This window comes from Phaseolus vulgaris, chromosome 7, assembly GCF_051622355.1.
Source record: "Phaseolus vulgaris cultivar YP4 chromosome 7, ASM5162235v1, whole genome shotgun sequence".
Taxonomy (NCBI): Eukaryota; Viridiplantae; Streptophyta; class Magnoliopsida; order Fabales; family Fabaceae; genus Phaseolus; species Phaseolus vulgaris.
The window spans coordinates 21,167,302-21,239,390 of NC_143504.1; the positions used below are offsets into that span (position 1 = coordinate 21,167,302).

The following is a 72,089-nucleotide window of genomic DNA, read 5'->3' on the forward strand; positions in this document are numbered from 1 at the left end:
TCTGAATCTCTCTAAAACTTTATTAATATATGCTTTCTGAGACAAACCTAACAGTCCTTGTGATCTGTCACGGAATATTTCAATTCCTATCACATAGTATGCCTCACCCATATCTTTCATCTCAAAGTTATTAGAGAGAAACTTTTTAGTCTCACTTAATAGACCAAGATCATTAGTTGCAAGCAAGATATCATCAACATACATAATCAGGAATATAAACTTGCTCCCACTGACCTTCAGGTATATACATCGATCAACGATGTTTTCCTTAAACCCAAAGGACACAATAGTATCATTGAACTTAAGATACCATTGCCTAGAAGCCTGTTTAAGCCTATATATTGATTTCTTGAGTTTACACACCATGTGTTCCTTTCCTTCTTCAATGAACCCCACTGGTTGGTCCATATAAACATCCTCTTCTAAATCCCCATTCAGAAAGCCAGTTTTGACATCCATCTGATGCAACTCAAAATCATAATGAGCTACTAATGCCATGATAATTCTAAAGGAATCTTTCTTAGAAACAGGTGAAAATGTTTCCTTATAATCAATGCCATCATTTTGAGTAAAACCTTTGGCAACAAGTCAGGCCTTGTAACGTTCGATATTGCCATGAGAGTCACGTTTAGTCTTAAAGACCCATTTACACCTGACTCTTTTGCATCCTTCTGGCAATTCGATAAGGTCTCATACATCATTTTGTGCCATTGATTTAAGCTTATCTTTCATGGCATCTAACCACTTATCAAAATTATCATCATTGATGGCGTCTGAAAATGAAACTGGATCATTATCAATACTTAAGTCATTTTCTGACTCTTGTAGATAAACCACATAATCATTCGAAATAGCATACCTTCTTTCTATTTGAGATCTTCTTAATACTATTTATTGTGGTTGTTCTACTACAGGTTCATTGTTAACTTCATGATCATTAATTTGTTGTTCTTCTTCATCGTTGAGTGATTCAACTACATTAGGAACAACAATATTTGAAGTAGATGTACTAGTTAAAGGAACTTGTACTCTAACTTCCTTAATCTCCACATTTTGTGAAGTATCACTCCCACTGGTTTCACCATTTTCAATGAACCGTGCATTTCCAGATTCAACAATTCTTGTGTTATGGGTAGGACAGTAAAACATATACCCTTTTGACTTTGTTGGATAACCAATGAAATATCCACTGATTGTTCTTGCATCCAATTTCTTTTCTTGCAGATTTTATATTCTAACTTCTGTCTGACATCCCCAAACATGCAGGTGTCTCAAACTGGGTTTCCTTCTTGTCCACAATTCAAAAGGTGTCTTTTGAACTGCCTTAATAGGAACCCTGTTCAACAAATACATGGCAGTTTTTAAAGCATACATCCACAATGAAACAGGTACAGTTGATTTACTTAACATGCTCCTAACCATATCCATTAAGGTTCGATTACGCCTTTCTGAAACACCGTTTTGTTGTAGTGTACCTGACATTGTGTATTGAGCATAAATACCACGTCTCTCAAGGAACTTAGCAAACGGACCAGGGTGTTGTCCACTTTCATCATACTTTCCATAATATTCATCATCTCTATCTGACCTGACAATTTTCACCTTTCTGTCTAATTGTCTTTCCACTTCATTTATATAAACTTCTAAGGCATTCACTGCTTGCGATTTTTCATGCAGTAAATAGACATAACCATAACGTGAAAAATCATCAATAAAGGTGATAAAATACCTTTCTTTATTGAAAGAACTTGCATCAAAAGGTCCACATATATTAGTGTGTATAATTTCAAGAAGTTGAGTACTTCTTGTGGCTCCCTTCTTTGTGTGTTTTGTTTGTTTGCCTTTAATACAATCCACAGATACATTCAGATCAGTAAAATTCAAACTTGGAAGTATTTCATTCTTTACCAATCTCTCCATCCTTTCTTTGGAAATATGTCTCAAACATTTGTGCCACAAGAAAGCAGAACATTCATTCACTAAACTACGTTTAGTGTCAACATTATGATGCGAGGTCATAAGAGTTTCAGCATATAAATTATCAAGGTTCAATCTATATAATCCATCATAAAGAGTATCAGATTCAATCAAATAGGTACGCTGATATAAACTGAAACATTCATTCCCAAATTTAAAAGAGTATCCGACAACATCAAGTTTAAACAATGAAACTAAATTCCTAGATATACTAGGTACATAAAAAGTATCCATCAAGTCTAAATAAAATCCAGTGTCGAGGATTAAACGATAAGTCTCGACTGCTTCCATTGGAACCTTCTCTTTATTCCCCGTGAAGACAAACTTTTCATTTGGCTTTATGGTTCAAGTTGAAAGGAATCCTTGCATCATGTTAGAAACATGAGTTGTGCATCCATAATCAATCCACCAAGAATTATGTGGAACTTCAGTTAAGTTTGATTCAAAACATACATAATAAGCATTCATGGTGGTTGATGTACTCATTGATGTCTCAGCAAGAGACTTATCATCTTTTTGGGAGCACTCTTCCACAAATTTCATAAATTCTTTTGCATTCTCGATTTTAGGAAGAGCATACTTAATATTGTTTGCTATGCTCATTCGCATAAACATCAGGCTAAGTCTATTTGACTTTTCCCAAGCCCTAAAAAGAGCTTTCTCCTCATTGCTACTATCATCAGTAATAGCAACAGGTTTCTCGGTTTGAATGGTCAAATCAAGATCCAATACACCTAAGTGAAATTGGACTTTTTCACTCCAGTCAGAAAAATTTAGACCATTAAAGACTGGAACAGACGTAGCTTGCAAATGTAACGCTATAGGAACAGATACTGCAATCACACATGCTTAACATTAATACTTCGAGTCATAAACTAAACATACAATACAGATTCAGAAAACATTCTATGTATACTAATGTTCTCCTTTGAGAGTTTCATTAATACACAAAACATAATGATGCTAATAGTATTAACTTTATTTGGCAAGATATATGCATTAACTAGAAACACTTGTTATCTTTGGATATACAAACAAAACTAATAGCACATACTCACTACCAACAATCATATTCATTAATTATAAGGACAACTAATCAACCTTTGGGTGATCCAAAAATGTCTTATAATAATGAATTTTCATTTACCCATATATAAATAATTTAGCATTCATTCTATAGGTAATTGAAATAAAATTTATCAGTAATATGAAATTAAATAAAACTTAAATATTTGATCACTTTGGTGATTAACAAATCTATCATACAAATAACTCCAGAAATTATATCATTAATTGAAATAAAATTCATCCATAATTTAGAATTAAATAAAACATAAAGATTTGATCACTTTGGTGATTACAAATCTATCATACAAATAATTCCAAAAATTACATCATTAATTGAAATAAAATTCATCCATAATTTGGAATTAAATAAAACATAAAGATTTGATCACTTTGGTGATTACAAATATATGATACAAATAATTCCAAAATTTTAATTTTAAAAAATAATACATAAAGCGGAAAAATTAATTTTCCATTCCTCACTTTCAATCAATTAATTAGACTTTAATATAATTCAAATAGAATTAATTATAATAATGACATAATAAAATTTGAATTAAAAACTTTAATTAAACTTTAATTTAATATAAATTAAATTACATTATAATATAATAAAACTTTAATTAAGATTTGATAAAAACATTAATAAAATAAATGACGTAAGGTGCAAGAATAGATTCATGCTATTCATAAATTGAATTTATCATTATATTATAATTTAATCTAAAATGCAGGAAGAAACAATTCATGTTTTTCATTAATTTATATTATAATATATATTATATTACAATTTCATCAGGAATTGAATCCACATCATCATCTTTCTCACGCCTTTCTTTCCAAAAGGCTCCTACCACCGTCACAGCACTACCACCGTGCAAACAAGGTTCACGGAAGCGGCGAAGGCTTGCGGTCAATTTATCATTATATTATAATTTAATCTAAAGTGCAAGAAGAAACATTTCATGTTTTTCATTAATTTATATTATAATATATATTATATTATAATTCCATCATCGGGAATTGAATCCACATCATCATCTTCCTCACGCATTTCTTTCTGAAAGGCTCCTACCACCGTCACAGCACTACCATCGTGCAAACAAGGTTCACAGAAGCGGCGAAGGCTTGCGGTCCCACTAATAGGTTCATAGGGTTTTTAACACCGTTAATGGTGTTGGGTGCAGGAAGATTAGGGTTATGTTAATGGAAACCTTAATCCATAAACCCTAATTTTAAAATTAGGGTTCTTCAATTGGGATTATTTTAAAAATAGGGTTCTTTGATTTTTGATGGTTTAGGACAATTAGGGATCTATTATAGAGGAATGGAAACCTTAATCTATAAATCCTAATTTTAAAATTAGAGTTCTTAAATTGGGAATATTTATATTTAGGGTTCTTTGATTTTGGAAAAGCATTAATGGAGAATCACAACATGAGCAACGAGGCTCTGATACCTCATGCAAATTAATATACGATTAAACATGATTATGAACGCATACAATAATGTTCTCATACAGATCTTATCATATCATGATTCTCACATATATCCATACAATCAAGAAGGAATATGCATTTACCTTGATCCATGAGTGATCCTACTTGAGCAATTACTTTATCTCCTTTGTCCTAATCTATCTCTTAGCAATTTCGTTCTTGTCACACACTTTCATGATGGTTAACAGTGAGACAACTATTATTTTCATAGACAGAACCCTATAGCTTTTAGTTCCCAATCTCCATCAGATGTAGGTTTTCATTAAGTATATCATCAGATATATATTTCTCACGTTAACCAATGGGCCTTTATTCTGTTATTATTATTAAATCATATTTGGGTCCAAAGCCCAAACTTTAAGTCATGTGAGTCACTTTATAGAAATTAATTTACATAATTTCTTACAATAGTAACTAAATTAGAGACATTTTAGAGACTAAAAAATTGTTATAGGTTGCTTTAGGTTTAAATAATTGGTAGTTAAAACTTTGGTAGCTAATTAGATATAAATTTAAAAACATTTAATAATAATAGAAATTACTTTAGAAACCAAAAAAAAAAAATAGTTTCTAAAATTATCTCTAATTTAATTACTATAACAACTAATTATTTTTATTTTTAAAATTGGTTTCTATTTCATGATTTTTTTTTAGTGTTAAGACTATTGCACCTAGTAAATTAATATTTCTTTTATAAATACATTATTGATAACAATAGCAATAAAGATAATAAACATGCATTAAAAGAATATGAGAAAAAACTTAACTAATTTAGAATTGGTGTTACATAATTTAGAATTGGTTTTCATACCTTGGAAGTGATGCTTTATGGTTCATAATTTACATCGATTATTTCTTTTTTAATGTATAATAATATTCTAGCTTTCAACTTTAGTTAAGATTATAATCAATATAGAATCTTAAGATTATAAGTTAGCTCTTACCTAATGTAGAAAATTTCCACTTTTAACATTGTAGAAACAATGTTGAACAATATTATAGTGTAGTGGTACAATAGCTATGACAATAATTATCTTTTTCACCATTATTAACAAAATGTTTACCATTATCATCATTATTACCATTTTGTTAGTTCTATTATGATATCACCTTTACCATAACATTTACCCTAAATTATTAGCATTACAATTTATATTATTATTATTATTATTATTACTACCATATTTTTTTACTATTGTTATTAAATTTAGACGAACGTTATCAACACTATTATCATTTTTTTTTAATTGTTATTACAGACACTATCATCCTTGTCATTATGGTTAGTGTGAATGTTATCTTGATTCTATACTACTATATCTTTTTGAAGTTTTGCTAAAAATGATGACAACAAAACTAATTAAATAATATTAAGAGAAAACTAACAAATAAATAGCCCATCTAACATTACAATAATTATTTATAACTTTTAAATTTTTTTATTAATCTTTTATCACAATATGTTTGATTAAGTCTTTTCATAAATATTTCAAAAAGAAATAAAATAAAATAAATTTTCAGAAGATAAAATTAGTTTATATGAATTTATGTATGAGATTAAAATTAACATTTAGAAAAAAAAAATCTTATATAAATTAACGAGTAAAATAAGTTAATTTTAGTATATAAGTTTTTTTTTCTTATTTTATCTATTTATGAAAAAAAAATACTCAAACCCTACCTTATACAACGAGATTAACATATAAAAAAAATCATAAAAAGACCATAAAGCTTTTTAAAAAAAATACCTATTATTAATTCATCTTCCTTGTCTTAACTCGAAACTCACTGTGTTTTCATATTTGTAATAATATCTTTTACTCATCGTTCATGAAATATGTGTAACGTTATGTGAGAATAAAAATTTATGGTGAGAGAAAAGAAACAATGTAGGTTTACATCATGCATGTATCTAAATTGGATATCATTAGGATATGTGATATCAAAGATAAGGACGATGTTGAAACATTTTCTAAAAGGGTGAAAGATGGTGTTTGTTTTACCTAATTGATGAGAGTTTATAGGCATAAAAATTGGTCTGATCAGATCTAACAAACTGGTAAGATAGAATCTATGACTTTAATACTATATTAGAAAGTGAACTTTAAATTTAACTCAACCTTGTAAAATTGACTCAAAATATGAAATTTGTACCCAATTATATATTATATGAAAGGTTTTTATTTCAATTTCTAATTGATCTGAATCTCCAAAATAACACCTAAAACATGTGTGTCAAAATTGACCAATACAAATAGGGAATGAACAACAAATCTAGCACTACTATTTAATTAGATTCATATCACACTCCAAACTTTCACTCAGCTTTTTCAAACAAACATATGTTGTATATATATATATATAACAATTTTTTAACTTTTTATAAATATATAGGTTGTGTCTGAAAATTTTACAATTAATTAAACATAAAGTAAATTCATAATATAAAAATAAATACAAACCTCATTTTTAAAACTAAATTAAGTTTAAAATTTCCTTTTTAATAGAATGTCATTATGTGAATACCCATCTAAAAATGTTTCCACTACCATTCATAAATTAAAATAAGAAAAAAAATTCATTTCTTCACAAATTTAAGTTAAATTATGCACAAGTTAGATTCATAATTTTTGAGGAATTAGTATAAATCAGTTTTTACATATTATAAGTTTATTCAAACTTATAAAAAAATATTTAGTTATTTATTAAAAAAATTATTTAGTTATTTATTAAAAATATTATTTAGTTATTTATTAAAAAATGTTCAAAATAAAATATTGAATTAACGAAACTTATGACAATGTATCATGTTCTCCAAAATGTGATGTGTAAATGCCAATTCATATATTGTTTATAATTATTGCAAACTAGGTATATATGTTAGGCAACTATATGATATATTTATCAATAAAATTGAATGCGTATTCAGACAGTGTGGTTGAGAACAGTAATGGTAAGTAAGGGAGAGAAAATTTAACACCTGCTTCACTGTTAAATCCTTGTTTAGTAGTTGCTAGAACCAGAATTTCTCAAATTCATTAACATGTAAAAAGATTTAAAGTGGAAGGTTAATGCAATTAATGTGGGTAAGCACAAACACTGTTAGTTTCTTAATGACTTACTTAAAAGGAATCCAATTATAAAAGGAAAAATCTATCATTATTCACTGTTATTTATACACCAAAATTTTCAACTTATTCTTATAAGAAATCATTGTTCCTTAGTACAAACACAAATTCTCAATTTTTAAACAAATTACTAAAATAAAATTTAATTAAGATGTAATTAAATAATATATATATATAAGTACAAGTTTTTTAAAGTTTCGTGAAATTTTTTATAATTAAAGTAAAATTAAGTATGTTAAACAAATGACGGCGTCTGAAACCACACAAAAAGTATTGTGAGTAATACAAAAGATGGTTTAAGAAAATTTTCTAAGAAATTTCAATTGGAAATGTTTACATGTATGAAAATTCATCAATATTCTAACATTAATATATATGTTTTACTATATAAAATTCGAATTTATTGTTAATTATGTTTATCTTTTTTGGAAATTAAAGTTTTAGTTTTAATTATTTCTAAAGTCTACCTAAATTAATTATGCATCTTGTTATTTTAACAACTTTTTTATCTAGTAACCTTTTTAATTCATTTTTAAGTTTTAATGATATTCAAAAAAAAAGTATTTATTTAATGTAAAGATACTATTAGTTACACAAATTATTTAGCATAAGTCATTGAACTGACTCATTTAATTGTGTTCAATTAAATGCTTGTTAATATAATTAAAATAGGCGAGGATTTTATTGCAATTCACTATTAATAATATAAAACAAAAAGAATTATTCATTCGTACATTGTTATTTGAGGTAATATTATTAATTTTTTATAATACCATGCAAACTAATTTTAGAGAAAAAATAATAATTATTGACTACATTAACTAAATTAAATATTATTTTAAAAATTAAAAAATTATTAGTACCTAAATTAGTATTCTAAGAAAACCATTAAATAAAAACTAATTTTAAATATCAAAAATAATTAGTTGTTATATTAACAAAATTAGATACTATTTTAGAGACTAAAAAAATTATTGGTATCTAAATTAATTTTTATTATTGATAAACAGTGATAAATAGTTTCTAAATTGATATCATACCAATATTTTAAATACCAACTTTAGAATCTAAATAATTGGTAGCTAAAACTTAGGTAGCTAATTAGATACCAATTTAGAAACTATTTATCAAAAATATTTTCATAAGAATTGATAGACACATATTTGGATATGATCTCTAAATTTAAATTTGAGTCATTTATTTGATTAAGGTGTGACAAATTGGTTACATTGAATAAAAACTTTGAGACTCATGTTTATGTTTTAAACTTGTAATATTGCATTGAAAATTATTTGGTGAGTGTAGAATTTCTTGGATGATTGGTCTTACTAGACTAGACTTGAAAGTTATTAATGTATACATATTTTGTTCTATTGAGACAGTGACCAAATACAAGACTTCAAAATTTGGAACTCCTCAATCAAGTGAACAAGTATTACTCAAATGATCGTTTAAGCAAGAAGAGAGTTTAACAAATCTTTTACTTTTTTAGGTTGTCACTCAAGTGATGTACACCTTCTACATCTGAGTGAGGTGATTGCCACAAACGAGCTATAATTTTACTATAGAAAATATTATTTATGGGAAAGAACCTCGCTTAAGTGATATTTCTCTGCATTTGATTACTTATTTAACTTAGTTTTGTTTTATTTTTAAATGATATATTTTGTATATAAGAGTTTCAATGTAGTATTCTTTGTTTTAATTTCTCTATTTCGTCAAATATACTATATTTATTAATGTATGATGATTGTGATGTACAAATACCTTATTTAGTGTTTAGTGAATGAGATGAGAATGTATGAGTCAATTGGTGTAAAAAATTACCTTAAGGTAATACTATCTTTTGTGTATAATGTAAGTATTCACATTGTGAAATTTGTTAATAAAATATTCGAATCTTTCTGGTAATATAAATCATATAAATTAAGATATCAAATAATAAAGAGTTGATAAACGTTTCTAGTATCTTATATAGAATATGAATGACCAGAACATATTGAACTATAAAATAATTATTTTAAGAGCCCTATAAAAAAAATTAGTCTCACTTATTAAAATTTGGTATACTTCTAGATCAAGTTTTTTATTTGATTATATTTTTTTATATATATAAAGTGGTTGATAATCTATAACTTGATGCATTTAAATCATGTTTTCATGTTATAAATTCTAAATTTCATAAGATGTTAAGAAATTTCTTAACATGTAATAAATTCCTAAATTACTTGCATGAAGACACAATATCAGTACCATAAATTGATAGAGATAGTTATTAGATGAATCCATAAAAAAAATGAACCTTCTTGACAATAAATAGTTACATACATACAACTTAATTGATTGATGAGTGATGAAAGAAAGATAAGAAGGCAGATTAATGAGTTTTAGAATTCTATATCACTGAATTTGTTACAAAGTAAAAGGTTTTAGAATGCAATAGGGGAACAGAGTTAGTCTTGCAGAGTGTGGAAGCAGGTTTTGACAGAGTCATGAAAGCAAGCATTGTGAATGAAGAGGGTTTTAAATGGGTACCTAATGGCATGACTCTCATGTGGCATAGAAAGATTGCATTAAATACAAGAGGTTTTGGTCCGAATTTAAGGATTTATTATTGTATGGACTAGGATGTAATTGTAGAAATCAATTAGGGTGGGTTTCTAATTAAATCTGTGTAAATTGAATAGTGAATGAAGCAGAAACGGGTGAGAAAAGTGGGAAATTGGTGCCTATAATTTCGTATGAGCAAGAAAGTGACGTTAATTCTTAGCATTAGGCAAGTCTCACTTTTCTTTTTTCTTCTTATATATACCTGTTGGCTGGTTTGTTTGTTTACACTTCATCGGTGTGGTGCATATTTTGTATTTTGGGTGAAGGGTAAAAATGTTTCTTCTGCGAGAGGTTCAACAACCAACTACTTTTTTTTCTTGGCCAACAAATGGTGTTTAATGAACAATCAATTCTTCTATAACTTCTCTCTCTTCTTCTCCCTCTTCTCCCTCTGTGACCAAGTTTTAATTTAAGAGAGGGAATCCCACACGCTTTCATCAAACCAAACATAACATAACCAAATAAGAAGAGAAGGGTAGTGGTACTTGGCCTTGCCTCCTTCCACTAACCCACCCTTCAACATCTTGTTCTCCTGTCTTTGCAACTTTAGCAAATGCCATTCTCCACTCCATTTAGGATACATAAATAGACACAACTTCTGTTCAAACCCTTCTTCTGGCTTGCCACAGTCATCGCCATTTCCCTTTTCCTCTCTCTCTCTCTCTCTGTGTTGTGTGATCTGCATGCAAATGGCTGTAATGGCCAAGGCTAGATCCGCTTTGGCATTGAGTGGGAGGGTTGTGAATGAAGCAGTGAGCTTCGTTGCTTTCTGTGTGCTGGACCTTGTTGATTTTCTTTTGTGTTTTGTTTTCAGAGCTGTGGACTTGTGGATTGAGGCAGACTTTAGACCCTGCTATTGCTCTTCCACAAAAGAAGCAATCACTAGCAGTGGAAACATCTTGGTCTCTGAGCAAGGTGGAGAATCCAAGATCGTTTCCCTTACCTCATCCAAGCTTCACTTGGAGGATATATCTGACACCCTTTACTCTCGACCCTCTTTGGTCTCTGAGGTTTCAAGACTAACCCTCGCCGAGCTCAAGAGGTTTAAGTTGGAGGATCCTGTTCTTCACTCCAAAAGAGGAAACTCCCGTTGCTCCACCTTCACTGTCAACACCACCATTGTAGAAATGCTCCAGGCCAAAATTGGAAGACACCTCTCTCACCAAATTCCTAGATGGTCTGACTGTGACTGCAAACTATGCACAAGTTGGATCTCTTCTTCTTCTTCCCCTCCAAATACTAAACTCTTTGTAAACTCCCAATGCCCCACCACAGGTACCAAATTTTCCCATCACAAATATGTTCTTTTTTTAGTACCTTGTTAATGTAAAATACTAGGATGTTGAAAAGTATTAATTACTAAACTTAGAATAGTTGTTTAATGTTGAGATGAAAAAATAATAGGATACTGTGATGATGCAGGTGAAGCAGGAGAAGCTGTGGTGTTCATACACGGATTCATTTCATCGTCATTATTCTGGAGTGAAACGGTGTTCCCAAACTTTTCCAGAGCAGCAAAGTCGAGTTACCGGTTATTCGCGGTTGATCTGCTGGGGTTTGGGAGGAGTCCAAAGCCGAAAGAATCAATGTACACATTAAGAGAGCATTTGGAGATGATAGAGAGATCAGTGTTGGAGGCCCATAAGGTGAAGTCCTTCCACATTGTGGCCCATTCATTGGGTTGCATTTTGGCACTTGCACTTGCCGTCAAACACCCTCAATCCGTCAAATCACTCACCCTGCTTGCCCCAGTAATTACCAATTAATCATATCTCCATCAACGTTCTTCTTTCTCTCTTACTTTTATGTTTTTTTTTTTTTTTTTTTATGTGAAACTGACATATAAAAGGGTGAAATTACGCAGCCATTCTACCCAGTACCAAAGGGTGAAGCACAGGCCACACAATACGTGATGAGAAAAGTAGCTCCAAGGCGCGTGTGGCCACCCATGGCCTTTGGCGCGTCTTTGGCATGCTGGTACGAACACATATCAAGAGTCATTTGCTTGCTTATCTGCAAAAACCACCGTATCTGGGAATTTATAGCCAAACTCATCACTCGAAACAGGTAAACCCACCTCTTCTCTTTCTACAAATATACACTTTCTTTCATCTTCCAACTTTTATCATTCTCTGTTTAGTTCGCCAATTATTTATAATCAAACTCTTTTCTTTTTTTCAAAACCAATTAACAAACATCGTAACCTAATTTAATTTTCGCAACTACAATTGCGGTTTATTGCTATATCCATTAAATTAAATTCTTAGCTTTTTAAATTTATACTGTTTTTTTCTTTTTTATATAAGTGCCTTAAAATAAATCTTAAATTTACTATTTATAAATTAAAAAAGGTTGTGATTTTTTTAGATTTTAGTTATTAATATATATTTATATTTATTTTTTAAAACTTGGAGGTAAAACACTATATTTTTTTCAAATTTGAATTCAACTAAAAATATAAATAAGTCTTTTAATATTTTTTATTGTGTATATTTTTTAAAATAATTATAAATACTTGTATAAATTTAGTTTTTATTACAATTTGTGTGTGAATGTAAGAAAAGTTTTATAATGGACGCTAAGATAATAGACCAAGAATCAAATTATTCTCTCTCTCTCTCTCTTTAGTTGCTGTTAAAATTAAGCAAATCAAAATTAAAGTGATTCTAGTTAATTATTACCACATTAAAATTGTTAAAAAGGTAAATAATAGTCAATAGCATGTGTAGTATAGTATCTGAATGAATTTTATTTTTTTGTTTTAAGCAGCACTAAACATGCTGATAAAAAAAAAAGCAGCACTAAACATTTTCAGGGCAAGTTTCTTTTAAAAGAGTATTGGAATTGTTTATAATTTATTTATAATAAAAATATTATTATTTAACATAAAGTATATATATTCAACATCTTCAAGACGAGTTGTTTTGTAAGAGTATTCAAAATATTTATAATTAAAAATAATATTTTAATATAAATTCTGAATGTCCACAAATATATTTATATGGCACTCTAGTCAAATCAGATATTTCTTTTCCATGAATGGCAACGATATTGGATAAAATTAGTCACAAATTCACAAATTGTAAGATTACACACTAGTCATCTTATAATTATTTTAGAATATTTTTGGTTGTTGTGTATATATTGTTTAAATTAAGAAACTATCTTTATTTTAGTTTTTGTATCTCGCACTTCTGCGTTCATTTTTTTAAAGAGTTAGAATTTCTCTATTTTGCATTGAAAAAGTAAACATTAAAAAGTAACCTGTTTAAAATATGACGCGCCTTTTATAATATTTTACTGCATTGCATTGTTTTAGAAATTGCACTATTACTTAATTAAATATTTAAATTTGATGTAAAATAATATATGTAATGAAAACAATAATCTTTTTACACTCAAAATAAAAAAAAATAGAGGAATACGAACATGATAACTACTATAACATAATAATAATTTAAAAATAACATATATATATAGCTTTATACATAAAAGTGTTTAGTAACAAAAAAAAAAACATATGTACTTTAAGCCTCAATCAAAAAACTATCTTGGTGTGTAAAGACTAATCAAAACTTGAGGGCAAGACTCATGAGATGTGTCATGTCATGTCCAACTCTCTTTAATAAGTAGAAAGGGATGTTTTTTCAGCCATGGAGTTATTTCACTAGTTTGTGAGGCACACAGCTTCTTATTTAATTACTTATTTTAAAAAAGGGAAAAGATAGTGGTGATGGAAAACATATATAGATTTTATTATTCTGTTCTGTTTTTATTTTAAGATTAATATGTTTATAGTTATACAGTCGTAAAGTTATAGAGAAAGAAAATATAATAGAATGAGAAGATCTTAAAATAAATAATAGTATATACAATGATAATAAATGCACCGATTTCTTAATTAATGCACCGTTATACATAGTAACATAGATTATTTGTTTGATTTAGCATCCCTAATATGACATCGATCTGATAATTGGAAGTGGAGTTGAAAAAGAAGAGCATAGCATCTCTAATGTTTTAATGGTTAGACCCCACAGATGGGGAAGAGTAGTCAAAGATGTCAGAATCTAAGGACAGAAGAAGGAATGAGATTTTATTTTATGGTTGCATTGATTAATGAATGAAGGTTTGATAGCCATGAATGAGATGAAATTATATTGAAGTGTGTTGTTGGTGAAGGAGACTCTTTATCTAACATGAACTCCCATATTAATTTGCTCTCAACTCCTTCTTCCATCAGGGTGAGGACCTTCTTGCTGGAAGGATTCTTCTGCCACACACACAATGCAGCGTGGCATACCCTACACAACATCATATGTGGAACTGCAGCTAAAATTGGATCCTATTTGGATGCTGTGAGGGAAAATCCAAACTGCAAAGTCACCATATTCCATGGCAAAAACGATGAAGTCATCCCAGTAGAATGCAGCTATGAGGTCCAGAAACGAATTCCACGTGCCAAAGTCATAGTTATTGACAACAAGGATCACATCACTATTGTTGTTGGAAGACAGAAAGCCTTTGCTCGAGAGCTTGAACTCATTTGGAACACCACCAACTAGATAAATATTAATATATATGAATATGAATATGAATACATAATTATGCTGCTTGTCGTGCCAATGCTACGACCACTGGTAGCTAATACATTAAATTTCTGTTCGAAACTTTTCCTATGCCAACTCAACTGTTGTTGTATCTTTTCCTATAACAAAAAAAATGTGTCTATTTAACAAGTTTGGGGTATTTGGATCACAACAAAGAGAAGACAAAGTTGAATAAAAAGTTACATGGAACTGTTGCAATGTGTTTCTCTTTTCAAAGAACTTTGTTATTGTATAGAGAAATAAATAAACACTTATTATAGTCACTTGTATCATGAATGATGTGTTCAAACTTTCACCCTCAAGTTAGGAGGATTTCCTTCTACATGCATGCATGGAGAAAACCTAATGAAATAAATAAAAAATTGAAAATTATAATATTTTACTTTTCTCATTCATATCTATAACTAATAGCCAATTAGATATCCATTTAAAAATTAATTTAAATTTTTTATTAATAATATAAAAATTATTTTAGGATTTTAGATATTAATAATTTTTTTAATTTCTAAAATAGATTTAACATAGTTAATATAGTAATTAATTATTTTTTATTTTTAAAATTAATTTTTATTTACTGAATCTCTTAATAGTTAACACGAATCACATATATCTTTATTATTAGAGTCGTTTAGAATAATTACATATCATCAAAAGGTGGGAAATGAACTAAGTGGGATGCACTGAAATAGGTACTTCAACTCGCCATGTTCTCATCATTTCTGTTTAATATGTAAATCTAGTAGGATAATTTATCAGTTTGTTTTTTTAAAATAAAAACATTACAAAATGTTTTAGGTTTAAAAATTTTGTATGCAATTGTTTAAAGTAATTAGTGCTTTTAAGAAAATCAAATTTATATATTCAATAGTTTATTATTACTGTTAATACATTATCCATCAAATTTATGTTAGACCAAAAAAAGATATTCAAAAACAAGCTTAACTTGTGTATACTAAATTTTATATACTTATTCACTTTTAACTATATTTTGTGTAAGTCATAAATAAATAAAACTAAAAATATTGTATTTAAATTCTCCATGTGCTTCTAGAAGGAGAACACAAAAAATCAATTTTATTTCTCACCATCTTATCGAAGTATTTAGGGTCAAATATTATATATATATATATATATATATATATCGCCGATAAAAAAATATATATATGACTTTGTCATTTGTACTTTTATTTCGATAATATAATATTTTATCTGACAATATCTTTTTAGTTTTATAAGTCGCACTTTATATTTGGTGTAAAACATTACAAGAACTTTCTTTTTGTTTTATATGAGAGTGGGATAATTTAGAAAAAGTAATGATTTAATTTAATTTACAATATATATATATATATTGAGTGAAATTAGTAAATGTAGGTAATACACATAGTAAAAATAGTTGGTCTTTTGCTTTTGGGTAAAGGCATAATAAATGAGTTAGGATAATGGTGATCTTAGTAAGTACATGTGTTTTAAATAGTAATTTCAAATTCCTTTCTTACTTTCATAAAACAAAATTTTCATTCATTCTTTCAAATTTTCTTCTGAAACTCCTTTTTCTCCTCTCAAAACCCATACCTTTAATCTCGTTTTCCTCTCTTTCTAAGCTATATTTAGTCATAGAATTTTGTAAAAATTAAAGAAAAATCATTAAGTAATAAAATATCGCTCATGTGACATTCTTTTGTGCTAAATAGGTGAGTTCTCTCTCTTTAAATTAACTTTAAAGATTTTTAAAAAATTATTTTATGATTCTAATACAATATTCCATATAATAGAGTATGGAATCATTAATAAAGTGTTGATGCTTAAAAAAATAGATATTGCATGTAGTTAAATAATTTATGTGATTATGTGAGAGGGATTACTAGGAATAATGTAAGTTGTATGAGTATAATGCATGTATTGAGTTATGGAATGTGTTATAACTTATGAATATATTTGGTGAGAAAGTGATGAAAGTTTTTGTCATTCACTCAAGGGTAAGAGTCACCAAGACTCGATGGGTATGCAAGAAATTGACCATAATATATATAGGTTATCTAGTGAGTTGAATAAGAGTGAGACAATTTGTTGATTATAACATGGACAATTCTTGGCATACTATTGAATTTATTAAATGTGTTTTAGTTGCGGATATTTGAACTCAATATATGTTTTCTAGAAATTGTTGAGTCTTATAATTATTTATATATAGTTTAAATCACTGATGCCCTTGATAGACATAAATGTATGAGATACTTTATTAAATCAATTGTGTGTTTTTATATATATTTTATATTAAAATTATTATTTATTTCTTATTATTGTTAATATACCTATTATTTATGGTTATTATGTAATTATAGCGATCATATCTTAACACAAAATATATGAGAATATAGATATGAGACCAATTGATGATTAGGAGTAGAGACTAGTCTCAACTTCTAATTTACAAAATGTTTTATATATATATATATATATATATATATATAATCTTTTATGTTATCCATTATAATAATAACATTTTATTTTTTAATTATTTAAATATTTTTATCTATTTCACTCCAAAATTTTAATTTGATATTTTTCTTAAGTGATATTATTCCATCACTGCTAGTAGTTATATACAACTTTTTATGTTTTTTTTATTATCTAAAATAAAGAGATATTTAAAAAAAATTAAAATATTAATATACCTAAGTCTGTTTGAGTGTATATATATATTATGTTTTCAATGTTTAAAACTAATTAGCTCACCAAACAAATAATTCAAAACATGATTTAGTTTTCTTTCTTGGTAAGACTTTGTGAATTTTACTTTTGGAGAATAATAGCATATGATCTTTTCCTTTGAAAACTAGGTATAAAATATTAAGTCCAAAATATCAATAATTATGATTTATTTACTAATTGTGTTCTGCAACAAAAAATCTTCTATATTTTTCTTTTTTTAAAAAAAATATCTATTTATTGATAAAATCTTTTTGAAAAAAAATGGTTTCATATTATATATTTCAGCAAATGTATTTTACAATAATTTTAGAGTACCTTACAATTTTAATTTTAATTTAGCCTTATAAATTAATATGCTTGTCTAGGGATTAGAAAATAAATAAAAGAAATATATTGATTAAGTGCCAATGAATCAAAATTAAACCAATAAAAAAATTGACTTTTATTTACATGTTAAAAGGGGGTTAAACAAAAAAAAAAACAGTGAAATTAAATTCACACCATAAACATGAGAAACAATGGAGTTGTAATTACTTTCAATCATCCTTCACTTTCTGATAAAAGAATGTCAACTTTTCCTCGGATGGTCTACATAATGGACTTTTGCTTCCGTTCCAGCGATTCCCTCGTGAAGAATGGTAATTATCAATCAAGTGTAAATGTACAATAAGTAAAAATGGCGCTTAACAAACTAACCATGTGTTATCTTATAACATATTTTCATATAAACATATTCCAAAGTTGAAGCTTGATTGTCATATATCGATTTCATTTAGACGCATTCAGATCACTGCTTTGATGCAAGTGAATAAGAAATACAACAATAAGAAACAGAAATGCAAAGCCTAAAAATGTTACAATAAGAACTTTACAACAATAAATCAATAACCGTTAATGAGTAATTATCCTATACATATACATTGTCCCTTGCAAAGCTACCACATCTACTCCTCCTTCTATACCCATCCACCCATGACTCAAGACCAACGAGTGTTAAATTAGATTATCATATACCAGGCTCCCAGCGTCCAAGGTGGTTTCCAAATTAGTATTTCCTAATCAAATCCAATTGTACATTCTTGCTTCCTATTTAACCCAACCTAAAATACTAGTCACTTAAGAAAATTCTACACGACCTTCTGCCTTAAGCATGAAAAAAGATACAACTACTGCTACAGGTATTTACACAACTGAACCGGCGTGACATCGCATCCAGCAATAGCAATCCATCCTCTCATTAAACAAGCTCGAAAAGACTGCAAGCCAACAATTCTTATTCTTGCAACAACAAATCTGAGATATTAAGCCACAACATATTAGGCACTACCTGCCTCATCTGATGTACTTCCTGCTGGGCATATTCTGCCAACCTGAATTTCATCTTCACTGAACATGCTCTCTTCACTAGAATTGGAGAATGGACCAACATCCTCATCCGTTAGGGAGTCAGCTTTTTGTCTCCTCCTCACATCCTTCACTGCTCTTCCCTGAAGAGCGAGGCGTCTACGTTTTCGAGCTTTACGCTTGCCTTTGGGGAACTCTTCCTTTTGCAACTCAAAGTCCTTCCCTTCAGCCTCTTTCGGAGTTCTTCCCTTGCCATATCCATTATCATCAGATTCTTCAGCCTCCAGCTTACGCCTTTTTCTATTAGAATTTGTCTGAAACATTTATTCATGTTTAGATTGAAAGTTTTCTCGACAGTACATAATAGCAGCAATGTCACAGAAAGTAAACTACGATAAAGAAAGTCATTGCAAGGAAAGACTAGATGAATAATATTTGGTTTAAATGCTAGTCCCTGCAAATGTAGCAAATTTTTAGGGGTCATTAGGATCAGTTCATCGAGTCAAAAACTCATTTAGACAAGGTAGTACCATCAACCCACCACAAAAAGCACAATGAGGTGGAGGATCTAGATCATCCTCAGCTACAATCATTTGCAGTAGTTCCGCTTGCAATACAGTCATGTGATCTTCTTAGTATAAGCACAAAGGCTCCAAGACACTATTCCATGACAAAAATATACGGCTGAAAATATAGTACTAGAGGAGAATGGGTGGATTCACATGTTTCTCTTTGTCCCATGAGGAACGGAAACTATTCTTTGACTGCAGGGTGGAATTGGCTTAGCCATCATGCTTAAAAAAAGTGAACAGCTTGTAACTTCTGAAACGAAGTTAGTTCCATCATCTAGGCCATCTCAGCCTTTAGCACCAGCTGACTTTGCTATACTATTAATGGTGTAAAAGAGGATTTTTGTGAATTGAGCATTACATCATTATGTTTCAAGCAATGGGTTTGGCTAAAGAGAAAGGTGGAAATATAGAGATAATATACTGTAATGGAAGAGGAGGTAAAATAAAATCCCGAAACAATTTAGTGTACAGTCAAAAAATTATAAATCACTTTCCCTCCCACATCCAAATTCCCCCAATAATGAGGGCAGGAGGGATTCTGTACCCTTCAATTCACCTCCCCTTCCCTCCAAAATTTTTAAACTAAACAAGGTAGAATTAAAAAATTCTTCCTCTCCCCTCCCTTCATTTCTCACCAACCAACAACCGGAAAGGTAAGATGCTTAGCACCGTGGAGAAGGTACAATAGATGAATTTGGTACTTATTACATCTTTCAATTTTATAAATGGCCCGTGGCTCTTTTGAAAGATATAGATAGATGGACGAGGAATTTCATTTGGACCTGATATATTAATAAGCAACCTCTTGTTTCTATGAAGTGGCAATCTCTCTGTTTGAGTGAGCAAGAAGGTAGGCAACAGGTTCTCAATATATTTGAAGAAAACAAAGCTTCGTTTAGGTTGGGATTTTGCTTATAGTAATATGTCTTGGGCTTGTCTTATGAGAGCAAGATTTTTAAAAAATAAATACTGCAAAATTGTTCTTTATAAATCCTCTTTAGTTTGGCTTGGCATTGCTGATTGGTATGATTCTATTTTGGAAAACACTCACTGGCAATGGGGAAAAGGTCAATTTCTAAAATGACAAATGGTGCCCAAATTCTGCTATTTCTGATTATGCATGTGTTCCAAGTATTGAGAAGAAAAGTTTCATCTCTACTGTTGTTCATGCTTGGCATGACAATTCTTGGATGCTGCCTTTTTCTTTACAGCAGGTCCCAGGTCTTGAGAATCTACACTATATCTCTATTTCTGACTTGCAGAATGTTCCCAATTGGGTTCTGGAGGAATCAGGGCTCCTTACACACAAGGCTACACAGGAGTTTTGTCATTCTTTGATAAGCTCTGTTGCTTGGGATTCCCTTATTTGGAAGATTTTTATTCCTCTCGCTAAATCTCTGGTTTTGTGGAAACTCTTTACATAATAAATTACCCACTGATAATGAATTTTAATATAGATCTATAATCTTTGTTTTAAGAGAAGTGTTTGTAATTTGCTAGCTGAAAGTCCTCAACATATCTTTCATGACTGTCACATGGCTGTCAAGTTTTGGGTGTTGCAGCAATTTTTCCAGGTTGGTCTTTCTTAATAACTTGGATATTTAAATTTCTTAAAGGAAAAAAGGAGTTTGCGGTTAAAGATGTTGGTTAAAGACATTCGTATTGCTGCTGTAACAATATCATTTGGATGTTTTGGAGAATGAGAAATCATGCTAGGTTTCAACATAAATGTGAATTTAAATATGCTTTAAGCAATGTTCAATGGTATACCAGCAAGTTAGGTCATGCTTCTAAGAACAATGAGTAATGATATTACTAGCTTTACTATGAAGTTTTTTGATGTCCAAGCTAGACCTAGGAAAGTTTCAAGAATTGAACAAGTTAATTGGTGCATGCCAAGTGTTGGGTGGGTGAAAGCGAACACAGATGGTGTGGTCAGAGGTTGTCCTGGTCATGTTGGTAGTGGTGACATTTTTAAAAGAAGTGTTGGGGAATATATTGGTGGTTGCGGAGATTATGGCTGCTATTTTGGCTATTGAGCTTGCTAAAAACTCATGGTTTTAGGAGAGTGTGGCTTGAATGTGATTCCATCTTTATGTGTCAAGCTTTTAATAATCCTAAAGATTCCATAGATTCTTCGTGGGCGTTTGTTGAAATGTTTCCCATTTCGTAGAGAGATGGACTTTAAAGTTTCTAACATCTATGAGGAAGGCAATCATTCTGTTCCGTTGATAGTCTGACTAACATGGAGATTGATAACAGACAGGAATTTGTTTGGTTTGATGGTTTGCCTCCTATTCTTAGTATAGATTTCTTTCACAATAGATACAATTTCCCATACTTTAGGTTTGGGTAATCTTGTTCTCTTTGGAGTTTTCCAATTTTGCATGGGTTTGCTGTGATCCCCAGAGCTCTTTGTACCTTTTTTTATCTCTTTTTTATGGTATTCCATGTGATGGCAAGCCTCACTGGGATGTCAAAGTCTCATAATGATGCCTAGCATGTGAGCTTTTATTAAAAAAACCATAGAAGATCTTCAAATTGGTCGATACAGAATCACACAGAAGGTTACACATGAAAGACATTTATAGGACTTAACATATATCACATCCTAACCAAAGTCCATGGAACAAACACAAAGGAAATGGAAGACAAATTGACACGGTATGATCAAATAGAACTATCATATCACATACTGCCTAAAGTCAAATATTTATGCAGGAGTAACAAAATCAAGTGCAACAAGGATTCCAATTATTCACAAATTGATGTAACAGAATTTTATAAAAAAATCATAGGATAATTTGTAAGTCACAAAATTAATAAAATTCCGGTTGACTGTTTTTGAAAATGAAACCTTCATAATTATTCAATAACCAGTGTAGACAGTCGAAGATTTGTTATGACAACTACATCCGTATACCTTTGGACCACGATCAACCAACCTTGCCCATTCTTGCCGGTTCCTCAAACAATCAAGAACAGCCTGGGAGTGACTTGAGTATGCATATCGCTCACCATTGTGTTTCCTCAAGTTATGCCAGTGCTGTGACAAAACACAAGAAAAACAAACATGTTCACAGTCAACCCCATTTTCAACACATAACAATAAAGAAAACTAGGTACCACAAAAAGCAACAGTAATAAAGAAAGAACCTTACCGGTAGAACAGCATTACAGAGTTCCTCATAGGTCATGCGCCTGCCTTTGCTCATAATAATAATTTCATTGATTAAACCTGAAATTGGATACCATGTATGTATAGTAAGAAAATATCAACAAATTGCTCAATAGACATATTAAACACAGATATTCAGTGTTTTCCTGCCTACAAATTGCAAGCTATGAAGCGTCCCTTTCCATTTGAAATGTGCATAAGTGATGGATGTTCAAAACTTCTCATTAGGTGTTCAATTTAAAAAAAAAATACAACTTAAGAGATTTGAGTAGACACTTCCATATGAACAAATACAAATTAATATTATTAAAAATATAATTTTTTTATTAGTAGAAATGTCAGCTTAAAATATCATGTAAAATATTGAAATAATGTCTCACATCTTTTGTGAGGCTCATAATCATAGAAAAAAAAACCTTAAAAGTTGGTTTAAGCAATTGAATATACATTTCGAGGAAAATTATTGTAAGAAAAAGGTAAATATATATATATGTGTGTGTGTGTGTGTGTGTGTGTGGTTTCTTGGTGTCCTACGTTTTAAACACTAGTTGTGTCAAAGTGGCTGCATAAGACTCCATGCTTCATAGATTACAAGGGCTGACCATTCCTAAACCTACATGCCCATATAGTTTATTATGACTGACTATGTAAAAGTAAATTTTGTTGATAAAGTCCATGTATTTGTTGGGGAAACCCCCGCCTGCATACACAATAAGAAAAAAAGGATAGAAACACACAAAGACACCACAAATTGAAATAGTGGAAGAAAACATATTATCACAATTTGACACCTCTTACATATGTCCGCGAAACGAAACCATATTAAAAGTGTTTCAATATTTACAAGATTATAAGTTCTTTAAAATAAAGTAGAAAAAACTCTCTAAATAACACATTGCCTACAATCTCAATCTTCCTCTCAAAAGTTACAAGGAATAATAAATACTCCTGCCTTGGACTTATAAATCTTATACTAGGATATGGGAACCCCCTTTTCAACTTGGGGTGGTTCTTCTCATTCTAAGAACCTCATTTTTAAGTGGTGATGATGACTTCTAAACAATGTTTGCATAAGCGTTAATTAATTGTTTCCTAAAATTCTAAGAATTGTGCCCCTATAAATCACACCACACATACTAAAGAGTTACAACCTTTCACTTATCAATTTATCAAATCTCAAAATTACGGGAATTAATCATCGGAATGTTGAATTGAAATTCCTAACACTCCCTCTCTTATTTAAAATTTTCAAATTCACAACATTGGCCTTTCCAACTCCCATTGTCATGGGGGAAGTTCGCCATAGCTATCTGTGTTTTTGTTTCCAAATCATATTTCTATTGCATAAAATTTTATTTTTCTCCCCATCATACCTCTAATCTCAATATTCCTCAACAAGATTCAGATGGTGGCACTACTTATACTTGCACCGCAGTTTGCTACCACCAATATGATGTGCCTCTAGGCTTTCAAATGACAAAGAAGACTTTTTGACAGAGGGACTCTAACATGGATCCAGCATCACCATCATTTTAATACTCATCTAATTGGTTACATGGTCGCACCATCATCTTTGATACCATTATTGGGAGAAACAAGAATCAAAGCATAGAACACACACAAACACCATAAATAAAAATAGCACAAAACACAAATTAACATGGTTTGACACCTCTTATCTATGTCAACAAAACCATCTTAAAAGTGTTTCACTGTCTCATCACATAAGAACAAGTTGTTTGAACAATCTTGAAAAACCCTCCACAAAACTTATCACCCTACAAATTTTAGTTTCACTCGAAAGTTACAAGAACTGATAAGAATTCTGCCATAGGAGACTTTCTCACATCCTTCTACTTGGGTACACAGCCCCCTTTTCAACATGGGGTGGTTTTTCTCATTTCAAGAATCTCTATTTATAGTGGTGATAAGTTTTGATACCATAGTTGGGGGAAAACTCACTGCACACACAAAGGATAAAACGCAAACAAAGGCACACTGCAAAGAAAAATTGCAAAATAACACATTATTGTGGTTCAACATGTTTTGCACACGTCCATGGAACCATCTCGAAAGTAAGATTACAAGTTTTTGTACAAAACTTGAAAAACCCCTCCCAAGTACCTTATCACCTAACAAATCTAAATATCCCACTCAAATATTACAAGAAATAATGAACATTATCTCACTTGTGAGTGACTTTCTCACATTTTTTGGATTGACATCTTTTCTACTTGGGGACATGACCCACCTTCACCTAGGTACAACTCTTCTCATTCTATTTATACTGGTGGAAATAATTGTTGATATCACTGATGAAAAAAACCCAAAGTGTGTGCAACAAGGATCAGAAGATAAAACACACAAAAGCATACCACAAATAGAAATAGCTGAAGAACACAAAAATTAATGTGGCTTGATACTTCTTGCCTACATCCATGAAATCGTCTCAAAAGCATTTTACTATATCAGATATGGTTACACGTTTTCAAATTTGAAAATCCCTCTCCAAAGAGTGTATCGCCCTACACTGAATTTTACACTAAAAAGTTGCTAGAAATGATAAACAATCTCTCACCCACAAGAGACCCTCTCACATCTCTTCTACTTGATAAATGGACCACTCTTCAACTTAGGGTGATTCTATTCATCAGTGGTGGTGATGACTTCTAAAGACTTTTTGAATAAGCACTAATTAATTAATTGTTACAATTCTGAGAGTCACCTCCCCTAGAAATAACCATCACGCACATAGCTGTAGTCATAAACTTTCCCCTACCAATTTTTTATATCTCAAAACTCACATGAATTAATGCTTGAAAATCTGGAATTGACACTCCTAACAGTAGTTGCCAACGTACTTGAAAACTGAAACTGAAGTTTAGATAATTCAATGAGTTTTAAAAGGCAAGCAATCAAAATTTGTAAACTCACCGTTTTATGGACCATTAATGTTTCATCTTATAATGTAGTCTGGATATTAAATAGCAGAGAAAGACACGAATTAAAAAGCAAAACAAACACAGAGTAGCATTCATTATTCACCGACAGGAAGCTACCAGGTAAGGTGCGATGAACTGGCCTTCCAGCAGTCGCTGTATCATCATCAGAGATATTCCTAGGTGAGTTACGCATAGATGATAGATTCTGATCACCGGGAGGAGAGGATGGGTCACTGTTTGCAATTGCAGAATTGGAAGAAACCGTGTTGTTTGTGATGGAGTTTGCTGCTGTCACAGATGCAAGGCCTTCTTCCCTTGCAGGAGCATCTTCCATATATGACATATCTTGTTTCCTCTGATCAGAAGAGGATGGACACTTCTCCTTCTCTATCTTTTTAGCTTCATCTTCCAGTTCACGAGAACTTCCAGACCCATCTCTAGATGCATCCTTGTGTTTCCGTCTAGATACCTGTGCAAATTATAATTATAAAGGAGTCATCTTCATTGAAAAGCATGTGAATTCTAGAAATAAAATTTGTATATGAAACCATATTTATCGATTTTGTTGTTGGTTAAAAATTATACCAAATAGTGATCCTTTCCTCCACCCGATGTACGCTTCATTAGCATGCTTGTAGGACTAGCAGAACTCAGCTGGGGCAAGCTACCTGCATGGCGTGCTCGTGGTACTCGAGGTACACGGGGTGAACTATTCAGTTCTTGGTGCAATAGCAGAGCGAGCTGCCAACAAAAAAACAAGTGGATACGTTAATAGAGAAAAGGAAACAATAAAGGATATTTTGTAGAGAAACTTATTTGTATATTGATTAAAAAAGTAGAAGTCCAGCTCCAACCTCTTCATCACTTAACATTGAAGAATTTGATATTGGAGAAGGATTCACTGACGGCACATGACCTTGGTTCAACTTAGAGGAAGTGGCGGTGTTTGTTTGGTTAAGTTTTTCAACTTTCTGTGGTGCTGAAGATAAAATCTTATTCTGAACTTGTAGAACCTTCTGATTGGGCAATGATGCATTGGACTCACTAGAGCCTAATATACTTGCAGTCTGATGTATCAAAGACTTAGAAGATACAGGAACAGAATCTCTCGGATCTGAACTCGCTTGCTTGGAGACAGAATTATGCACACTCCTGCTTGAATGCAATCCCTTTGAATTGGAATTCAAGGAGGATTTTGGCCGCTCTCTAACAGACTTCTTTGGATTTTCATCCCTGGCAACATTACTTATACAATTTTCATTCTTTATCTGAACACTACAATCAGTAATCACTCCATGCTTCGTAAAAGGATTAGCAGTTTCAGTATCTTCAGATTTGATATCATGACCCAATGATTTGGAGTTCATGGTTGACGAAGTTGGAGATGACTTTCCAACACATGCTAGCACTTTAGGTGGACATCCGAGTGCTTCAGATTTTGATGGATCTTTAGCAGAATCTGAACCATCTTTTGTTTCAGAAAATACCTTTTGTGTTTCCAAGGAACCTTCATAACCCTCCAGTTCTTGTTTTCTAGGACAAAAATCACCAGATAATTCATTGGGCTTATTGATATGATCAGCAGGTATTACTTCGGATGAAATGTCAACACTGCCGACCTTATTTTCACATGATGGTAAAGTAGGAACTGGTGCTTCGTTCACTTTAACATCAGATTTGTGATCAGATAGTTTTTCATTGTTTTTAAGATCACTGGTAGGAGAAGGATGAAAAATTGAGGGCTTCTTAAAATTATCAATGTCATCTTCCCTCTTCATCTTAACTTTGCATTTTGTAGAGCTTGTACGCATGCGGTCAAGATCTTGAGAAACTTGGTTATCCACGAGCTGTGGAGCAGAACTGCAATGACCTTCTGTTTGAGGACTTGCAGCACTTCTTACTACTAAACTATCATCTGCATTATCAGCTACTGAGCAATCCCCATCCTTGTTTATAAAAGCAAGAAACATCATCCAAATGCAGTGTGTCGTCAAGTCTAAAGGATATAAGACATGACAAAACATCCATAAAACTATGCATGTATAGTAGACCTAGTTAAAATATTTTAAACAGTGACAACAGCGAATAACCTAATGTCTCCCAAGCTGAAATTTTAAGTATCCCATGTTCTGGTAAGATTACAAGCTCGGAGTATCAAAAAAGCAAATGCGTTCATGGAAAATCATATTCTTGGAGTAGAGGAGAATAAAGGTCTACCACTTCAGTTAGTACTGAAGTCAAGAGATATACGAAGTTTTCTCAAATTTTATTTTCTTAAACCGAGAAACAAGTACTCCCTAAATTCCTTTGTAATAGTCGTTTAAGGTTTTTCACTCAAGCATTTAATTTTTCTATTTTTAATACAATTTTAAGTGAGTTACCTACTATACCCCTTTCCGTTTTCTTATTTCAATGTTTATATTGTCTCTCTTGTTATTATGTTATCTTGAAATTTAAAAAAATGATAGATAAAAGGGAACAATATTTTAATATAAAAATTGACAACTAAAAAGGAACGGACGGAGTAGTGTGCAGTAATACACCTAGCAGAGCATTACCAATATTGATGCAACCATATTAAACATGGAATGGGCAAAAAAAAGAGCATCACTAATTAACACATGCTAATCACAAAACCTAAACTTCATTGCCAATCTTTGATTATGGCAGTGTAAGTAATGCATACCTTTTCTTTAGCTGAAGCATTTCCAACATTATTCTGATTTAAAGCTGATGTAACGGCATCATCAGTCTTAGAAGACATCTCCACCACAGTAGGAGGTTTATGATTAGGCTTCTCTTCTGCTAGTACATCTACAACAGAAACACCATGCCTAGTCATGTCAGGATATAATGGTTCCAAAGAATCCTCCGTAGTTGTTAGGTTATTATTTGGCTCCTCCATGATGGTATCAGCAGCCAAATAATCATCAGAAACACATTCTTGAACAACTATTTCTTTCAAGTTTTTATTCTTTATGCTCCGAGTGTCAGCCTTTAAAATCCTTGGTCCTCTGTCCTCATAAAAGTCCACTTGTTTCGCCTCACCAGTGGGTGTAAATACTAGTAACCACATCAGGAAGAAAAAAATTTAGTCAGCAAGAGCAGATGAAGGATGGCAAGATGCAAAAACACCACTACAGTTGATGATACTTGCTCATGGTCACATAATGAAACAACAATAGGGATAACCTTTTCCCAAGTAACAAGTAACTCAACAGTGGTAATGATAGGGAATCCTGAGCACAGATCTTGACGAAGATATAGGTATTGAAGAGTAAAAATCCAGACAAAATGTTTTAAAAATACAGTCTACCACAACAATTGAAGCCAGGTTTTTAGGGACTTTATTACCACAATTGCAGTTGCATAAAGAATAGCATCAAAACCACAACGACCGCAATTTAAAACCTTCAACTCCCCAAAATGACAATAGCAAATAGCAGAACAGTTTTAAAAAAGGGGGAAAACGAAATAACCTGATTTAGAAGAATGCAGAGTTCTCCTCCTGGGATCCACCTCTCTGTCAGAAGTAGTCCTAACCCGCTTCTTCCCGCTACGGTCTTTTGAATTTGAAGACCCGAAATCCCCTTTGCTGCGCTTACTGTGATGAACAACAGGAGGTCTCAGCAGAGTCCTCTCCTTCTTCACCTCACTGTGGAAACGTGGCGGCACATCCTCGCTGCCAAACTTGCCCGTTTCGGTTTCCTTGGCGTGGCCAGATCTCGCATCAGCAGATGAAGGATCCAATAGAAGAGCAGAACCATTATTATCACCGTCTTTAGACAAATAAACAAGAGTCCCAGCCCCATTCTTGTTATTATCCAGTGCCTGTGGTTGAGCTTGTGTTTGTTCGTGTAAACTCTCGTTAACGTTATCCTTACCATCATCATCGTTTTCGCTCCAGAAGGGAAACTCCTTGTACTGAAAATTAAACTTCTTGGGAACGTACCCACAGGCCTTCCAGAGGTGAGGGGAGAAAATCGAGGAGACAGAGGGAGAGGAAAAGATGGAAGGGTCACCTCCGAGTGCGCCCTGGACGTGGACCCGGTCCTGGATGGGCTTATCGGTCCAGAGCCTGGGCCTAGAGGGGAGGGCCTTTTTGTTGTCCATGGAGATGGTTTTGGTGGGGAGTTCCACGAGGAACTGCGCCACCTCGGTCTCCTCCGGGTTGTTGTTGTGCCTGGCCTTGCACTTGTCGCAGGCGAAGGTGTCGTCGCCCTTCACGTACCGCGAGCAGCGGGTGTGGACCCACACGCCGCACTCGTCGCACTTCACCATCTCCTCGCCGTCATCGAAGGTCACGCCGCAGATGCAATCCACCGTCCACGAGCCGTCCACCCACTCATCCGGTGGGTCAGAGCTCTGAGGGCGGTGCGATCGCCCCCCTTTCATTCTGCCCGCGCTGATTGAGGGCACAGAAATGGGGAGCGAGTTCAGCCGGTGAGGGTATCGCAATTGATTCGGAGTGCGGAAGATAAAAAGAGAAGAATCTACGCTCTCACTGAAACTGGAAGCAGGGGACACACAGGGAGATGGCGAAGGTGAAGAGAAAGAATGAAAGGGATTTTCGGGGTTGAGTACTCTGGTATCTGATTTTTTTATTTGGATCGGATTCAATTCAACCCGACCCGTATCTATCATCCATGCATCATCCCATTCCCAGCTTCTCTCCATGAGGAAAAACAAAATTCTCCACAGGATAAAATATATACCTTAATAAATTATCCTTAAGTATTAACTTCTTATTAATATGAATATTAATCTACATGTTTATTAAATTATAAATATGTGAAATATCATGGATTATTGAGTTTTGATATAAAAAAAATAGAGATGTAATTACATTTTGTGCAAGTATTCTTTTTTTCTTTTAACAATATACATGTCCTTATTAATATGTTTAATTAAATTGTAAGTTTTTATTATTTTTTTTTCTATTAAGTACTTCAATTTATTTTTACATTTTTTAATCGATTTGATTATCACATAGTTGTTATCTTATTTTGTTTCTAACATAAAATTATATTATTACAAATGTTTGATTTTTATTATTTTCATTAGAAATTAGATAACAAAGTCTTTCTGATTATTTTCATGTTATCGTATACAATTATTAAGGAATTAGTATTATTGATTTAAGTGACTACTCGTTCTTTGATATCCAACACATTTCCAATTAAAATCATTTATTTGCCATTTTATATTAACGATTCTATTATCTTATAATAATCACAAAAATTTCAATTTTTTTAATATGTAAAAACAAATAATCAAGATAACAGAACAATAGGTACATCTAATTAATAGAAAAAATAAATTATAAGGACTCATTTTGAAAATTATAAAAAATTTAAACAAAATAAATTAATAAAAACATAATTATAAATATTCAAATTTATGAGTAACTTCAAACTTAATTTGCTTGTGTTCATGAAAATGATAAAAAAAATTCATAAAAATTATAGAAAATAATTATAAAAGATTAATATTAGTAATAATAATTTATGCAATGATAGTGATATAAATATATAGCTTATTATTCTGATGTCATTGTTTACTATTCAATTTATATTTTATAAATAATAGATTTATGGTTCTTTATATAATAGAAACAATATATACTTAAATTATAAAAAATAAATATATTGAATAGATTTATTGTTTAAGATATCAAGAGACATAAATAAAAAGATTAACTATTAAAAATATTAAACATTTATATAAGATGAAAAAAAAAGTAAACGGTGTCTTGTTTTAGGAAAAAAAAATATAAATGTAATATATTTTTCTTGTAATTTTTTTTTTTATAAAATTTATGTTAGATATTATTATAAAATATTCATATCAGCAACGTGACACATTAAGTTTTAAGTATTGTATGTCATCACATGATAGATGACATAAAAAAATATACAAACAAACATAGGAAGATTGTGTTAAAATTCAGACTAAAAAGCATTAAACTCCCAAAAATTTTACAAAACCAAACATGACAAGTTGAAACTTGTAATGAAAGAAGTCTACAAAAATGCTAGGAGGAAAACTACAATATAAAACAAACTCCAACCTATTAAGTAACCTAAAGAGGCAAGTTTATCAACACAATGGTTGTCTTATCTAAAAACACGAAAAATTTTAAAATCAATCTCTCTACAAAAAGACAAATATTTATTCCAACTATTGTGCAAAAATCAAGGGACAAAAAATTTAAAAGAGAAAGTTGAGCAAACTAAGGAAGAATCACACTCCATCCAGAGATATTTATAGCCAACTTTTTGCGCCTCCTCTATAGGATAGTAGCTCCCATGAAGTCTGCCACTAGAGAAGATTGAACACCAAGAAAGGAAGAAAATCTCCTAACATATTCACCCTTGCTACATCTAAAAAACCCAACACAAGAAGTAAGTTTTTGGAACCCTCTAGATGTACCATCTGTATTGACCTTTACAGTTAGCTAGGGGGAAATTCCAAACGACTTGAAAAGGTTAAAGAACTTTACTCGATCTCGTATGAATATAAAAAAAAATTAACATTGAAAAGTGAAATATATCATTATTTATAGATTTATTAGAAGCATTATCTAAAAATATGATAAAATATTTAATAAAATTTATGGCATGATTCATGCTAATCTTTTGTTGAAATCTAGTGTGATTTCACATTTTCTAAAGCATCCAGATCGTGAAGGTGATGACGATAAGCCTAATGTGTTTAATTAAAGGATCCATAGGAGAGTTAAGAAAATCAATAAGATCATAAGAAGAAGAGAAAAAAATTCCTCGAAAAAACTTGTTTTAACCCATTACCGTGAGTAAATTGCAGTAAAACGGCCAAAGAAAACAGTCATGAGTAAATTGCAGTAAAATTACAATACCATGAGTAAATTGCAGTAAAACGGCCAAAGAAAATATGAGAAATAGAATCTTGCTCATTATTACATAAAAAGCGCGTAGAGCAAAGAGTCACACCTTTACGCTGAACCTCACTATTAGTGAACACCCTACACTGCAAAATCTTTCATAAACACGAGAGTCTTGATTGGAGGAATAACAAATACTAGATAAGTTTACCCCAACTACAAATCCCAAACAGGAAAAAAAACCTTTCAGCAACTTTTGACTAAGAATTCAAGAATCCTAAGGAGTCCAATTCAGAATATCTCTCTCATTAGAGATAACAATGTCCTTCATAAGATGGATATCAGGCAGATAAGATAAAACAAAAGGTAAGAGGAATTGTTCTAAGCCTAAGAAACTTTAGAATAAAGTTTGAGTCTATAAATATGAGAAACACCTGCAATAAGAGAGATACACCTAAGAAACACCACAAATCATTCAAAAAATTGATATCAATACTTGAATCAATTGTCCAATAAGTATGCTCAAGAACCACATCATATAAGTCTTTAATCTCATACCAAATAGAAGAAAAGTGATATATGACAATCTTATAGTATTTAGATATGAGATATCTAGCCTTAAGAAGAAAAGTCCAAGGCATGTTTGTGACTCATAGAATAATTAGATAGATTAGAAATAATAGAGTATGGTTAGAAAAACTTTTAACCAAAACATGATACTTGTAGGAGGACAAAACATCCTTGCATTCGAGATTGCGAAAGACTCTGTCTAAATTTCTATCAGTTATATTTTGCACTTCTACCATTGTTTCAAGTAAAAGTATGACTAAAATAAAGCATCTCTAAAATATTATTAGCATTAATCCAATCTAGAAACTCAAAACGGGAAACCTGATTAGGAGCAACACCCTTTTTACAATCAATTGTTGAAAGAATAACATTAAAGACCTTAAGAACAAACGAGGGACCCTACATGGAAATCAACTCATCCCATAAAATTCTCCTTGTAGTATGAGAATTGGCTCCATAAACACCAGAAAAATTAAAATCTTTTCCATGCATACTACCAAAGATAGTAATAAATTTAGTATGAACAGAAAATGTACTAATAGTTAAGGGTGGTCATGGATTGGATTTTGGAAAATCCAATCCAAATCCAAATATATGGATTGGATTTTAAATCCAAATCCATATTTTTTTATGAAACTAATTTGGATTTTTACAAAATCCAAATCCAAATATTTGGATTGGATTTTAAATCCAAATCCTTATTTTTTATAAAACCAATTTGGATTTCTATAAATCCAAATCAAATTCAAATCCATATTTATAAAACAAATTAATTGGATTTTAAATCTAAATTTATATTTTCTAAAAAACACTAACATAATATTAATATAATAATAAATTCATTGGATTTTAAATTTAAATCTATATTTTCTAAAAAAAACTAACATAATATTAATATAATAATATGTAAGAAAAAAATTAATATTATATAAATATAAAAAAATATAATAAAATTATAATTTAATAATACCAAAAATTATAACTACTATTTTTGAAAAATTTAAAACTAATTAATTTTGCTCATATCATTCTAAAACCAATCTTGCAAAATGAAAAGTTGGAAGCATTAAAGAAAAAAAAAATAGATGGATCTTAACTAAAGTTGAAGTGCAAAAAAGAGTTCTCATTTCGGTAAGTATATGGATGCACCTCTACAGATATTAGCAATTCATATTGTCATGTGTTTGGCTCCAAACCATTCATTCATGGAAGACAATACAAAGATTACACATTAAAGAGGAGACATGTCAAAACAGATAATGCAAGAAAATGAAAAGTATCAAATCCATAAATCTTACGAGAGAAAATAAGCCTTAAAGAACTGTACATACAGATTATGAGCACGTGCCCTGGAAACAAGATCAGTAGGAGTTAGCATATAATTTTTTGCTACAGGTACCAACGTGTCTTTCCAAGGTCCAATTCCTACAACATATTGCTTTATGTAGTTTAGGTATTCATCAGATGTAATCTCCCAGTATGACTGCACATAATCATCACAGTACTATTTTGTTAGACTTTGGAATAGACAATCAAAACAACATTGTAACATAAAATGGAGACAATACAAGTATCACTATGATGCTAAGGCAGAAATTAACAAATGTTGCTAAGGTCTGAATGTATCACTATGATATAAATTATGAACTTCACAAGTATAACAAACTCCATTAACAAAACATTTTGTTCTGAAAAGTTGTAGACAAAACAGAATAATCCTATAGCAGGTTGCACATATGAGGTAATATGCATTACACACCTGATTGGTGTCTTGCGTTGGAATATCAATATCGTCAATTAACAAAATTTTGGGCAAGTCCGTTTTATTTGCTATATACACGAGTGAAGTTGGAGCAAATGACTGAATGAATATAGGTTGTCTCAGCCAATTTTTTGACAGGTAGGAACCCTTGAACCCATACTTCTGAAGTGTGTCCACAAACTTGTCCTCAAATCTTTTTCCATTTGACCATTTAAGCCGTTGATTGTATCAAGTCAACTTAATGAACGGAAAAAAGACAAAACCTCTAAAGAACTTGGCTAAAACATAATATTATTAAGACGAAATTAGCAAGCATGACATTGTAAAACATTCGAACAGGCATAAGAATTCTTAATGCAATTTGCATTTAGAATCTCCCAACAATATAATCTCACCTCCAGTAATACTCATTATTAGCTTTAATTTGAAAATTGGTGGATTCTGTTATATTCTTCAGATGAATTATATATCAATAACTCTGCCTTTCATTTAGGCATTTGTTGGATTCTAAAAATAAATACTCACATGTTGATTGATATATACTGGATTTTTTATCTCTGGATATATTCCAACAACTCTGGGTGCCTGCAGTATGGTAATGAACTCTTCAAAAGTGATGATTTGAAACTTTCCTGAAATAGATTACCGATAGTTATAGACTAACAACCACTTTTTATGTGTGCAAAAGCGATATTAGTTTCATGTAGTAATCACAAGAAAAAAAAAGTCATCAGCAGTAAGCTTCCCTAAAAATGAAAACGAAAATTAGTTCCACTCTTCAGTGAGTAGGCGAATAATGCAACAGAATGCACAATTAGCAACAAGGCATTGAAGAGGAAAAAATGAGAGAGACTACTCTGTGGAAGGAGGGACTAACCATTAAATTGTTGATCCCTGTATGTATACCTCTGTCTCACCCTCAATGACTTTAACTCCTTTAATGTGAAATCAACTGCAAATATACATACAAGTAAACTTATTTTGGAAAATTAGATTATTACAGCATGAAGAAAAATGGTTTAGATGGCAAATAGAATTTTCAACAAAACTAGAGAACTTGAAACATATGCAAACCTTTTAGGATACACGTTACTAAAAACAATGAAAACAGAGAGCAATTTCAAGCTTATGCATCACAGACAGTAGCAATCATATTGACCCCATAATTATTTTATTAAGGAAATTTGCAACGAATCTGAACTAAGAGAAGGGAAGGATTAAGGCTTGTTCTTAGTCTACTCACACACGCAAGTTTATTTTGATTTGCTATGGTTTATTTTCTCTACAAGGGAGTCTCTCAGCTCAAACAAACCTTACAACCCTGTTTTTTCAAGTACTCTGTAGAATGTGCAGGAATATACTACATATTAATGGAGTCATATATGCATTATGGTACTTGTTTAGAAAAAGGAAAACTAAGTGAAGACTAGGTCCATGCACCCTAAATATGGTAAAATGAATCAAAATCTCATGAAGTAGTGCCAAAATGATTAAACCCCAAAAGCGGATTTGTTCAAGAAAAGTGTAAGAGATTCTTAATTATCATTTTTTAGTGCTGATTGAGAAAATTTATAGTTATTTAAATATAAAACTGCACTATTAATTGCAATGTAGGAACCCTAGAAAATGGGAGTTAATCATACCAAAACATTGATTTGGATAAACTATGGCAAACATATTTGGAACTGATAAGATGACTCATGGCTAACAAGTAATAGTGAGTTGAAAAAATATCAAGATGCATCAAGAACAACCATTCAAACAGAAGTGTTTATGGATGAAAACGAGACCTACATGCAAGTTGCTTTTGCTGCAGAGACAGAGTGCTTCGACGCAACGAAATCGATTTGTCAAGGCGGTGGAGAGAGAATCGTAGGAGGTGGAGAGGGAGTCGGAGGCGGTGGAGAGGGAGTCGGAGGCGGTGGAGAGAGAGTCGGAGGCGGTGGTGTGCTTCGTTCGTTTTGCTGAAGGTGCAAAGAAAGAGTGGTTCGCAACGAAATCGATTTGCCAAGGCGGTGGAGAGGGAGTCGGAGGCGGTGGAGAGAGAGTCGGAGGCGGTGGTGTGCTTCGTTCGTTTTGCTGGAGGTGCAAAGAAAGAGTGGTTCGCAATTTTCAAATGCAGAGCGGAGTGGAATATGATTTGGATTGAAAATTTGGATTTTTTTAGTTTTTAAAATCTGTATAAATAAAATGGATATCTGATTTGTAAAAATTGCAAAATGTGGATCAGAATAAAATCCAGATTTAAATAAACATATTTATAAATAAATTATAGCAGTTTAAAATTGGATCAGATTAACCTAACCAGATTTTTTGCCCACCCTTACTAATAGTATTAAGAAGAGCAAGACATCAAAGTCTCTAGCTTGCTTTTGATTTCCATTAGTCTCGGCAATGAGGGAAAGATTAAGACCCTTGAGGAAGGCTTCTCTAAAAATACATAAACCCATCTTGGGTTCAACAATGAAGACAATTTGAGGACGTTGTTGTTTAATAAATCTAGCCAACATATATACAAATTTTGATTCGATAAACCTCTAATATTCCATAAAATACATTTTACCTCAATCATTTTCTCTTGATTTGTCCAACCTTTGTAGGTTTCTTACTTCCTTTGTCGCTAGCCTTAGAAGGTCGCCTTGGTTTTCTTGTAGTTTGTACTACATCTTCATCATTCTCACTCAAGGAGTCCTCATTTTCCACCCTATCAACCGAGAACTTGGAGACAATCTTACTTTCATTTTAAATTTGTCTACTGCGATATACTTTTTAGGATCCTCTTTTAAGAGAACAATGATCGCTTCTCCATTTTCCATCCTTCTCCATTTTCCATCCCTATAAGAGAAGAAAAATTGTTTGTGTAGAGGCATGCTATTAATGTCATATTTAGAAAGAACTTGATTAACATCTGCTGAAAATAGTTCTACATCAGAGTTTGCAATAGTATAAGTATCATTTATCACTTCCTTTTGATGTTATCCTAAATTCTGCAGGAGATTTTCTCCCAATTCTTAAATGGTTTCCAAAGAAGACATATCAACAAAGAATCATCCTCCTCTTTCAGCATTAACTACAATATCCAAAAAAAATTATTAACTTCATCTTTCTCACATTCCACAACATAAGGACTTACTTACAAATCAACATATCCAGGCTTTACAAAGATATTATTAGTGTTATGCTCCTATGAAGAGGTCTTATGCATAATTTAATTATGTGTTCCCTTAAGACTATAAACTTGCATGTGTTATAATATATGACCTTAAATAAGAGGGGGAGTGAATTGTTTATAAAAGATTTTCGAGGTATAATGAAAGCCAATGAAAAATCACAGAGAAGGAAGCTAAGGAAAGCAATACACAAAGATGTTTTAGTTGATTTCCAGAAAATCAACCGGTTGTTTTTATTAGCAGTTAATAAAAACAACTTAAAACAAATATATGTGAGATTAGGGAAAGAGAGAATCACAAAAACAAATTTATACTGGTTTACTCTTACACCAAGAGCTATCTCCAGTCTCTAGAAACTACTAGGTATTCCATTATGCAATCAAAACCAGATTACAAACACCCCACACCAAAGTAGTGACCTTGACCCCCTCAAGAAACACACTACCTTTGGCAAACCACACCAAGAGTGTTGATCTTGAACACCTCAAGAACACACAACACACCCTGGCAACACAAATACAGAAATACAGTAATCAAGGAAGTAGGGAATATAATACACCTGGGTATTACAAAGCGTAAAGATCAGAAATTACAACCCAATCCTATTCCACAAACTTAAGAATGATTCAAAGCTCTTTCAAATATTAGAAAATTTGTTTTTGATAAACTCTTTTTCTTACTCCAAGATTAGAAGCGTAAAACCACATTTATATAGACCAACCAAGTGGTCAAAAACATTTAATAAAAGAGTCAAGGTAGTTAGGATCATTTAAAACATATTAAAACCACTTAACAGAATTTTGTTAAGGTTTTTAGAAAAACAATCGATTGTTTTTTCGAAACAATTGGTTGAATTGACTTGACAGCAAAGTCAAGCTTTTCAAAACCTTTTCAAAAACTACTAAGGTAAAACAACCTGTTGTTTCAAAATTTCAACTTGTTGAAATTTCAACAACATTTTAGAAAACTCATCTTTTCAAAAGGTTAAAGATTCAAGTGAACTTGGATCATCTTAAGGAGTGAACTAACAAGTTTCAAACAACTAGACAACACACACACACAACAGCAAGGTCTTCAAGCTTTCCTTTTGGATTTGGAGACATCAAAACATTTTGTTCAACAATTTCCCCCTATTTGATGAAGACAAATATCTGGTTTGTTAGTGTTGTTGTTTTTTAGGTCCTACAAAACAGATTTTGTGCATATACAAAGCAAGTATACCAGCAGGATACCAAGGCACACAAAACCAATTTTTTGCATAAGCCTTTAAGCAGAAAAACCAGTCAAATAACCATAAAAACCAGTACCAAAATTAGACTTGTGTGCAACAAAACTATGGTGAATAAGAGCATGGCAACAACAAAATTAACCAAAGTGTAGCAGCAACAATACAACACATAAAACCACACCATTCTCCCCCTATTTGTCTTCACAAATAGAATGAAAGAAGGGATAAAAATAGAATAACTTGTTTGCATCAGTGTTTTCCAGCATTGAAAACCAACATATAACAGCAACATAATAAACCAGAAAACCAGTGTGTGTAGCAGCACCATTGCAACAACAAATATTTGATATAATATCAGAATTGCAGCAAAATCTATGGTGTATCAGAGTTATGACAGCAACAAAATCAAAGTACCATAGACCCCAAAAATTTCAGCAAGGAGACAATAGTTTCTCCCCCTATCTTTTCTTCATCCAACAATTCAAGTTGGTCAAATGATTGCTCAAGAGGTGGATTTGGTAGAAATATTATTTCTTCTGTTAAGAGCAAACCTTCCAGACATTCCAAAGATACATTCACATATATTCATCAACCCCATGACCACCAATGTCGTTGCCATTCATAAAAAACTTTGAATTTCTAGGAAAACAAAGAATATATCTCTTTATGATCTAATTCAGAGGCACAAAGAATGCATATTTTACTCATAATGGGTTATGAAAGAAAAGAAACAGTTGTAATCATGCATAAGAAATCATAACAACTTTATTCAATCGGTTGTTTCGTGAAAACAATCGGTTGTTTTTCTGAGACAGCAAGAAAATGTTATTTTTCAAAGCAAATAATCTTTCAAAGTGATGGGAAATGCATAATGAAATACATTCATACCTATGCATTACCTCAAGCATGTTTAGAAATTCATTTGGTCTTATGAAGCCAAAAGCATATGATGAACATATACAACTTACTTTACATAGGATGAACATATACAAGTTACCGAGCCTCTCATACCACTGCCTTGGAGCTTGCTTAAGCCCATACAAGGCCTTTTTCAGCTTGTATACATGGTTAGGATGTTGATGATTTTCAAAGCCTGGTGTTTGTTCAACATAGACTTCCTCATGGATGGTTCCATTGAGGAAAACACTCTTAACATCCATTTGAAACAATTTGAATCCACTCATACAAGCAAAGGCCATCAACAACCTTACAACTTTTAATCTTGCAACTGGAGCAAAGGTTTCACCACAATCTATACCTTTTTCTTGATTATAACCTTTAGCCACAAGCCTTGCCTTGTTCCTTGTAATTACTCCAGATTCATCCAACTTGTTTCTGAAAACCCATTTGCATCCACTGATGTTCATCTGGTCAGACCTTGGAACAAGAAACCAAACATCATTCCTTGTGAATTGATGCAGTTCCTCATGCATTGCAACAACCCATTTATCATCCTTGAGAGCTTCTTCATTTGACTTAGGTTCAACTTGTGAGACAAAAGTCATATGCTCGTAGTAGTTAGATACAGTACTACGTGTAGAAACACCCTTCTAGATCTGACCAATGATGTTCTCCACTGAAAGATCCCTTGGAATTCTCCATTCCTTTGGCAGGTCTTCCTGTTGCAGAATTTCAACCGGTTGTTTCGCAAAATCAATCGATTGTTTTTCTTGACAGGATTCCAGCTTCTCCAAGGTGATGTTCTGCTCATCTTCTACATAAACCTTTGTAGAACCCTGATCATTATGAATGATTTCATCAGACACCACATGGACAAACTACTCTACAGTTATAAGACATCAACAAAACCAAATCAAACTCTTTATTCTTGAAGTTTCTTTACATAGGTAATGAATTTTGACTTGTCAAGAATATGAGTAAGGTGTATGCTCTTGAACCATAATAAGAAGCATCACTTTGATTAGTCTTCAACATAGCACCAGTACTTGAAAGGTCCTACAACACAAAATTGATGCATATACAAAACAAGTATAGCAACAAGATAACAAGACACACACAAACCAGTTTTCTGCATATACAACATTAGCAGAAAAACCAGAAAAATTGAAGTAATCAAGTGTTTTCAAGTGCAGAGAAGCAACAACATAATGCATCAGTTTTAAAGCTATCTTATACAACCAAATCAAGCATAAACAACTCCCCCTATTTGCTCTCACAAATAGATAATGAGAAGGGTTGTACAAAGCAAAAATCAGAATGATAATATAGTAGACCAGCATTACAAACAATGTTGACATTTCAAGAATAGAAAATGATATAGAGCTTTCAAGAAAACAAGTGGATATAATCTTTTATTATCAAATTTTGAGGCACACTCAATGTATATTTTTCCAAAAGCAATATTTGAAAAAGAGAAATAAGTTTAATCATGCATAAGCAAATTTGGCAGCATTAATAAGAGGTGTCAGAGGAAAAATAATCGGTTGTTTCAAAAAAACAATCGGTTGTTTTACCGTGATAGCAAAAAGAACATTTTTCATAACCATAAATTACCTTTTAAATTGATGAAAATGCAGTATGCAATTTGTTCATACCTTTGCACAGAGAACCCCCAATAGATTCACTAAAAAAGAAGGGTCATTTTCAATTGCATCCCATATTCCTTTATCAAGAGATTCAACAAAGATCTTCATACGTACCTTCTAAAATTGGTAATTCAAACCACAAAATAAAGGTGGCCAGTTAATTGAGGCACCCTCCCCAAAAGGTAGCTTTTCAGCCATAGAAAAAAGATTTTTAGGATCAAACTTGAGTATTTGTCAAGTACCAAGCTCTTGATGCCAATTGTTAGAATACATGGCCTTAAACAAGAGGGGGGTGAATTGTTTATAAAAGATTTCAAAAACTTTGAAGGTATAATTAAAGACAATGAAGAATCACAGAGAAATAAGATAAGGAAAGCAATGCACAAAGTTGTTTTAGTTGATTTCCAGAAAATCAACCGGTTGTTTTTATCAGCAGTTAATAAAAACAACTTAAAACAAATATATGTGAGATAAGGGAAAGAGAGAATCACACAAACAAATTTATACTGGTTCACTCTTACACCAAGAGCTACATCCAGTCCCCAGAAACTACTGGGTATTCCACTATGCAATCAAAACTAGATTACAAACACCACACACCAAAGTAGTGACCTTGAACCCCTCAAGAAACACACTACCTTTGGCTAACCACACCAAGAGTGTTGATCTTGAACACCTCAAGAACACACAACACTCCCTGACAACACAAATACATAAATACAATAATCAAGGAAGAATGGAATAGAATACACCTGGGTATTACAAAGCTTAAAGTTCAGAATTACAACCCAATTCTATTTCACACATTTAAGAATGATCCAAAGCTCTTTCAAATATTAGAAAAGTTGTTTTTGATAAACTCTTTTTCTTACTCCAAGATTAAGAGCGTAAAACCACCTTTATATAGACCAACCATGTGGTAAAAAACATTTAATAAAGGAACCAAGGTAGTTAGGATCATATAAAACATATTAAAACCACTTAACAGAATTCTGTTAAGGTTTTCAGAAAAAAAAAATCGATTGTTTTGTCGAAACAATCGGTTGAATTGACTTGACAACAAAGTCAAGCTTTTTAAAACCTTTTCAAAAACTACTAAGGTAAAACAACCTGTTGTTTCAAAATTTCAACTTGTTGAAATTTCAACAGCATTTTAGAAAACTCATATGTTCAAAAAGTTAAAGATTCAAATGAACTTGGATCATCTTAAGGAGTGAATTAACAAGTTTCAAACAACTAGACAACACACACACATCAGCAAGGTCTTCAAGCTTTCCTCTTGCATTTGGAGACATCAAAGCATCTTGTTCAACAACATGATTTCTCTATTAGGAACAACCACTAATTGGTTGTGACCAGTAGTTTTTTTGGACTAACTAGTGTTTGATGAATCTTGCACAAGATAGTTCCTACAATTGAACAAATCGTGGCCTAAAATTTTATAGGAAGAATAAAAGGGATGAAATCTCTCATATTATACATATGCAATGAAGGCAAATGCAGTTCTTCAACTAAGATTTTGTTAAACAAATTTGATAACATATCTATATCCACATGAACTCTAACATATAAGCTTCTAGATTTTTGCATAGTACAATCATCCAAGGTTAAAGGTGTACCAATCCCCCTAGCTATATTAAAAATCACTTTAGGTTGCCAATACTCTAAAGGCAATCCATAAAGTCCGACCCAAACTCAAGTTTCGTGAGTTTCATTAAAGATGGGACAAAATCTTTTGACCAAGCAAAAACTCTTAGAAATCCAAGATTGACGTTCCAATAAGCCATCGCGCGGACTCTCCTCATATCTCATAGGGAGTTAAACACAAGTTAATAAAATCCTCTCCCAAGGGGGATAACTCTCCAGGAATCCAACGAGTTATATGCAAGATTCAATGTTTTAAACACTTCAAGGTGAGTGAGAGGTCGATCCCCTTTGGAGAGAACAATCCAACTATGAAGATGATTATTACATTCTTCAAGACCTACAAGATAGACATCCTCAACAATATGAACAAAAAATAAATCCCCTTTGATACAAGGAGATGATAGTTGAGACAAAGGAATATCACAAGCATTGTTTAAAGCTTGGACAAAGGTCTTTTTTTGAACTTGTGCCACATAAGAGCAACACTATGGTCCTTGAGACAACTCCAATGGATTTGGAAGCCGACTGAGTTCGAGCCCATCCTACAAAAGAAAGAACAAGAGAAAAAAAGAAGAAAAGAATTAAAGAGAACCAAACCAATTAAGGTGTCACCAAAGAAACCTGAAGAGAATCTTAGTGTCTGTTATTTAACCCTTTTCAGTTCTTGGAGAGAACCAAAATTACTACTAATTGCAACAAACAGTGAAACCAAAAGATAGAGAACCCAAGAAATTATTGTTCATTCATGAAATAGAACATGAGAGATATGCATGATAACAACCAACCAAAAGAAGTCATTCTTGGAATCCTAACTTTTTTCCGTGCTTGCCCAACATTAATGTGTCTTATTTTTATAAATTTCTTTCTTATTCATCATACCATTCATCACTTTTCTAAGGTTTTATGTAATGGGCTTGGACTTGTGTTATGAGATATACCTAACCTGAAGAACATTTTTGGTATATCTTATAAGTAAAGCTTATCATATTTTTTTTTCTCATTTTTTTCATTCCGAAATAAGATAAAAGTGTTTTCATTTTTTTATAATTATATTTGATTTAAATGACCTATTAAATAGTAATGATTCTATACAATACAAGTCAATTCACTCTTATTTATTTCAGGATAATAATGTAAAATAAAAACAATGAACATTACATTAAGAATGAATTAACTTAAGCATAATTTTGAGATTGGTGAGAATTAAACTTGAAGATGGGGAAATATAAGAGAGAGAAGACGCAGTTGAAAACAGTTTGTGCAGTGAGTGGGATCGTTTCATTTCGTTGAGTTGCACATTACCTTCCATGTCCTTGCTCTCCCTGCAATCTAGGGTTCGTAAAAAATTCTGTATCTTGCCTTAGCCTTATCTTTTTCCGTTTGATTTCTCCGTCACTATTCTTCCACTTCGATCTGTTCAATTCAGGTACTTGCCTTGCGGCAATCATCTTCTTCTTTTATTTTTTCACTTGTAATTCTGTTTGATCCCACTGTTCAATCTAACGCTGATTTGAGCATTAACACTTACTTAATCCCGACTATTTAGGGCTTTATTCGGGATCTCCGTTGTACGCTGCGTGCACAGAATTCACCATGACAATCGCCGATGATTCAGTTTTTCCCATGGATAATGTGGCGAGTTGCATACAGCTTCCGCCGGAGGAGGAAAACCGGATCGTATCGGAGTTGGTGAAGGAATCGGAACTTAATTTAAAAGAAGGCAACTTATATTACGTCGTTTCTAACAGGTGTTAATCTTATATAGTTTATTTTGTTTTAGTTTTAACGAACTTATGCTACACTGCGTTGTGCGTGATGGTTTCGGATATTATCGATTGAAAAATTATGATGATCGGCGCCTGTTTCTCTGCGTATGCAATCGATTCATTTATGTCTCTGCCATGAAGTGAATGGATCATATGCTAGTATGTTTGCTCTGATGTATCCTATCTTTTGTTTCTCCCCTCCCTACAATACTGCCAGGCTAGCTCTTTTAAAAATCTTGCTATGTAGTTGCTATTGCAAGGTAGCCCTACTACACCTGAGAGCTGATATGAGTTGTCAAATGTTTGTTGATTATCGTTGGTGTCATAGTATTCAGTCCCAAATAGTGCCATGGTGGGGCAACCCAAAAAAAGCTGTAGCAGGGTGCTTGCTATTTTGATCCCTAACCGTCGTTAATAATCAAGGCTGGAGATCGGGCAGAGATTGTAACACATGCTGTACATTTTTGTTTCAAAGCTGGAGAATGGAGAGAGATTGTAACAAATTGGTCGAGATTGTAACAGTGAAAATAGAAGTGGAAGAGAAGTGTAACAGATGTAGGATGCTGAGGATTGGCCAGAGAAGAGGTGTGTGCAGAAGTCAGAACAGAGCAGGAGCAAGGCTAGGACGAGTGCAGCATATGGAAGGAACAAGTTCAGGCTTGGGTATGAAGAAGGTGTTGAGAAAAGGAGGTGATAAAATGAATGACAACCGAGATTTAATGGGTCTGGTATTTTACAAGTTTGCCCCCAAAAAAGGTATGAGTGACTACATTTTAGGGGCTGAAAGGTATTCAGATGTATCTAACCCAGTAGTGTCCAATGATGCCTACAAAATGTCGTGATCTCGGCTGCGATTCCACTACCCTAGCTGTGATGCAACAGAGGAGAGAGGAGTGGATGGCCTTGACGGCATAATCGTAATCATGCTTCTATAATGTGCTATTAACTACAATGGTTGGTGTTGTCATAATTGTTTTAAAATTGATTGAATATGACTAGCAAGCCATAAAAGTTTGACAACTCACATTTGGGGCCAAAGCCTGAGAAGAAAGATGGGTATTCGGGTAATCACCATCTTATAATTATTGTTGTTTATCTGATTGTTCAAAGACGAGCTAATATCATGCTATGGCAATGTGTTGTATGGCCTGGCTGTGTAAAAGGGGCCTTTTGTAGCAGTTATGTAGAGCAAAGGCAGCAGCCTGAATTGCATAAATAGTGGACTAACTGCAGCCACTATGGTATAAAAGTCATTCAATCCTTGGTTGGTCTCCTTTTTGTTTGCATTATCCTCTAAGTTTTAGATGGTATTTGCCATTTTATAGTCCCCCTCCAAATCAAAACGAATTAGGGTTTTAAAGAATGACATTGGGGTGCTGATGTAGACTGCAACAACAAAAGAAAATAGGGGCAAAAAGAGATGCAAAGATGGAATAGAAAGGGAGGATCTATCATGTATCACTGAAAGGGGAAAACAAAAATATGCACTAGAAAGGATAGACCTTTCTAATACCGCAGAGCAATGGCTCCTTATAGAGAAGCATAAAAACTACTTGTCCGCACCATAACAACATCAACAAAAATATTCCCCTCCCTCACACATCTTGCTTAAGTACTCTCTCCCTAAAATTATTTTTTCTATATTCTCCCTCTGAACCACTTCTACCTTTGTTTCCCTTCGCGTTCCCCGTGTTAGCTATGAGGGTTTCCTTCCAAATACCACTTCAAAGGCAGTGGTTTGTGTGGACTCGTGGAATGCGGTGTTGTACCAATACTTGGCCCATGGGAGCAAATGAGACCATTCTTTAGGTTGATCTGTGATGAAACATGTAAATATGTCTCTAGGTTGCAGTGTATTACTTTTGTTTGACCATCCGATTGTGGGTGGTAAGCTATGCTCATGCTGAGAGTGATGCCTTGCAATCTAAAATTCTTTCCAAAATTGAGTCTTGCAAATGGCGTCCCTATCACTAACCATTGAGAGAGGAACGCCATGTAACCTCACTATTTTCCTCACAAACACCTTAGCCAATGCTTTTGCAGTATAAGGATGTTTTAATGGGTAAAGTGACTATATTTAGAAAGTCTGATCACTGGCAAATCCAAATAGATGCCGTCCCATACTCTCTTCGGCATGGGTAGTGGCTGCAAGAGCTTTGGCAAGGGTTTGGCCACCTTCCTATAATCTCGAATAAATTTCCTATAATGCCCGGTCAACCCAAGGAACTCCCTGACTCCTTTAACACTCAAGAATAGGCCAATCTAAAACTTCCTACACCTTTTCTGGGTGGACTGCCACCCCCTCTTTGGATATACCTTTGTAATACCCGAGAGCAATGGCTCCTTACAGAGAAGCAAAAAAGCAACTTGATTCCACCATAACAAAGCTTAAGTAATGGGATTCTACTCTCTCTAAAACAAATTTTGCTAGGTCAGCATTCCCTTTTTGCTGTCTCTGATCTTTAGACAATCCACTCTTTGGGCTTTGTAGTTGCCTCTTGGACTAGCATTTCTTCAGGTCCAATACTTCATTCGTTATCCCCATCAGTTTTTGCTCTGTTCCTTTGCACCACCACCCATTTATAATAGTTGATGCATTTTTTTGGCTTAGTCCTTGTTTTTCCAGCATCCACAACATATTTTTAGCCTTTTAACCTCTGATTAATTTGTTTTTCTTAGCGACTCTGTTCATAGTTCATACACGCAGATTTGCTTCATGTATTCTGTGCAATTTCTTCCATGATTTTTTTTGTGCCAATTATTAATTCCAACCCTTTGGTGGATTGATGGCCTTGTCTCAGTCACAAGCAGCCAATGCAGCTCCTCAGCCTTATCTTGTTATTGAATTGTTAATTCTGCCTAGTTTGATGGTGATTGCACGTTTGCCTTTTATATATATTAATACTGGTATTTATATTTAGTTTTTGGCAATTCTTTTTAATATTCGAACTAAGGTTATCCAATTGAGATGAACTTTGAAGGTATTTTTTGGATTGTGCAAATTGCAATAAAAAATTACTTCAAATATATCTCATAGATGATATATAGTGTTCAATTTAAACTAAAAACTGATAAAACAATTTAAGCAAAGTCATCTAAAACAAAACTTTGTCAAGCCCTGTTTATGAAGAATGGAAACAAAGCAATTAAATAGCTAAATACAGCACATGCATTGAATGTGTGAGCGGCAAATAAAGGTGAAATAAAAACAGGATAAGTTAAAAAATGCTCTTTTGAATTCCTTTTTCATTTAAAAATGAAAGCTCACATGACTTCTTAATTTTTTTCACGAAAATTGGTGAAGTAAAAATATATGAATTGTTGAATATTGCATGAATCGTATTGATGGTATAAAATTACATAGATCCGTTCGTGTATCATGAGATACAAAGTCATTTAAGATTTATCTTTTGATACAAATTGGTAGATAGAAAAATTGGATCGAAAGATTCTGCTAGTTATACTTTTAGCATTTATAATCACTGTGCTGTGTGGGATTGACAACTACCATCCTTCAGAATTTACAATATAGTTTTCCATATACATCATTTGTGAATGGCTTGTTCCATTATTGTATTCATGCTTGTGTATTTTTGTATTGCATTGTAATCCCTATAAATTTCAACAACCAATTTTCTACTGTGGTTTTATGAGCTCATTTATTGTGTTCTTTCCCAAATATTTTTTTAATTAAAATGTTTAATTTTTCAAGGATAATTTGATATTTTATTTTCTTGAGAAAAAACTTAAAGCTATAAAAAAAATTCTGCATCTTTGATTTCACTCATTATGGAGTTTGGCCAGTTTTAAGAGAACTTTTGAAGAAGAAGTGATTATTTTGTCACAACAAACTCAATCAGACTTGCCCATCCATGGTGCTTTTTCTCACATGCTAGAATGAGTAGCTTCTGAAAGAAAGCAATAAAAAAATGTAATATAAGTGTTTTTGTGTAAAGCTTATTGCATATGCCTATTCTTTTTCTCTTGCATGCAGGTGGTTTTCAAGGTGGCAGAGTTATGTTGGGCCTTGTGTTGGTATGCTTTCAATTGACAAACAATCTTCTGATGGTCCCCTTACCAACATGACTAACACAAAGATTGCGGATAGACCTGGGCCTATTGATAATTCTGATATTATTTCAAAGGGAAACAACTTTGACAGCAACAGTTTAGATATTTGTCGAATGTTGGGAGAGGGTACAGACTATGTTTTAGTTCCTGAAAAAGTGTGGGAAAGGCTGTTGGAATGGTAAATTTATTGTCAAAATATGATTTTGCCTTTTAATTTGGAGAAAATTTATGCTGTAGTTTGTAGTTTGAAGAAAGAGCGCTAAAATAATATCTAATACATGTGATTAAGCATGCAATGGTTAATTTGCAGATACAGATTTAGTAGCACAAATTGGAAGCAGTTTCCTGATAGCTTATATAAACTGGGTTAGGAATATGATAAAAGAAGAGCCCAAAACATGTTAATTTTAAATTTCCCCCTTGAATCTTCATAGGCAATTTTTTGGTTGAATGTTTTACGTGTCCAGGTTTAATATTGAAAATTTGATGTTAACCTATGTATACATTATGGAGACCTCTTGGCATTCGGGCATGGAAAAAATGCATGGCATTAATTCAACATGTCATTGGATGACTTAAAATGCTTGATTTGTGTAATGTGTAAATATATTTCTGTCTCACAATTGTCCAGGTACAAAGGTGGACCAGCATTACCGAGGAAGTTAATTTCTCAGGGTATTGGACATAAGCAATATAGTGTTGAGGTTTATCCACTTAGTCTAAAGGTTACTGATGCGAGAGACAACAGCCCGTTGATTGTAAAATTAAGCAAAAAGGTACTGATTGATTTCGTTGCTGACTCTTTTGTCCTAGTTAGCTTTGCAGTAATCACAATGCTTAATAAGGGTGCTGGGTTATTGATTTTTTTTATTTATATGCTCTATATGATTGGTCTTTGATTATCACTACAAGAACAGATTATACTATTTTCTTTATATAAATTTTAATATAACCATACTATATTTCAAAATAATTGATTTTTATTTCCTATAATTTCATGTTTAATGAAGGTCATTAAATTGAAATTTCACACATGTTTTTGTGTTTTGTTGAAGAATGCCCATAAAAATTTAAAAGTGAATTTAAAAGTTGGAATTGCAAACCATACAATTAACGATATCAGTTACATGTTTATACTGGTGTCTTGCCACATTTTGCTTCTATTCTGGATTGGTACTATATTTGGTTGTATTGTAACATGATATGATTTGATGATTGAATGCAAATGAGCCATCATTCTGATTATTTTTTTTTTCTATTCCCTAATATATTTTAGGCTACCATAGGTGAACTTCATGAGCTAGTGTGCAAAATTAAAGGAGTAGAACAAAAGAAGGTGCTGTTCCCCTCTATTTGTTTTTACTTTTATTTATTTCATTTGTTATAAAATCTTACACTTCTCCTTCTCTCTTTTTCGTTTTTGTTTGTTGTCAATTATATTAGGCCTGTATCTGGGATTACTTCAATTTGAGCAAACATTCACCACTGACAGTCTCAGAGCAGACATTGGAGGAGGCTAACTTGGTTATGGACCATGATGTGAGTAACCGTTAGTAATGTAGATCTTTAATGTATGTTTGGTTTGACATTTGGAGCCTTGGATCCATGTTTCGGATGTGAAAAATGGAATCTAATGAAAATAGCTTGAGAAAGGATGTGGATCATAATCCACTTTTTACTTGATCCTATGTCAACCAAGCATACACTTAATTGTAGTTGAATTATATGGTAATACGGCTACCTTTATGTAGAGATACGAGCTGAATATTCTTTGGTATTCTTCTAAATTTATGTTTAGATACTAAGACATCCTAGCTATTTTCTTGGTATTGATTCTTCTATAGAAGCTTGATGCTCCTGATTCTTCTCTTGCTTGCAGATTCTTCTAGAAGTACTACTTGATAGAGATCACTCTTCTCATTCTGGCATGGATTCAATGGGAAATGAACTAGCTTTGGTACCATTAGAACCTCCAAGGTCATCTATGTCAATTGCTGGGGGACCTACCATGTCAAATGGTCACTCAACTGGATCTAGTTTTAGTTTGTGTCAGGGAATTTCTGTAAGTTCGAGTTTGACCAATATGGATGATAAACATGATGTCTATAAAGGTGAAAGGGGTGGTTTGGCAGGACTGCAGAACTTGGGGAACACGTGCTTCATGAATAGTTCTATTCAATGTTTAGTCCACACTCCACCACTTGTTGAATATTTCTTACAGGATTACAGTGATGAAATCAACATGGAAAATCCTTTAGGAATGCATGTACGTGACCATTTAAATCAGTTTATGTGTATTTTTTCTAGTGTTCAACAATTACAAAAATAGGGCTTGGATATATTTTTAGTCTTTATAAAATAAGTGAATTTTGATTTTGGTCTTTATAAAAAGTTTCCTTTTTTTTTTGTCTCTAAAATTTGAAAACTATATTTTTAGTCCTTACAAAATGAATGAGTTTTTTTTATTTTAGTCCTTAAAAGATGAATGAGTTTTTGATTTTAGTCACGTGAAACAATTTTCTTTGCTTTTCATCTTTTCAAAGTTTGAAATCATTTTTTTTGTTCCTAAAGTTTATTATTGTAAGATAGATACAAAACCATTTATTTTAGGGATTATAAATATTTTTTAGAAATGTCACATGTTGTCATTGTATTAAATACACCATTGAGTGACACCTAGGATGTTTAATTGACATTTCGTTCAACATATAAGCAGTTAATGAGTGTAATATAGTAATAGATAGGGATCATAAACAATTATTTCAATTTTTTGAGGGACTAAAACTAATAATTTTTTTCTTGGGACCAAAATTGAAACTCATTCATTTTACTGGAACTAAAACATCCTAAAATAGTGTCATTGATGACTTTACTTTCAAGGCAATTTCAAATTAGTTTTGAAATTGTTACATGTGTCTGGTATGCAGGGTGAGTTAGCACTTGCATTTGGTGACTTGTTGAGGAAACTGTGGTCTTCAGGGCAAACTGCCATTCCGCCCCGTGCATTCAAGAGCAAATTGGCCCGATTTGCTCCACAATTCAGTGGTTATAACCAGCATGATTCTCAGGTTACTTTATGCAAATTGTCTAAGTTCCTTATTTTTGAGATTACTGTCACGTAATAAACTCAAATGCTGTTATTACTTAATACTGTAACACTGTCTCCTTATGCAACATCCAGACAACTTTAGGCATTCTTCCACCAATCTTTTTGTAATATGAAATCCCTTCTATTGACCATTCACCATTTCCATGGGTAATGCAACACCATCTTTGGTCATCTGTTTCAATTCATGCATCAGTTGAGAATTGAGATGAGAGTAACTCAGTTAATTTTTTGTTTTTATGAAATTTATCTGTTGCTTTTGCTTAATTTGCATTGGCAGAATCCTACCCCCGAGAGTCTGATTTTGCGTTAAAATTAGACTTTAAAGAAAATTTGATGATTGCTTGAATTTTTGTTCAGTGACAGCTTTTAGTTGTTTTAAGTTGTCCACAAAATTGGAGTTCAGCCTTTTTATGATTGTTGTATGTTCTCTGATTAATGGATTTCTTTCTTTAGGAATTGCTTGCCTTTTTATTGGATGGTCTGCATGAGGATTTGAATCGTGTGAAACAAAAGCCTTACATTGAAATGAAGGATTCAGATGGTAGGCCAGATGAGGAGGTTGCATCTGAGTGTTGGAAAAATCATATGGCTCGGAATGATTCATTGATTGTTGATGTATGCCAGGTGAGTATATGTTCATGTTATTTCATAGGCATTTACTGCATTATAATTGATCCTTCATTAGTCATCTTTTTTCTTAGTTAACTGTTTAAATTTCTGCCCTGTTGTCACTTTTCTCCCCTCCCCTGTTTTGGCACAAAAAGTGAAGAGAAGAACCTGTAGTCATGAGTTACTTACTATATTTATATATGTTTTACTCTATTCAATTTTAGTTTATAATTTGTTTTGCTCTGAAGTTTTTTTCCCTTCTCAATTTCTCTAATTTCTATCAATTTTAACTTTCATTTTCTACAAAAGCTCGACAATATTGAGTTTTAACTTCAATTTCATTCTGGTTACCTTTACTAAGCGTGGCATTTTGATTTTTGTACAATAAAATGCTCAGGGTCAATACAAGTCAACGTTGGTTTGTCCAGAATGTGAAAAAATTTCAATCACTTTTGATCCATTCATGTACTTATCATTGCCACTACCTTCCACTGTCAGTCGCACAATGATAGTAACTGTCTTTTATTGTGATGGGAGTGGTCTTCCAATGCCATACACCGTGACAGTTCTGAAGCATGGTTCCTGTAGAGATCTTTGCCAAGCATTAGGCACTGCATGTTGCTTGAAGAGTGATGAAATGCTTTTGCTTACAGAAGTAAGTGCTTCTCATAAAAGTTGCTTTTTCTTTGCTTTGATTTCAGTGATTGATGGTTTGTATGTCTATCTCTTAGGTTTATGACCATAAGATTTATCGATATCTAGAGCCTTTGGAATCATTGAATTCAATAAAGGATGATGATCACATCGTGGCCTATAGAATTAAAAGTGGAGCTAGCGAAACAAAACTTGAAGTTTTGCATCGATGGGTGGATAAGTAAGTTTACCTCTTTTGATGTGTGCTGTACGGTATACTCTTCACATTGAATGGGCACGAAGCTCTAATGCTTCATGGTTGTCTAAATGCGAGTTATTTTTGTCTAGGATGAGTTATAGTGGTTTTTGTCCTTAACAGTGTGTTTGGATATGAAGTTGAGAGAGGAATTCTCGAGTGGATTTAAAATATCACATATCAAAATGACTAGAATGGTTACCGAAAGCCTAAGAATTTTCAAATTGATGGGAATTTTATAGATTTTTCTAAAAGTAAATTGTAGGGATTTCAAGTAACGTCACAAAAGAAAGAATTTGAACATTTCTACGTTTCACTATCAACTCACATCTCAAAGTTTTGATTCGCTCTCTGTTTCTACTGTACGCTTCCCCTCTTTGTCCTATTCTCTCTCTTCTGGCCTTCTCTTTCTCTCACCCATTCCTTAAGTCTCTCTCTTCTGCAGTGCCTATCTCTCTCATTTCCTTTTCCTCTCTTGCATGCCTCTGTCCATTTCTTTTCTGCACCTCTCCCTCACTCTCTTTTAATCTCTTCTGCACCTCTCCCTCACTCTCTTTTAATCTCTTCTGCTTGTCTCTGTCCCCCTTTCCCCTTTCTCTCCTGCACATCTGCTCTTTCTTCTGCACCTCTCTCTTTCTACTTCCCTTCTCCCTCTCCATTTGTCCTTTACAGTTTTTTTTTAAAATAAACATTTAAAAATGAAATTTTACATATGATGGGAATTATATAACTTTTCCCAAACAAAGAATAAAATACAAGGAATTTGAATTGCTTTATTCAAACAGAATACTTTTAAATTTAAAAGTCTTTGATTTGAAGCAATTATACATCCATCCATTTCAAATTTCAATTATCTTTCCAGACATTTCCTAACTTTTTGGTAAATGTATTCTTACTTTTAACTGAAAGTAATATTGTTGGTTAGTTAATTCTGTTGCAATTTAATTTTTAATTTTCTGTAAATAGATTCTTCCCCTTGGAGGTAATTTGATTGGTTACACCATAGTTTTCGTTAATCCGTTAATCTCTTCCAGAGATGGGAATGAGTAATCCATAGATTTTTAATGGTGATTAATATCAACTGTCTCTGGATGCATTCATAAATATATTTCTGGTACTATGGAGAATTGCAGGTGCAATTCAAGGTGGTAACCATTATTCAGGATATCACCGCTATCACATAGGAGTTAGGATAGTATAAATAACCATTTGTGGCCTATCGTAGGGAATCTGCCATAGCATGATTCCTCAACTGGTTATAGACATTTCACCAAGTTGTTCTTGGTTCACTGACTTAGACAACTATGATAATGTTTCAATTTCTTTTTTACTGTTTGATTAGATTTTTTTGAATTACCTTGATTGGACAGTATGAAGGGTGGAGAAAGGAAGCCCTTCGGAACCCCCTTGGTTACTTATTTGAAAGAAGATCCTCAATTTGGAGCCAACATTGAGGATTCTGTACATCAATTGTTGGCACCTTTAAGAAGAGCATATTCTTCAACTAAGTCTCATGATGGGAAGGAAAATGGTTTCGTCTCAGCTGGCAGTGATGAGCAACCAAACATCTCCAATACTCACAGCGAATCACAGAGTCTAACAATTGGAAGCAATGAACAAGCAGGAACATCATGCGGGGAGTCATCTTTCCAACTTGTTTTAACTAACGAAAGTTCTGAACCCATTGGGAAGGCTTCTTTTACAAAGCCTAGCAAACTTATAAGAGTCTTTCTGGATTGGAGTGACAGAGAAAATGAATTGTATGATTCTAGCTATCTAAGGGATCTCCCGGAAGTTCACAAACCTGGATTCACTGTGAAGAAAACCAAGCAAGAAGCTATTTCCTTGTTTTCTTGCTTGGAGGCATTCTTGACTGAAGAACCTCTGGGACCAGATGACATGTGGTAAGATTTACTTTCCTGTTTTTGAAATGGATTCATACTATACTGCTGTGAGCTGTGCTTGAGGGATATTGCCGCCTAATTTTTTTTTTCCTTTTCAAATTAATTAGGTACTGCCCTAGATGCAAGGAACACAGGCAAGCTACAAAGAAGCTTGACTTATGGAAGTTGCCCGAGATTCTTGTTTTTCACTTAAAACGATTTTCATACAGTAGATATCTAAAAAACAAACTTGACACTTTCGTGAATTTTCCCATTCACAATCTTGATTTAACCAAGTATGTGAAAAGCACAGATGGACAGTCATATGTGTATGACCTTTACGCAATCAGCAACCATTATGGTGGTCTAGGTGGTGGGCATTACACTGCTTATTGCAAGGTATGTTAATAACATGCACCTGCTGTGATGCGAAGTCATGATTTTGTAATTTGTGAATTCATTCTGCCGTTTGAGATGTTTGTTTTAAACCTAGTGTTCAATTGTTCTTCCGATTTTTAACAGTTGATCGAAGACAATAAATGGTGTCATTTCGATGATAGTCATGTCAGTGGTGTCACTGAAGCTGAAATTAAATCCTCTGCTGCATACGTGTTATTCTATCAGAGAGTTAGACCTAAAGGCCAGATGGATGGAGAGACATCTCAGGTTCATACAGTATAGACCATGATGGGGCATTTTGTTGGTTGATGCCAGTTAGCACGAAACGGAGCTCATGTCCTGGATATTATTTTACTTAGCAGGGCAAAACTGCTAGGTCAAATGCGAGACAAAATGTTACCATGGCATGATGACAGGTATTAAACAAAAATGTTTTAGATGAGACAAAACATTTGATATCATTGGTAGTATCAGTTCAAATCACTACATGAATGATATCATTTTTTTGATAGGGAAATTTTGGCAGCCTATGATCTATTTGTTATTTAATTTCATCGGAGGTTACAAAGAACGATCATAATGAATTAATCATAATTGCTGTTTGACTGTTGTATGCATTCGTATCGTGTGCCTTAGGCGGCGCTCGTGTTTGTGAAAAAAAATCAATGGTGCCCTCCTTCCATCGTTATGTTGTTTGGATTCTTGGACCAGTGTCACGTGGAAGAGATGAACAGCACTGATTATATTTATTTATTTATTCATAATCGCTTGCCTCTCTTCTTTTATTGCTTTTCTATTTTGCACCAAAACTTAGTTAATCTGTTTGATTCTTGTTATATGCCGTCTCCTGTGGGCAACATGAAGTCCCGTTTCTGCTATCAGATTGCCATTTTTGTGTATGTACGGTACCTAGATTTTAGTGGGAAAAGGAGTTTGGGACAAACCATTTTTACTAAACAGCTTATACTTTTGAAATTTTTTAAGTGAGAAATGAAATGATAAATCTAACGTTTCTTATTTTACTTATTTTTATAAATATCTTATTTTGTGTATCTCTCATTTCATTTGGTTCTTGTATGAATAAAAGAAATTTCCTTGGGCCCTTGTTTAATGAAGTGATGAAAAGTGAGAGGGTGGAAAATGAAAAACAGAAAAAATTATAATGGAAAGTGAGGTTGTTTACATTAGGGTGAAAGAGATGAAAAATGAATGGGAAATTTTTAAGTGTAAAATTAAATACGAATACTTAAACTACCAACCTTGGATTCGTTGACCAAAAAAGAATTTCCAACCTTTAATTCAATTTTCAGTTGGATTTGCATTCAGAATGAGCATATAATCTATTATGGTTAGCTATTCTCTATTATAACCACTTAATATGTTAATACTTTTTTCAACTTATCAACATAATTTTTTTTAACATAATTGATTATGTGTAGGAATGGTAACATGGGTAAACCCTCCTCTTTTGACCAATCCTGCGTTTTTTTTGACTAAAAATGGGGTTGGAACGGATTGTCTTAAGACGTGTTATCTTTGCCGACAAAATATTTTTACGTAGTAGAGTATCTTTCCCCATAAAAAAAACTTACGTATTAGGGTGTTTTTTCCTGCACCCTCCATGTTCTTCTCTCACTAGATTTTTTATTTCAAAAATATTTTTTATAATATTTCAAATTATGTGATTCAGAAGTTTTTTTCCAAATTCGTAATTGGTTTCCAGATTATGTAATCTGGAAGTCTTTTATACATGATTAGTTTCTGAATTATATAATTTGAAAGACTTTTCTAATATGAGATTAGCTTCTAGATTATGTAATCTGGAAGTTTTTTTTCAAATGTGTGTCTGAATTATATAATCCATAAAGACAATTACTTCCTGCACCCAATCAATTGCTTCCTGCATCCGACAAACTTTTTAAAATTCCATTATGTCCTTGTATTCTTTATTTTGAAAAACAGTGTAGGGTGCAGAGGAATGCGTTACGGATATCATTATCCAGAATGGGTTTTGTATTCCGTATGTACATTCGGAATAGTTAACTATGTTCTGGATGTGGGCATGCTGAAGTATATTTTTTGACTTATGGATTTCTATCCGAAAGCTAAGTGATATTTTTTTTCAACATTTTCAATGGATACAACTGCCTTAGAGGAGAAATGCGAACGAAAGAATGGCAAGACGACGCTGCCCACTGCGTTTAGTGCGTAAACGAAGGTGGCGGTGGCGGCTGCTGCGCGAAAACGAAGGGGTGCTTGATTGGATGCAAATTTCTCTCTTAACCTAATTTCAATTTCATTAAGGGTTTTTTCATATTTTCGCAAATTTTATTAAAGGGTATTTTGGTATTTTTGTAAATATTATTGGGTGCTAGTTCAAATTGATTGGGTGCAGGGAGAATCAACCATCTAGAAACTACTCTCAAATCTAGAATTCTGGATTATATAATTTGAAATACTTTTTATTAAAAATATATTATGAACTACATAATTCGTAAGTTATTTTCGAGATTAACTTCTGGAATATGTAATCCAGAATATGAGAGTGACACAAAAATGATTAAAAAATATTTTTATGTTTTGTATGGGATGACACAAGAACCTATAGAAGTGGAGGAAGAAACAGTCTTTTTTTTCTCTACTCATCAAAGTTCTTTATGCACTCAATCAATATTTTTTTAATATTTGAAAAGATGATTTTATTTCTTTTTAAAACGACTTCTACATTAGTATTTTTGGAATGTTCCTGAACAACCCTTTCCAGAATTTATAAATGTATTCTGCAAAATGTTTTTTGAAATTTCTGGAAAGCATTTTTTGGAAAGAATTTTTATAATAAGATTTTTGGAACGTTATATATATTGGAATGTGTTTTTCATAAGAATTTTTTTGAAATGTATTTCGATAAAGAAATTTTTAGAATAAAACCGAATTAGATGGACAGTTTGATCATTTTATCTATATGATGAGTGCAGAAAGAACTTTCATGGGATACAGAAAGAAATACCTGTTTCATATAACCATGGGTTTGTGTTCCATATAACCATGGATTTGTGCGCCTGAGGATTAATTTGCATAAATTAAAAAAAAATAAAAATTATTTGTAATTTCTTAATCCCAAACTTCGTAAAAATAATGATTTATTGTAAGTATAATAATTAAAAAATAAATAAATTAACGATTTACTATTTATTTCAAGTAAATAAGAAACTATACTATAAGAAAAATATATTAAACTGAACCATGAAATAAATATATAGATTGTTATTTATAAATATATAATATTAATAAAATAGTGAATATAAATATTTAGTCATATTTAACATACAAAATATTATGTAATAATAAAATACTAAAAAGAAAAAATTAATGTAATTTATGTGATGAGATGAGTTAATCTACACTTTGATTTGAGTGAGTTATGAGATATGCATAGTGAATTTATGCAGGTTGATAAACATAAATATCCAATTCGTTTTACTTTTTACAACGAGTTGTAAATGGACTCACATGGTCCACTTAACATTATTATCCTTAATTATGTGGGTATAATACGTAAAAAAATTTCAACCTACACAATCAATTATGGACTTTACATTATGTTTAACTATGATTGTTGTTAAAAACTAAATGATCAATTGTGCATGTTACATATCATAAACAAAGTAACAAACTTATTATATGTCCTTTGAATTATGTTGGAGAAAGTTATGGTTATGTAAGAAAAAATAAATCACTATATCTGCATATCCATTTAAAGTTTAACATGTCGAAGTAAACCATTATTCTTAGAGTTTCTACACCTTTCCTTCCTCAACAATAATAAACCTATGGATGTAAACATAACATAAGTGATTCAAAATTTCAACATTAATTTCATTTTTCCATCCTAGTGTTAGGTTAGGATCCTTGTATGGCACCTTTTGAGGTTGCCACACTCCAACTTTTGGATTTTGTAACTCTTATGAAAGCTTATGTAACAATTCAAGAGAGGGAAAAAGAGAAAATTGCCGAAAAAGGAGGTGAAGAACATGTAAGGAAAAGACAAGTTGGGATCAAAAGGGGCTCTAGGCCCAAAATAATTAATATCAAGCACAACGATTACCATTGACTCAAGTATAAAAGAAAAAGTTATATAGGAAAGAGATTATGGTCCATTTAGGGATGGCAAAGCGGGGCGGGCTATGCGGGTCGGCCCGCAAGTAAAAAATGCGGGGCAAGCTTATCTTTTCAACCCGCTAACCCGCATTAGCCCGCGGCCCGCGCGGGCCAGCAGCGGGGCAGGGCGGGGCGGGCTGGTCCGCTAACCCGCAAGAAAAAAATTGTCATTGTTTTAATGTGTGCAAATGACGAGAAATATTATAATTATGAAAAATGGATGAAAGTTCTTCTAAGGCGGCATCCAATGTTATTGAAATGGAAGAATGACAATAATATTTATGTTTAATGTTTTTGAATTAATGTTTATGTTTATATTTAATGTTTTGGAATTAGGTATTTTTAATGTTTTGGAAGTGGAAGAATAGTGATATTTGATATTTATCTTAATGTTTAATTTTTTGATGTTTGATTATGTTTGAAAAGGAAGAAAAAAAAATTGGGTTTGATAGTAACAAATATATAGGTTTAATTTGACAATTTTTTAAGAACAAAATGTAAAAAAAAAATATTTAATTTAAAAAAAAAGAACGCGGGTTGGCCCGCAAACCCGTGGGCCAACTCTTATGCGGGGCGGGCTGGCCCGCTTTGCCACCCCTAGGTCCATCTAGCAATGTGCAGAACACATAATTTCAAGTTGGAAGTGTTAAGCTTGATTTTCCCAGATTTAACGGTTCTGTTGGGCTTCAATGGATATTCAAGGCTGAACCCCTAATGATCAATGTTCACTTATTACATCATTCCATTTAGATAAAGATGTTGTTCCATGGTATTAAGTGATCTATTGTGAAAATCCATTTCACTCTTAGACTGCTTTTACAAGAGCATTAGAAATCAAATTTGGTCTTTTTCCCTATGAGTGCCCAAGATCATAACTGCTCAAACTCACACAAAGTAGCTTAGTCTAGGCTTATTCAGTTTGGGAAAGGATATTGACGTCAAATAAGTCATGAAGTTTGATCGTCATAGGTTCCATGATAAGATCAAATTTGGATTCTTATAAGTCATAACTTCATAAAGTTTTCACAGAGAGAAAACTCAAATTTCTTTTAAAAAATTCATATATCTTTTATTATATTGCATTGTTTTATAGGAAGAATTAGGTAAGATCCTCTAAGTTTCTCACTAATTTCCACTAAGTAATCTTTAATATTCACTAGTAATTAACTCTCACTAGTGTTACCTTTAGTTCTCACTGTATGCATCACTATTTTCCACTATGAGTAGCATGAATGATTCACTTGAAGTTATTTTCTTATCTTCTTGTCAAACCATTCAACCTCTTAATTGAAATCATAATAAAAAATATGGTTAAATATGTTTTTCATCCTTATACTATAACATAAAATTGGTTTTTTTTCCATAGTCCAAACTTTAGACTTTTTTAGTACATGTAGTAAAGAAACTATTGGAATGAGTCTTTATTAATTAGTTTTTCGGCGTAACAAACGAATTTTCAATATGAACCATATTATAATTGTTCCTGCCGGTTGACCAGAACGTGCTTCGTGCGTAGCTATGACTCGCGTAACAAGGCCACCTTCCTCTTGGTTCCAGATCTTCACCCAACACCGCCATGAGTACCTGAAACAGAGAGAACAAAGGGCGCCCTCGCGGCCGTTTGCACTCCGACGATCAAGTCAGTAAGCAGAAAACACCAAACACCTCCGTATCGGAGCACTGTAACTGTGATGCTCTGAAGGCGCGTAACTGAATTGTAACTAACTTCTCTCTCCTTCCAATCACTTGTGCGTACAGTGTGTAAGAATGCAAATGATTAGAGTGTGTGTAAAACGTACCTCACTAAGCTCTCAGAAAAGCTTATATACCTTGAGTTTTAGTGCTTACTGCCACGTGGCCTTTCTGACTTAAGCACAACTCCATGTGGAAGGCCTTACGATGCTGTAACTTAACTTAGGGAAATCCCAGCGTGTAAGTCTTCCTTCTTCGAAGTGCATCTGGCGCAAGGGGTGACTACCTGGGTGCCAACACATGTGCCCCAGCCTCTAGTCACTCGCCCTGGGAGTGTGTCAGCCTTCCTCTCTTACCCTGCACATGGACTACCCCTGGGCGTGTCCCTCTCCCGGGTCGTATCTGTCCTAGGGATTCTCTAGAGGTGGCGTGGGTACTTCACGAGTCAGGTTACTCCATGATGGTACTGGGAATATAGCCTTGAAGCCACCTTTCTCTTCTTTTTACAATTGGTCTGAGGTACCGGGGCCTGAGGCCTCCTCGCCCGTACCGTGGCCTCTTATCGTGCCGCCCCCTCCATGGTCTTTCCTACCCGTGGGTATCGGGGGGTGGCACCATCGACGCCTGAATCTGGCGACGCCCAAAGCGGTCAACGCTAACTCTCCTCCTTGGAGCCCCCCTTGGTGGGTCTGCCATACGTTTGACTTTGACTTTGGTCAACGCCCGGGGACGGGTCGGTACAATAATATTATAACATCTATGTCAGCGATGAGTCAAACATGAAATATTTTAACATCGTAGTTCACACTGCAAATTTGCCACGTAAAAAAAATCTGGCAATGACCCATTCAAATAGTTTCCTTACTACAAGTATCTAGAAGGTCTAAAATTTGGACTAGGGATGAAAACCAATTTCGCGTGAAAGTACATAGAAGAAAAACATATTTAAACCTAAAAACTACAAAGAAAACCCAAAATTATATTGGTATCTCTAGATCATATAATTCCCTCATTCTTCAAGGATATCCATCCTCGAATGTCATGAGTATACTTCCTCCAAGAGAAACATGATACTAAGATAAAATATAATCTTTTTTATTAGCTTTCCATTTCAGAATTGGAATCCTCTCCAAACATTAATTATTGATTGATGAGAAATGATAATTATTGATTGATAAGAAATGATGTGTTGTTCAGACATCACATGATTTTTTCTTCTTCACATTGTTGAATGGACAAAACAACAATATGTCCACGATTATAAAAAATAATTTATTAATATTTTTCTTTCCTTTTTGCTGGTTGTTCTCGTCGGTTGACTCGAATGGCAGTCTCTGGCCCGCCGGTCTCCACCTGAGAATTGAACTTCCTTGGGTTGAAGAACTCTTTCCTGCAAAGACAAAGGGCGCCCTAGCGGCCGTTAGCACTCTGACGCTTAAGTCAGTGAGGGCTAAAGAAACAGTAATGTGTATAAGCAGTTTCATTCTTAGAAACGACGTACCTTGCTAGGGTTCTTACCACCCTATTTATAGGTTGTAACTAGGGTTACTTTTGCGATTCTCCCACGTCTCTTCGTGGGCTTAGGGTTCCTGGGAGAATGTCCTTACGCCGCTATCACACAATCTTAGCATAATCTAGCGCATAGGACTTCCCTTTTCTGGAGTGCAAAGACCTAACAGCGTAGCCGCCAAGGTACCTATTCACGTACCAGCGCTTGCGGCATCATCTATTCTGCGGGTGCCCTAAGTATTCACGTGCCATGCATGCAGTATTTCTCTGGAAACCCTAACCCTAACGGGCCTTAGCGCCTCCAAGGAACACTTGCTTCTGTCATACCCGAATGTACCATACAAACCCCATGCATGATCCTCTCGTGACTTAGGTTTCTTTTGGTATCAAGGTGTTAACCCATGTTAACTCATGCAATCTGTGGGACCCAGCTTACGTGGCTCACCCTTATTATCAGTCCACCGATGTCCGATGTCTTTCTCTCAGGCTGATGACCAAGGTCTAGCCTATACACAAACCCCCCAGTCTCGAGCTGTAACTTGTTTTAGTGAAAAAACTAAGTGATCGCCCACAACGACCTACGTGGCATTGGGTGATAGGACGTGAACAGTGCACCGAAGTGACATCTCACCTTGCTTTTCAAATAGCGTAGACGTGGCAAGATCAACGACTAAGACTCGTTGGCGCTTGCATTTCTTTGTATACATTAAACATTTCAAAACCCCTATGCTCCTTCACTGTTTCATTACTTCACTTAACACTTCTCAAACATTTCCTACTCTCGAACGCTCTGTCTTCTTCTTCGAAAGCCTCTACCTTCGAACCCTAACTTATTCAAAGGTATGATTTTAATCCATGTTCACCCTTGTTTTATGATTATGATGCTCATAGCATGCTATAACTGTTCTGGGACTGTTTATATTTCTGCACTTTATGTTTTCTGTTCTTCGTTCGCGCACTATCGCACTATCTGTTTTCTGGGTTTCAGAGTCATACCATCTCCCCCCTCTAAACCTTCATTTTTATCTTTTCCTTTTTCCTCTTTTCTTCTCTAGCTTCCTCTCTTAAGATGGCCAGAACCAAAACTACACCAAACCCTCCACCTTCCATTGATTATAAAGCACTCTATTGTTGGGCTCCCGATAGCCTTCTGGCTGAAACTTCTCAAATATACACCTTTAAGGACATCGATGCGTACAAGAAAAGCGAGTCTGATGAGAAGTTCTGCGTATTTGGGAGGGAGTTCGACATATACATGAAGGTTCTGTCTTGCAAGGAGGGTGAGCCCGTGTGCGTTGACGACCGCGCAAGCCCCGAGGAACCCTTCTTCTTTATGTACGCAACGGTCTTCAAGCGGCTCAAGCTTCGCCTTCCTTTCTCGGGGTTCGAGCGCGCTCTCCTGATTGAGGTCAATGTGGCCCCTGGCCAGCTGCATCCCAACAACTGGGCCTTCGCGATACTTTGCAACCACTTTGGCCATACGCCTTCTGTGGATGTGTTCCTCTATTTCTTCGAGGCGAAGAGCCCTGGTAAGAAGCTCTGGATGAGCTTCAATGCGTGGCAGGAGGAGTCCTCCTAACCCTCTTCCAGTAGTCTTACAAGGGCTTCAAAGGAAAGTTCTTTAAGATATGCTGCGACAAGCATGATCTGACCTTGCAGATGGGTTCCCACTCTATTGGGTGGATAAAGCGGGGCTCAAGAAACCTAGGAGTCTCGAGGACTTGGCCCAACCCGATTGTGAGGTGTGCCAACTTCTTTCAAGCTTGGGAGTGGTGTTTAACATTACTGAACTGATCAAGCTTGAATACAACCCCAAGCATCTCAAGAGCTACATTGGTATCTTGTTTGACTATGCTCTTTCTTGTTTACTTGCATATCGTGTTGTTTTACTTCTTATGGATTGCTATTTCCCTGTGTAGACATGGTGCTAAACATGGAGAAGAGGAGGATGCTAGCTGAGGCAACCTCTAAACTAAAAGCGAGTTATGGTTCGCCCCTGGGCGTGGCCCTCTCATGGGTCGTATCTATCCCGGGGGTCTCCCAGAGGTGGCGTGGGTACTTCACGAGTCAGGTTACCCCCTACTGGCACTAAAACCATGGCCACCTTTCTCTTATTGTTCTGAGGTACCGGGGCCCCTCGGGGTGTCGCCCCCTCCACGGTCTTTCCTACCCGTGGGTATCGGGGGGCGACACCGTCGACGCCTTAACCTGGCGACGCCTCATCCTGGCGACGCCTTAACCTGGTGACGCCTTAAGCGGTCAACCTGTTGACTTTCCTCCCTGGGCTCCTTGGACGAGTCCCACCATATGTTTAACTTTGGCTTTGACTTTGACTTTGACTTTGGTCAACGCCCGGGGACGGGACGGTACAAGTGAGATAAAGGAGGAGCTCACCAACGATGCTGCTGGAGCCTATGGTGTTGGGTTTGAGGATGCCATGGCCCAGGTTTCCTGTGTGCATCCTGGGGTGGACCTCTTCCAAATGGGCCTGAGCAAGAGAATCATTGTTGGGCAGCTGGTCGACGCCCAGGAGTAGCTCCTTCATTCTGATGCTGACTAGACATTTATGCATGGCATTCTAATGCTGACTAGACATTTCTGCGTGGTGACGTGACAACTTAAGTTGTGCGCTAATATCTCAACACATGGCATGATCCTACGGCTGGGGATGAGTGTCACTAGCGCTTCCCAAGTTAACGTTATAACCTTTAAAAAACGCACGCTCAAAGCACTGTTTCATCATTTCTCATTTCTCTGTGCACTGTTCATCTTCCCTACGACGTTTGCGTTCTTCATTCACGAAAGCTCACACCTTTTCGACTTCTAACCATAAAAGGTATGGTTTTTCTACTCAGATTGCCCTTGTTCTTTACTGTATTGCTCTTATGACTTCCTGGGACTGTTTATATTTCTGCACTTCTGTATTCTTCTCGCTCCTTCGTCCCCCCCGTTCTTCTTTCTCGTGTGGGTAGGGCTTTTCTAGGGTTTCTTCCCACTTGCTCCTTCAAACCTTCTTTGCTAAGCCTTTGCTTTTTCTTCCTTCTTCAGCTTTTTCATCAATCCATGGCGCGTACAAAAACAACCGCCAATCCTCCACCCCCAGGGATCAACTATAGGGCTCACTACCCCTGGGCCTCTGATGAACTCTTAGCCGAGTGTTTGACCCTGACCACCGTCGAAGACATGGAGAACCATATGGGTGACCCACGTGCATACAACTTCAATGCCTTTTCCAGCAGACACGAATCCCACATCTCCGTTCGTCACTGCACCCCCGGGGAGCCGGTCTGCGTGGATGATAGGTCCAACGGTGGGAAGCCTTTCTTCTTCCTCTACCAGACGGTGTTCAAACGAACCGGTCTGCGCCTACCCTTCTCAAGCTTCAAGAGGGAGCTACTCACTGAAATCAACGTAGCCCCTGCCCAACTACACCCCAACAGCTGGGCATTCATCAGGGTGGAAGGGTAAGTTCTTCAGGTTGTGTTGCACAAAACACGACCCCACAACCCTAGATGGCTTCCCCCTGGGTGAAAGAGCCAAGGCTGATTAAGCCCAAGTCCTTAGACAAACTACCCTCTGCTGATAGAGAGGTATGTGTGGCTTTAGCTGGCATGGGAGTCGTCTTCAACACCGCGGAGCTCAGAGCTCGTGTGTTTGATGCAGACGCCCTTACTCAATATTTTGGTAGGAGAATCTACGCCCATACTTGTCTTCTTTATCTTTGCCTCTTAATGTGCTTTTCTCTTCTTGCTGTATGTGCTGTTTATCTGCTCCAAACTTCTGTGTGTAACTATGTGTATCTGATGCTTCATGCTTAACTGGTATTGGCTCTAACCTTTGTTCTTTTGTTTGTCTGGTGTAGCCTCAGTGATGGACTCGTTAAGGCGTATTGCACTGGCCAAGGCCTTGAAAGCTCACACCAAGGCGACTTCTGCGAAAGTTGGTGCTTCTGATACCCCCATGACTGAAAAACCCCCCTCAGAACCTCCACAAAGCCCAACTTCACCACATACCACCCAAACAACCAACTCACCCCACACCCTCCAAACGCCTAATTCACCTCCCCCAATCGTTGCAGTCCCACTGGCTGTGGCCAACACCTCTACCCCAGCCCCCCTTGATAAGGGCAAAGGCGTGCTCACCATCCCCTCTGATGACGAAGGTTCAGATGAGGGACATGCCTTCAAGAGGAGGAGGACCAACAGAGTCATCTCCTCACGATCTGCATCCCCCCAACGTGGAGGGTCCATAAGGGACAACCCCCTTAGCGCCACATCACCATCACAACAACCGGGCCAAGAGGAGGGGGTAGAATCCGCCCCACCACCAATGCAAACACCTGCTATACAAGCCCCTGCCCCAGAGATCTTAGAAATTCCCCCTCCAATCATACAACTAATGAGGGGCTTCACTGAGAGGTCGTCAGGAAGTTCTTCCGGCGAGGCAAAGAAAGAAGGCATGCCCTACTACATGGGGGCCTTCCTTGCTATTGCTCTCGAGTGGCGTGCACAAGCAAAATCCAAAGCCATCGAGATGCAAGCCCTTCAGGCTCTCAAGCGAGAGGTGGCCACCCTGAAGGAGGAGAAACTGAAGGTCAAACGCCTATGGGAGCACAAGGAAGGTGCTTACAAAACCTCTCTGATGGAGACCCAGAAGGCGGAGGAGGCGGCCAACTTGAGGCTGCACGAGGCTGGTAAAAAATATGCTGACCTTCTGGGCTCCATGGTTCCTCTGCAGGCGGAGGTTGCTGAACTGAAGGCGGCTTCTGTAAACTCCAAGGCCCTCGAGGTAAAACTGGGCGAGACTGAGGGGGAGCTAGCTGCGAAGGTCGAAGCTCTCAACCTTCTCCAAGCTGAAAATGTCAAGCTCCAAGATGATGTTAACAAGCTTCAAGTGGAGAAGGAATTTCTGGACAAACAGCTAGCCACCAAGAACTCCAAGATAGAAGAACTAAAGAAGTGCAACAAAGAGCTCATTGACGACATGGATAACACATTTGAGGAGGGGTTTAAAGAGGCTCTGGCTCAAGCAACATGTGAAAACCCAGAGATTAACACCTCAAATTGTTACCCTGGCAACCAAATCGTCGATGGGAAGGTGGTGCCCCTCGACCTTGGGGAATGAGCATGGGAATGAGAAGTTACTGTTATTTCTTCTTCTTTGTAAATTTGTATTTACAACATTTGAACTATCTATAACATTGATTCCCAATTTTATCTATTTAAATGTTATTCGAACATTATCTTTAAATTCTTGTTCGCTCTTAGCTTCTCCTGCACATTTATCTGCTTATGCTTTCTTTACTATATCAAAGGCGTAATTGGTACTTACCCTCGATGTATCTCTTCGTCGCTTTGCCTTTAATTCTTTAGGTAGCAAGTGACTTTCTCTCTTACTCTTCTTTTCTAAGTCGTGATGCATACCCTTCTCTTGATCTTTTCGCTCCATACTTCACTTGGCCTTCGTATCTGCGAGAGATCTACCTCATGAAGGTGTCGCCTGTCTCGTCATCACCCAAAGACATAGGAGGATTTAACTTCGTGCCCCATCATCACTCAAGGGTGAAGGAGAACTTCCCTTCGTGTACTGGTGTCCACACTCGAGGAGAGACCCGCTGAACGCGAGGTCGTATCGTCCTCAGCGTGTCTAAACACTTGTGACAAAGTCACGCTTTGGTGCCCACGCCCATGGAGAGGCCTATTACAGCAGCGCCGTATCGTCCACGGGGTGTCTAAACATCAAGGCAACTTAGCCTTTATCTCTGCGCGCTTGGTGCCCACGCCTGAGGAGAGGCCTGCCTGGGGTAGTGCCGTTTCGTCCTCAGGGTGTCTGAAAACACCAAGGCGATCAGTGTTCTTGGTGCCCACGCCCAGGGAGAGGCGCGTCGGAAACATCGTCGTATCGTCCCTGGTGTGTCTAAACACCAAGATGACCAGGGATTTTGGTGATTACGCATAAGGAGAAGGTTTCCCGTAGGATGACGCTTCTCCTTAAGTGCGTGTATCTGCACCAAGTGACCTGGTTCTCCACTGCTCCGAATTTCTTATTGTCTGGTGCCCACGCTCGAAGGAAACGCCCCCCGCCACTTCCTTACAAGGTGTCTAAACATCAGACACCGGGGCTAGCTATTCTTACCTGAGGAGGGGGCGTCCCAAAGGAATCCCTTAACCCCTGCTCAGGGACTAGACACCCGGTTTTTAGCTTATACTGAGCGTACCTTGATCCCTGGGCATGAGCATGTGCTCTTGTTACTTGCTTTGATTTTGACTCTCGCTCCCTTATCTGGCGATGCCTTCACCTGGCGGTGCCTACGCCTGGCGACGCCTACGCCTGACGATGCCTACGCCTGGCGATGCCTACGCCTGGCGACGCCTACGCCTGACGATGCCTACGCCTGGCGATGCCTACGCCTGGTGACGTCTACGCCTGGCGACGCCTACGCTTGGCGACGCCTTGAGCCTTTGTTTTTGTTTCTTAGTCTTTTCTTTACGTTGTGAGAAAAGGAAAGGCTGAGACAATGTTTTCTTGAACTTCTTTTTTACTTGGGTGACCTCATTAAAAAACCCCCGAGAGGGAAAAAGAGTGTCCCTTTTAAAACTGTGTACTTCATAATGTTCTTCAACTGAAATAAAATTTTAAATTGGTTGCATTCCAGCTGCATGGGATGGGGCCCCCTTCTAGAGTCTCTAACTTGTACGAACCATTTCCCTGGGCTTCGGTTACTCTGAAGGGGCCGGTCCATTTGGGAGACAACTTGTTCTCCAACTCATAAGGATGAGCCTTCCGCATGACCAAGTCAGCTACTTGGAACTGCCGTGGCTTTACCTTAGAGCTATATTGATGCTCCACTCTCCTCTTCACAGCTTCAGCCTTTATCCTCGCTTCCTCCCTGGTCTCGTCTAACAGGTTTAGATTCAGCTGTCTTTCTTCGTTGGATTCTTCTGCCACAAAGCTTAGGAAACGTGGAGAACTCTCGTGGATCTCTACTGGGATCATGGCATCTGACCCGTATACTAGGCTGAAAGGCGTCTCCATGGTGGAAGATTGAGGCGTGGTGTGGTAGGCCCACACAATCCTTGGCACTTTTTCTGCCCACGCCCCTATAGCTTTCTCTAGTCTTCGCTTCAGCCCCCTCAGCAAAACTCTATTTGCTGATTCTACCTGCCCATTCGTCAGGGGGTGTTCGACTGATGTAAACACCTGCTTGATTCCTACCTCTGCACACAGCTTCCCCAACTGTTGGCTCGCAAACTAAGTGCCATTATCTGAGATGAGACGCCTTGGCACCCCGAAACGACACAGAATGTTCTTCCAAACAAAGTGTACCGCCCTGGTAGTCGGAAGTGATGACGTGGCATCAAGCTACAGTGTAGGCGTGTTGACAAGGCGCCAGATTTGCAGAAGGGAAGGAAGTCGGGGGGTTCGTGTAGTCGCCAGTTATTAAGTTGGCGTGTTCCGATCTCCAGCATACCAGGACCGGCGATCGCCCAGTTGAAGGTGAAGTCGCCAGATGTAAACTCAGGCGACCAAGTGATCGGAGATCGCCAGAGCAAGCACATCGCCAGAGATGAAGGTGGTGCAGATTATGAAGGCGGCCGGCGAGACCACAGGGAAGGTGTACGAGAGCACCCTAACTCGCCAATTCCAGTAGAGATCGCGCTCCCAAGTTAGCTATGCACTGGGCAGTACCATGCATAAGTAACTTAGCCAAAAAGAGAGTCAGAAGCAGCGCCCAAGTCAAGGAGGCTCCAGATGATGGCACGTGTACGACTGGATGCGAACCACGTGTCCAGGTCTGTAACTGCCAGGAGAGAGAAAGTGACCAGGTATATAAGAGTTCTCAACGAACTTCTGAGGTACGCACGTTCAGATTATACTCTTTACGCTTGCGAGTTCTTGAGCATACTGTGAGAGAGAACATTGCACGGTTCCTTGAGAGTTCTTGAGTGTTCTTGCTCTTAGTATTTGGTGGTTCGGTCACTGACTTGGGCGTTGGAGTGCGATCGGCCGCAGCGGCGCCGCTCTGTTCTTTTGCAGGTTCTTGAGGTGGATCGCGACGAAGCACGGAGGTAGAAGCGGTGCACACGTCGATCCAAGTTTGACGAGGCAAGTCCCAACGTTCTGGTCAACAGGCAGGATCATTAGGCGCCCACCGTGGGGCCGTGTAAAACCTGTTCCCATCCACAGCGTGAGTTCTTGGAGGTTTTCGTAGTTTTTTGCGTGGTTGTGTGCTGGTGCAACCATCGTTTCGCTGTTCGTTTGAGATTTGTTCGGTAATTTCGCGTTTTCCACCGTTCGTTTGGATTTTTGTTCGGTGAGGTGAGGTTTTCTGCTGTTTACGCGTGATTTGTTCGGTGGAGTTTGAGTTCTTTCGCTCGTTTGGTTATCCGTGGGAGAAGCGGTGGTTTCTGGTGGAGTTGCAGGTTTCTTTGGAGGTTCGCGGTGTTCTTGAGTTTTCTTGCGGAGTTTCGCGCAGTTTTTTCCGATTGATCGCTGAATCGATCGTAGCTGAAGTAAGTGTTGTTCGCTGCATTCTGTGATTCGCCAAGTTTCATGAGAAAAATGAGAAGCAATCG

General features: G+C 34.8%; 4 protein-coding genes across 6 annotated transcripts; 2 read left to right on the forward strand and 2 right to left on the reverse strand.

Moving 5' to 3' along the window:
• The first annotated feature begins 10,506 nt into the window (after positions 1-10,506).
• Positions 10,507-15,090, forward strand: LOC137816956 (putative lysophospholipase BODYGUARD 3). Its single transcript, XM_068620149.2, has 4 exons — positions 10,507-11,557; positions 11,705-12,033; positions 12,147-12,349; positions 14,526-15,090. The coding sequence occupies exons 1-4, from the start codon at positions 10,966-10,968 to the stop codon at positions 14,845-14,847; spliced, it is 1,446 nt and encodes a 481-aa protein (XP_068476250.1). The 5' UTR covers positions 10,507-10,965; the 3' UTR covers positions 14,848-15,090.
• Positions 15,091-18,459: 3,369 nt separating this feature from the next.
• LOC137816939 (RING/FYVE/PHD zinc finger superfamily protein) lies at positions 18,460-30,341 on the reverse strand. 3 transcript variants are annotated; one of them, XM_068620119.2, is made up of 8 exons: positions 29,123-30,341; positions 28,330-28,706; positions 26,498-27,589; positions 26,229-26,384; positions 25,761-26,112; positions 22,685-22,761; positions 22,447-22,569; positions 18,460-19,265 (listed from the first exon to the last, which is right to left on the reverse strand). In XM_068620119.2, exons 1-8 carry the CDS (start codon positions 30,318-30,320, stop codon positions 18,924-18,926), a joined length of 3,717 nt encoding a protein of 1,238 aa, XP_068476220.2. In that variant the 5' UTR covers positions 30,321-30,341; the 3' UTR covers positions 18,460-18,923. The 3 variants fall into 3 exon arrangements, with proteins under 3 accessions (XP_068476220.2, XP_068476221.2, XP_090160705.1); XM_068620120.2 differs by having other exon boundaries at positions 22,469-22,569; positions 29,123-30,314; XM_090304579.1 differs by lacking the exon at positions 29,123-30,341 and having other exon boundaries at positions 26,498-27,639; positions 28,330-28,469.
• A 3,998-nt stretch (positions 30,342-34,339) lies between these two features.
• Positions 34,340-36,977, reverse strand: LOC137816965 (glycerophosphodiester phosphodiesterase GDPD5-like; the record flags this gene model as incomplete). Its single annotated transcript, XM_090304758.1, has 5 exons — positions 34,340-34,558; positions 34,835-35,055; positions 35,365-35,469; positions 35,715-35,789; positions 36,632-36,977. Coding segments are annotated over 5 exons (936 nt in total), but the record flags the coding sequence as incomplete, so codon positions are not given.
• A 7,597-nt stretch (positions 36,978-44,574) lies between these two features.
• Positions 44,575-56,918, forward strand: LOC137816943 (ubiquitin carboxyl-terminal hydrolase 9). Its single transcript, XM_068620125.1, has 14 exons — positions 44,575-44,854; positions 44,975-45,176; positions 49,189-49,443; positions 49,897-50,041; positions 50,542-50,601; positions 50,709-50,804; positions 51,145-51,531; positions 52,193-52,333; positions 52,828-52,998; positions 53,381-53,638; positions 53,715-53,857; positions 55,243-55,776; positions 55,884-56,154; positions 56,278-56,918. The coding sequence occupies exons 2-14, from the start codon at positions 45,022-45,024 to the stop codon at positions 56,434-56,436; spliced, it is 2,775 nt and encodes a 924-aa protein (XP_068476226.1). The 5' UTR covers positions 44,575-44,854; positions 44,975-45,021; the 3' UTR covers positions 56,437-56,918.
• Positions 56,919-72,089: the final 15,171 nt, after the last annotated feature.

What these genes read in the sequence shown, in the direction of transcription:
- LOC137816939 (XM_068620119.2), bottom strand. Translation starts at nt 30,320, where the DNA reads ATGGAGAGAAGCTGGGAATGGGATGATGCATGGATGATAGATACGGGT. An exon ending in TCTGCATTCTTCTAAATCAG is followed by an intron (nt 28,707 to 29,122) that starts GTTATTTCGTTT and finishes TGTGGTTACTAG; the next exon opens with TATTTACACCCACTGGTGAG. An exon ending in TGGTTGATCGTGGTCCAAAG is followed by an intron (nt 19,266 to 22,446) that starts GTATACGGATGT and finishes TAAATGTTTCAG; the next exon opens with ACAAATTCTAATAGAAAAAG.
- LOC137816956 (XM_068620149.2), top strand. Translation starts at nt 10,966, where the DNA reads ATGCAAATGGCTGTAATGGCCAAGGCTAGATCCGCTTTGGCATTGAGT. An exon ending in CACTCACCCTGCTTGCCCCA is followed by an intron (nt 12,034 to 12,146) that starts GTAATTACCAAT and finishes GAAATTACGCAG; the next exon opens with CCATTCTACCCAGTACCAAA. An exon ending in AAACTCATCACTCGAAACAG is followed by an intron (nt 12,350 to 14,525) that starts GTAAACCCACCT and finishes TTCTTCCATCAG; the next exon opens with GGTGAGGACCTTCTTGCTGG.
- LOC137816943 (XM_068620125.1), top strand. Translation starts at nt 45,022, where the DNA reads ATGACAATCGCCGATGATTCAGTTTTTCCCATGGATAATGTGGCGAGT. An exon ending in TATTACGTCGTTTCTAACAG is followed by an intron (nt 45,177 to 49,188) that starts GTGTTAATCTTA and finishes TCTTGCATGCAG; the next exon opens with GTGGTTTTCAAGGTGGCAGA. An exon ending in ACTTGGTTATGGACCATGAT is followed by an intron (nt 50,805 to 51,144) that starts GTGAGTAACCGT and finishes TCTTGCTTGCAG; the next exon opens with ATTCTTCTAGAAGTACTACT.